Source organism: Archocentrus centrarchus, chromosome 14 (assembly GCF_007364275.1).
Source record: "Archocentrus centrarchus isolate MPI-CPG fArcCen1 chromosome 14, fArcCen1, whole genome shotgun sequence".
In the NCBI taxonomy this organism is placed as follows: Eukaryota; Metazoa; Chordata; class Actinopteri; order Cichliformes; family Cichlidae; genus Archocentrus; species Archocentrus centrarchus.
In genome coordinates, this window is record NC_044359.1 from 75,310 (window position 1) to 136,257 (window position 60,948).

The 60,948-nt window shown below is 43.2% G+C and overlaps 3 protein-coding genes across 4 annotated transcripts in view; 1 reads left to right on the forward strand and 2 right to left on the reverse strand.

The window, feature by feature from the left end:
- LOC115792042 (gap junction Cx32.2 protein-like) overlaps positions 1-482 on the reverse strand; it is a 2,272-nt gene extending 1,790 nt beyond the window's left edge. The window contains exon 1 of the mRNA XM_030746397.1: positions 316-482. The gene's annotated coding sequence lies outside the window, so the exon portion shown is untranslated. The remainder of the gene's footprint in view (positions 1-315) is intronic.
- Positions 483-14,541: 14,059 nt separating this feature from the next.
- mat2b (methionine adenosyltransferase 2 non-catalytic beta subunit methionine) lies at positions 14,542-36,608 on the reverse strand. 2 transcript variants are annotated; one of them, XM_030747016.1, is made up of 7 exons: positions 36,436-36,608; positions 28,823-29,017; positions 18,689-18,803; positions 18,073-18,225; positions 17,799-17,995; positions 17,609-17,722; positions 14,542-15,417 (listed from the first exon to the last, which is right to left on the reverse strand). In XM_030747016.1, the coding sequence occupies exons 1-7, from the start codon at positions 36,463-36,465 to the stop codon at positions 15,244-15,246; spliced, it is 978 nt and encodes a 325-aa protein (XP_030602876.1). In that variant the 5' UTR covers positions 36,466-36,608; the 3' UTR covers positions 14,542-15,243. The 2 variants fall into 2 exon arrangements, with proteins under 2 accessions (XP_030602876.1, XP_030602875.1); XM_030747015.1 differs by lacking the exon at positions 36,436-36,608 and adding an exon at positions 36,032-36,370.
- Positions 36,609-43,040: 6,432 nt separating this feature from the next.
- LOC115792560 (uncharacterized) lies at positions 43,041-60,547 on the forward strand. The gene is made up of 5 exons (XM_030747144.1): positions 43,041-43,329; positions 53,527-53,924; positions 54,026-54,118; positions 54,193-54,400; positions 59,790-60,547. The coding sequence occupies exons 2-5, from the start codon at positions 53,553-53,555 to the stop codon at positions 59,933-59,935; spliced, it is 819 nt and encodes a 272-aa protein (XP_030603004.1). The 5' UTR covers positions 43,041-43,329; positions 53,527-53,552; the 3' UTR covers positions 59,936-60,547.
- Positions 60,548-60,948: the final 401 nt, after the last annotated feature.

A 60,948-nucleotide genomic window follows, 5' to 3' on the forward strand; every position in this document is an offset into this window, starting at 1 on the left:
GAAAGAACAAGACTCAAGGTGGGCTGGTAGGACTTGTTTGGATGAGACAGAATTGAGAAAAAGTATTTACCTTAATATTTGCTTAAGTTTGAAATTTTACAGGCCCAGTGTCCCAAAATTACACATTTGAAAACAACAACAGGCATAACACAGCCTTGCTTATTCAGGATTTGCTACAATGAAAATATGCCAAGCTGCTAAATATGAACTGAGACTGAGTTGTCTTAAAGAAGCACAGAACCATTTCCTGTAACCTAATATCGCAGTAATGAACAAGCCTTTTCATCCAAAAATGTGGAAACAAAATGTACTCACTTGTACAGGTTCAAATATTAGGAGATCTTTGCCATGAGCTCATCCAAGAAGAACCAGAGTGCAGGTGGTGAAATTCAAACTGAACTGACAAGGAAGATGCTTTAAATCCTGTCTGAGGCCTGTGGGTTTGGTCTGTCTGACTCATATATGTACAATCTGCTGATCACAGCATCTTCATAAGTCTCATGACAAAGTTGCATAACATACCTCCCACCAGTTTCCGTAAAAAGGAGCATGGATGATCAAGATAATTTTCTATCACTGTAAATCATAATTTCCTATAAGTCCACACCTTTGAGTGGGAGTGTATGTGGGAGTGAATCCTGTGACCTCTAGGTCACATACACACACTATATATATATATATATATATATATATATATATATACACACATACACACACACACTCAGTCTTGATAAAAATCTTAAGACCAGTTAAAAAATGGCAAGAATTTGCATTTTGCACTATTGGATCTTAACAAGGTTCTAAGTAGAGCTTCACAATGCTAAAAGAAGAAATCGGTGCAAGAGACAAAAACTTTTGAGCAGTGAATTTTTTGAAAACTGCATTTACACTCAAACATTATTTTTTCAGCTGATCAAAAGTTTAAGAACATAGCCTTTAAAAGCCAAAAGCTGTGCAAAAATTTGGATTCCATGTCATTTTCTGTCAAGTATTTACACTGTCAAGACCTCCTGATGGCAAAAGCAAAAAAGCTAGCTGACTGGGATACCCAGGATGAAGATTCCAGTGATCCACTCCACCTCTGTAGAGATGGGGTGAGGGAGGCCATGGACGCAGGGCAGTAAGTTTTGAAGCCACCGGTAAAATCCACTGATAAGCAAGCTTCTGATATTTAGGAGCAAAAACAGGTAACAGCTGACTGGAATAATACTTCCAGAGGGCGAGCACTTTTCCTATTTGCAGACTGAGACTGAAAATGTGATGAAGTGGTTCACCCAGTACAGCAGCACAGGTCTTCAGCAGTTGGGTACACACATTGTTCAGGCCCGCTGCTTTTGTTGGATGAAGCTTCCTCAGCTGACCCCTGACCTGATGCACTGTGATTCCTGGACGCATCTGTGTTGCGGTGGCAGTGGAGGAGGAGTGGGATAGCAGGGGTGCTGTGTTGTCTGGAGTGAGGTGTTTTGAAGGAAGAAGGAGAGATGGCTGCAGTGAGGGGGAGTGTGGGGGCAACATGGGCTGATTGAACCAGTTTAAAAAGTTCTTCAGTTCATTTGTTCATAGTAGCATCCAGCAATGAAGACCAGACACATGGCAAGTTAAACCCCCCTGGCTAAGTTACCCATGGAGCTACATGGGTAACTTAGCCTTATGGCAGGACCCAGTAGTGAAGAACTGCTGGGATTTATTAAAGGAAACAGCCTCTGGATTGGACAAACATGATACAGGCCCTGGTAGTGTAAGTCTTCCAGCTAGTTGAACTTGATGCATCTGAGTGGCAAATTGCTGTGGTAGAAGTGCCATATGGTGTTCGAAGTGATGAGTGAATTTCCTTGTTTTGTTTTTGTTTGGATTGGAAAACCCAGATTGGAGTTTTTGTTTGGACTTGTTATCTTAGAACTGTTTGAACTGAACTGAGAAAGAAGTAAAACCCAGAGTGGATTTATTTTTCGGTGCAGGCTGTGCAAAGATGCCCCTGGGACAATCCAACACATAACAGCAGGGTGCAAGATGCTAGCAAGCAGGGTATACATGGAACACCATAACCAAGTGGCTGGCATAGTACACAGGAACATCTGTGCTGAGTATGATCTGGAAGTCTCAATGTCAAAAAGGGATAAGCACCCAAGGGTGGTTGAGAATGACAGCCAAGATCCTGTGAGACTTCCAGATACAGACAAACATGTGGTGACTAACCAACGGGACATAGCTGTGGTGGCCAAACAGAGGAGGAAAGCTGTAGTGATAGATGTAGCAATACCCAGTGATGACAACGTCAAGAAGAAAGAACAGGAGAAACTCGATAAATACCAAGGCCTAAATGTGTGTGTGTGTGTGTGTGCGTACATACACACCAATGCCAAGCAGCTGTTTCAGAAAGAAGAAGCCTGACAAAAATCGAAGTACCCAAAATTGATGGAACAACTGGAGCAGATTTATAAACCAAAGGAGTATCTCTCAGTTTCTATTGCCTTACAAGTATATTATGTTGCCCCCTTTTTAAAAAGGTTTGTTCCCTAAAATACAGCACCTCACTATGACTAAGATCAATTATATATATATATATATATATATATATATATATATATATATATATATATATATATATATATATATATATATACATACATATAAGTTTAAGGATCATCCACAACAGTAGGTTTACAAAAACATAATGAGACTCTCTTCAGTAAGCACTGAAGTAGAGGCTTTCGTAATATCAGGACAGGAGCAGGATCGACAAACTGGTGCGGAGGTCTAGCTCTGTGTTGGGATGTCCTCTGGAGTCTGTGATGGTGATGGGTGAGAGGAGGATGTTAGCAAAGCTGACATCCATCATGAACAACCCCCATCACCCTCTGCATGAGACCGTGGGTGAGCTGAGCAGCTCCTTCAGTCAGAGACTGAAACATCCTCGCTGCAGGAAGGAGCACTTTCGCAGGTCATTCATCCCAACAGCAGTTAGACTGTACAACACTTCATAATGTTTTGAGTCACTTGGACACTTTACCTCCTCTGCCATCACTTTATCCTTACAGTCCAGATACATTTTATTTATTACACTCACCCATATAATGCATACCGTGTATGCTGTGTACCTTACCGGCTACAAATGTATATAATATTTTGATATCTGTATATAGTGTTTTGATGTGTGTGTATATGTGTGTATATGTACATGTGTGTATTGACTATATATTTTCTGTATATAGTGCTTATGTATATGTGTATAGTGTTTTTCTATTTTATTTTATTCTATTCTATTTTTAGTTTTCTGTACTGAGCTGCTGTAATGCGCAAATTTCCCCATCGTGGGATCATTAAAGTTTTATCTTATCTTATCTTATATCAGTACCTCAATGACAACACTTGATATTAGCCAAGTTTTTAAATGCAGTAAAAGGAATACTGGTTACTGATCTGCCCCACTCAAAATTTTTAAAGCTCCTTAGACTGTGAACATTAACATTATGTTCATGGCAGAGTACACTATATACGTTCCTATTAAATTAGCACAAACCAGTTTACAAACCCACACTCTAAACTATCACTTCCATTTCAACACAACTGGGTCACAGACTCATGTTGTTAGGGAGTGTGGGTGGGTAAGCCAGACCAGGGAGTAATCTGATGATTCATCGGCCTGAAGTATTAGAATTGTGAGGGGGAAGTTAAAGATTCTGCACACCATACAAGAAATTACTGAACAAAACTATCAAGGCAGGAAATGACTAAAGTCAGAAAAGTAAATTTTGTCCAACTGCAACTTAGTCATATTTTGAACTGTGAAAACCACATCTTATGTATTTTATTTATCAAGTCAAGTTAAATTTTATTTCTAAAGCACTTTTAAAAACATCAGTTGACCAAAGTGCTGTACAATGATATATAAAACTAGAAGCACTCAGAGAGCGCAAACCTCCGCCAAGGTCATAGGGTCACTGACGCTGTAATACATGTATCTAAATACTGTGAAATAATCTTTCATCTTTCCCAGACAACAATAACCCCCTATCCCGCAATAGTGAAGAATCCTTAAAAAAATTCCTGGATCCAGATCATGATCCGGATCACTGCCAAAATTTAATCACTTCTTTCTCTTGTCATTTCCAACCACTCCACAAAATTTCATCAAAATCCGTTCATAACTTTTGGAGTAATCCTGCTGACAAACAGACAAACAAACCAACGCGACCGAAAACATAACCTCCTTGGCGGAGGTAATAATAATAATAATAATAATTAAAGCTGCAAGCAGCGATAATAGGCCCTCGCCGGCCGCCGCCCAAGTGCTGGTGCCGATTTGGACCGTGCTTTTCCGGCCGTGCCAGTTTTAGCCGTTTTTTTGGCACGCTACATGTGAAATTTTGAAATGGATGAATTGTGTAACTCAAGGAAAAAGATGCCATTTTCCGGACTTTGCCATGGCAACGTCTTACATATTACATCTTTTTCACCTGTAGGTTTTTTGTTCAGGGTAATGTGAAGAATGTGTGTACCAAATTTCAGGCATTTCTATGCAGTTTTGAAAAAGATATGGTCATTTTTCTATCGAAGAAATTTCTCATTTTTTCCCATAGGGATAAAAAGGGGCAGTTTTGGCATCGTCATGGGAACAGCGTCCAAAATATGACATAGGTGTGATTGACTTTTTTGATCAGGCTGACATCTGCAATCTGTGTACCAAGTTTCATGTATTTTGGGCAAACTAAGCAGAAACTTTAGTATGGGGGATTTTTCGTTTTTTCCCATTAGAATAAAATGGGGCATTTCGGGCTCCGCCATGGAAACGTGTTAGAAAATAGAGTATGGCTGTAATTGGCTTTTTCGATCAGGATGACGTCAAGAATGTTGACACAAGTTTTCATGCATTTCAGTGAAACAAAAATTCTGGACCTCCATACAAATTTTTGTTTGCTTCTGTAGGGGGCGCTATTGCACCTAGAAACTTGATTCCCTAATTGTGGGTTCAGGCCGGTTCAGTAAACAAGTTATTAAATTTTGAGGCTGATCGGCCAAAGATTGTGCGAACGAATGCACAAACAAAATTGCGGCGAGAGACAAAAACGAAGGCCAAATTTATGGGGTTGCCATGGCAACACAGTTGAATATTCTATAAAACCACGCAGAACTTTTGATGCCCCACTTGTGTAGATGATCCTGAGCGATTTTCGTGGCAATCGGTTAAACGCCCTAGGACAAGTTAGTTAAAGTACGAGGAGTGCAAAAATGCTGAATCGGGCAAAGGCCAAAGTTCAGTCCAAGATGGCCGACTTCCTGTTTGTCAGGCGGCAACTCCATAATGTAAGTTTTTGTTGGTCTTCCTATGGTCTTTTTATGACATGAATTTGGTGGTTCTGCGCACAACTTTTTTTTTGCCCCTCCCATAGGAATGCAAAATTTGAAATTTCTAGGGGGCGCTGTTTCGCCACTTTTTTGAGTTTTTTAATGACGCCAATAAAAAACAAAATGTTTCACCAGACCTGGCTTGCATGCAAAAATTGGTGAGTTTTCGTATATGTTCAGGGGGTCAAATTAGCGATCGTTTACTCAGAAAGAATAATAAGAATAATAATAATGAACAATTCTAACGATTCCAATAATGCGCCAATCCAGCCACCTTCATATATACGTTTTCGGAAATGTCTCGACACGACCCACGTTGTCGTGAGGTCCATGGTCAATGACGAGCGCGTTGCGCTCGTCATTGACCCACTTTCGTCGCGCAAGCTAGCTGATGACGCTAACGATTTCAATTATGGGCTGTTCCATTCACCCCCATATATACGTTTTCGAGAAGCGTTCGACCTGACCTACCTTGTTTGAGGGTCCGTTGTCAAAGTCGAGCGCTTCGCGCTCGACTTTGACCTTTTTTCGTTTTTCGCGCAAGCGAATACAATAGGCTCCTCGCCAATCACTTCGTGAGGCTCGGGCCTAATTAAAGCCGCAAGCGGCGATAATAGGCCCTCGCCGGCCGCCGCCCAAGCGCTGGTGCCGATTTGAACCGTGCTTTTCCGGCCGTGCCAGTTTTAGCCGTTTTTTTGGCTGCTACATGTGAAATTTTGAAATGGATGAATTGGCTAACTCAAGGAAAAATATGCCATTTTCCGGACTTTGCCATGGCAACGTCTTACATATTACATCTTTTTCACCTGTAGGTTTTATGTTCAGGGAGATGTGGAGAATGCGTGTACCAAATTTCAGGCATTTGTATGCATTTTTGAGAAAGCAAGGGTCATTTTTCCATCGCAGAAATTTCACATTTTTTCCCATAGGGATAAAATGGGACAGTTTTGGCATCGTCATGGGAACAGCGTCCAAAATATGACATAGGTGTGATTGACTTTTTTGATCAGGCTGACATCAGCAATCTGTGTACCAAATTTCATGTATTTCGGACAAACTAAGCAGAAACTTTAGTATGGGGGATTTTTCGCTTTTTCCCATAGGGATAAAATGGGGCATTTCGGGCGCCGCCATGACAACACGGTAGAAAGTAGAGTATGGGTGTGATTGGCTTTTTTGATCGGGATGATGTCAGGAATGTTGTCACAAATTTTGATGCATTTCAGACAAACTGAAATTCTAGACCTCCATACAAATTTTTGTTTGCTTCTGTAGGTGGCGCTATTGCAACTAGAAACTTGATTCCCTAATTGTGGGTTCAGGCTGGTTCAGTAAACAAGTTATTAAATTTTGAGGCTGATCGGCCAGATTGTGCGAATGAATGCACAAAGAAAATTGCGGCGAGACACAAAAATGAAGGGCAAATTTATGCGGTTGCCATGGCAACACCGTTAAATATTCTATAAAACCCCGAATAACTTTTGATGCCCCACTTGTGTAGATGATCCTGAGCGATTTTCGTTACAGTCGGTTAAACGCCTTAGGACAAGTTGATTCAAATACGAGGTGTGCAAAAATGGTGACTCGGCAAAGGTCAAAGTTCAATCCACAATGGCCGACTTCCTGTTTGTCAGGCGGCAACTTCATAATGTAATTTTTTGTCAGTCTTCATATGGTCTTTTTGTGACGCGAATTTGGTGGTTCTGTGGACAACTTTTTTTTCGTCCCTCCCATAGGAATGCAAAATTTCAATTTTCTAGGGGGCGCTGTTTCGCCACTTTTCTGAGTTTTTTAATGTCGCCTGACCTGAAGGCAGCATCACGGGTTTTGAGGAGTGAACGGACCTGGCTGTTCATCCAGGGTTTCTGGTTAGGGAAAACCCGGATGTTTTTGCTGACAGTCACATTTCCGATACAGAACTTAATGTAGTCCAGTACCGTCCCTGTGAATGTTTCTAGGTCCTCGTGTTCGAATAAGTCCCAGTCTGTGTATGCAAAGCAGTCCTGTAGGTCGGAGAGTGCGTTTTCAGGCCAGGTTGTAATGGTTTTTACAGTAGGCCTGGCTCTCTGTCTGAGGGGGGTGTATGCTGGGGTGAGCAGCAGGGAAAGATGGTCGGACTGGCAAAGGTGGGGGAGGGGTTTGGCTCTGTAAGCGTGCTTAATGTTGGAGTAAACATGGTCAAGAGTGTTCTCCCCTCTTGTAGAACATTTGACATGTTGGTGGAATTTCGGGAGTACAGTCTTTAAGTTGGCCTTGTTAAAGTCTCCCGCGATAATAAGAACACCGTCGGGGTGGACCCGCTGCTGTTCGTTAATGGCGTTCAGCAGGAGAGCCAGCGCCATGCTAACGTTAGCATCGGGAGCTATATACACAGCTGTGACGATCACTACTGTTAGCTCTCTGGGTAGAAAAAAGGGCCGACATCTTACAGACATGTACTCGAGGTCTGGGGAACAATGTTTGTCTATGATTGTTCCGTTGTTACACCAGTCCTCATGCACGTAAATACAGAGACCCCCTCCCCTGCTCTTACCGGAGTCCTTGGTCCGATCTCCGCGTAGCAGAGTGCGGCCTGCTAGCTGCACGCTAGCATCGGGAATGTGGGGGTTTAGCCAGGTCTCGGTGATAATCATTACACAGCAGTCACGAACATAGCGATTTACAGCCAGCTCTAACTCTAGGTTGTCCGTTTTATTTACCATGGACCTGGCGTTTGAGAGATACAGGCTCGGCAGAGGAGGCCTGTGTGGTTGGCATTTCAGCTTCAGCATAAAGCCGGACCTGCAGCCCCGCTTCTGCTTCCTCTCCCTCCGCCGTCGGCGGCGCCTTCCAGACCCGATAACAATCCACGGAGCCCCCGGCGGTCTCGCTATAGCGTCTGGGATGTTATGAGTGTAGTGAAAATCACTCGATACTGATATCTTGTGCCGGTAGCCAATGTCCACAAGATCCTGGCGTGTGTAGCAGTTGTTTGCAGAGACAAATGCACCAAAACTAACAAATATGAAATACAAAAAGTACAGTTTATAGTGCGGTTTATAGTGCGGGTGGGGTGCTGTTGACTTCAACTGAGGCTATAGTCGGACGGTGGGCTCCTTTACATTTTGAGAGAAGCCAACTGAATCTAATAATAGATTAAATGCAGTGTTGAGGCTGTCATTTTCAGCATCTACATGGATGTTAAAATCACCCACTATAAGGACCAGGTGGACGATAGATAATAATAAATAAAACAGGTTTTTGATTTTCCCAATTAAGATGGACAAAACTAAGAGTCAGGCTTTCAAAAGAATGAAAACTTTGTCTGGGTCTTTGATTAATTAATAAGCTGGAATTGAAGATTGCTGCTACTCCTCCTCCTCGACCTGTGCTTCGAGCATTCTGACAGTTACTGTGACTCGGGGGTGTTGATTCATTTAAACTAACATATTCATCCTGCTGTAACCAGGTTTCTGTAAGGCAGAATAAATCAATACGTTGATCAATTATTAAATCATTTACTAATAGGGACTTGGAAGAGAGAGACCTAATGTTTAATAATCCACATTTAATTGTTTTATTCTTTGACGCAGTTGATGAAGCTGTATTATTTATTGTTTTTGAATTTTTATGCTTAAATAGCTTTTTGCTGATTTTAGCTTTGTTTTTTGGTGGAGCAGGCACCGAATCTGTGGGGATGGGGTTTTGGGGGGATGGCAGGAGGAGAGAAGCTGCAGAGAGGCGTGTAAGACTGCAACTATGCTTCCTGGTCTCAACCCTGGATAGTCAGGTTTTAGGAGGGTTAATAAATTTGGCCAGATTTCTAGAAATGAGAGCTGCTCCATCCAAAGTGGGATGGATGCCGTCTCTCCTAACAAGACCAGGTTTTCCCCAGAAACTTTGCCAGTTATCTATGAAGCCCACGTCATTTTTTGGACACCACTCAGACAGCCAGCGATTCAAGGAGAACATGCGGCTAAACATGTCGCTCCTGGTCTGAGTGGGGAGGGGCCCAGAGAAAACTACAGAGTCCGACATTGTTTTTGGAAAGTAACACACCGAGTCAATATTAATTTTAGTGACCTCCGATTGGCGTAACCGGGTGTCATTACTGCCAACGTGAATAACGATCTTACCAAATCTACAATTAGCCTTAGCCAGCAGTTTCAAATTTCCATGAATGTCGCCTGCTCTGGCCCCTGGAAGATATTTGACTATGGTCGCTGGTGTCTCTAGGTTCACATTTTTCAATTCAATTCAATTTTATTTATATAGCACCAAATCACAACAAACAGTCGCCTCATGGCGCTTTGTATTGTAGGCAAAGACCCTACAATAATACAGAGAAAACCCAACAGTCAAAACGACCCCCTATGAGCAGCACTTGGTGACAGTGGGAAGGAAAAACTCCCTTTTAACAGGAAGAAACCTCCAGCAGAACCAGGCTCAGGGAGGGGCAGTCATCTGCCGCGACCGGTTGGGCTGAGGGAAGAGAAAAGACATGCTGTGGAAGAGAGCCAGGGATTAATATCAATTAATGATTAAATGCAGAGTGAAGTATAACAAAGTAAATAAGGTGAATGAAAAGAAACAGTGCATTATGGGAACTCCCCAGCAGACTAGGCCTATAGCAGCATTAACTAAGGGATGGTTCAGGGTCACCTGATCCAGCCCTAACTATAGGCTTGATCAAAAAGGAAAGTTTTAAGCCTAATCTTAAAAATAGAGAGGGTGTCTGTCTCCTGAATCCAAGCTGGGAGCTGGTTCCACAGAAGAGGCGCCTGAAAGCTGAAGGCTCTGCCTCCCATTCTACTCTTAAGTATCCTAGGAACCACAAGTAAGCCAGCAGTCTGAGAGTGAAGTGCTCTGTTGGGGTGATATGGTACTATGAGGTCTTTGAGATAAGATGGGGCCTGATTATTCAAGACCTTGTAGGTGAGGAGAAGAATTTTAAATTCTATTCTACATTTAACAGGGAGCCAATGAAGAGAAGCCAAATGGGAGAAATCTGCTCTCTCTTTCTAGTCCCTGTCAGTACTCTAGTTGCAGCATTTAGGATCAGCTGAAGGCTTTTCAGGAAGCTTTTAGGACAGCCTGTTAATAATGAATTACAATAATCCAGCCTAGAAGTAATAAATGCATCAATTAGATTTTCAGCATCACTCTGAGAAAGAATCTCTGGAGCTTGAAAAAGGCGACTGGACTTCTTTTTGTCCAGTCGCCTTTTTCAAGCTCCAGAGACTACTATGACCTGGATGACTGAGAATCTACACAGACATCTGAGAAAGAATGTTTCTAATTTTAGAAATATTGCACAAATGCAAAAAAGTAGTACTACATATTTGTTTAATATGTGCATTGAAGGACATATCCTGGTCAAAAATGACTCCAAGATTTCTCACAGTGTTACTGGAGGCCAAAGTAATGCCATCCAGAGTAAGTATCTGGTTTGACATTATGTTTCTAAGATTTGTGGGGCCGAGTACAAGAATTTCAGTTTTTTTCTCAAAACAGAGTCGCCAGGGGCGCAGCTATATACTTTCTGAGGTGTATGCAGACACATTTTTAGGCGCCCCCCCTCCGCCCCCCAACCCACCCCACGTGCATACACACACCAGGGTTCTAGCCAGAAATCTTTTTGACTATGGCTTTCTGAATACAAGTGGGGCTGCAACTATCAATTATTTTATTAATCGAGTATTGTATCGATTATTCCATCAATTAATCAAGTAATTTGATAAGAAATAATTTTTCGTAACAATTCATCTGCACATTTTAACTTCCATACTGCAGTTTTTCTGCGGGCCACTTCCGGCCCACGATGTAATTTTATACGGCCAGCAAGATGATTTCATATAGCTATTATTAATAGCCCGCGGGTAAATGTGGTCCCACCACTTATACTACAAATCCCACAATGCACTGCAACAGCTGCCGGCAGGCCAAGAACTGTGCTCTACCCCGTTTTCCGTATTGGCGATTGATGAGTGATCAGTGGATAAAACATCGGTCAGCACTTTTTACAGTGACATTTAAGCTGCCTGACCCCCAAAAATGACCAAAGGAAAAGTGGAAAACAGGGATTTTCCAAACAGGTGGGAGGCAAAAGATCTGAACGCGGACATCGGAGGTAAACCATCTGTCTCTTTTCCTCACTTGCGATGCAGGGAAAAGAGCGGATTGGTGGGACAGATATGGGAGAAGATGAAGAGGGAGACCTGCACAGGTGAGCTGACCACCCGCTTTAATGGACTGATAACATTCGAAGCGGGTGAGCTGACAGTGCATCACTGCGTCACACAGCAGGAAACGCTGCGCAGCAAAGTCCTGAAGACAGAACGCGTCATAAACACCGAAACACAGACAGGGAACTTTGTAAGAGGCAAAGGTTTAAATCACAGCAGTTTCAGTCATTTCTGGAGTAAATAGCTTCTTTGGTGACGTGCCTTATTACACAGGTGCGATGAGCTGCCTGAGGAAATCTGTCAGTTCATAGAAAGTGAAGGAAACGCCACCAAACAATCGCACAAACCAAACCACAATAGTGTGGTTACCACCAGATTGTGGTTATAGTGATCGTGTAAGGAAAAAAATAACAGCTGACATTCTCTGCACAGCGAGCAAAACCACACAGACAATGGAGGCGTGGAAAAACTTGTCAGCGATGATCCACTCGTGTTGAATCATGCGCACATTGTGAACTTTCCCTGCGCTGTGGTAGATTGTAAATTGCAGTTACAGGCGCAAGCAGCGATTAAAGCAGCGATCTAGCCGGTGCGGAGTCCGCGGGGGGCTCCTGTTTGCTAAATGCAGTGACAGCAGAGCTCCGAAAGTGAAGCGGTGAAATCCTCAGCCCGACTAGAGAGCGTCTCAGACCGGCGGCGCCTTGCGATCAACCGCTAGCTAGAACACTACACACACACACACACACACACACACACACACACACACACACTGCACCATCCGCATCCTCTGAACACTGTGTTCATGTGTGCAGATCACTTATTCATGGACTTATAAAATACAAGACTTCTATGACATAACTTGCCGACTGTCTTTAAACGGGGACAGGAGGGGAGGTGAGGGAGCGCCGGGGCACCTACTCAGCGCCGCACCTCTGTTACTGATCATGTAATTTGCACAGCTGTTAAATACAGAAAATGCAACTAGAGAAATATTTTCCCACATCATTTTGGCGCCCACCTCTTGGCGCCCCTATGCATTGCATATACTGCATACCCCCTTTTTGCGTCACTGAGAGTCACCAATAACCAGAGTTTGTTCCTCGGCGGGTGTGTCGCCGAGTGGAGAAAAACGGTTAGCGACGTGAACAGGTTGGTGGTGTACCCGGGGCTTCTGCTTAGGACTACGCTTCCTCCTCACCGTCACCCAGCCGGCCTGTTTTCCCTGCTGTTCGGGATCCGCTGGGGGGGGTAGCTAACGGCGGCTAAGCTACCATGGTCCGCACCCGCTACAGGGGCCTGGCTAGATACAGGATTTTCCAGGGTGCGGAGCAGAGTCTCCAATTCAGAAAGCCTGGCCTCCAGAGCTACAAACAGACTACATTTATTACAAGTACCGTTACTGCTAAAGGAGGCCGAGGAGTAACTAAACATGTGACACCCAGAGCAGGAAAGTGCAGGAGAGACAGGAGAAGAAGCCATGCTGGTAGTGAGTCAGCTAAGAGCTAAGCTCTTAGCCGACTTAGTGTTGAGGCTATAAAGAACTGGATGGCTGCTAACTACCTTTCACTTAATACCGGGAAAACTGAAGTTCTTGTCTGTGCACCTGATAGCTTTGTTCCCACTGTGATAAACAATCTTGGTTTTTTATCATCAATGGTTCAGTCAAATGTTCGAAACCTAGGCGTTACATTTGACCAAGCTCTTAGCTTTGAGAAACATGTTAATAGCCTTGTGCGATCCTGTTTTTTTCATTTGCGAAATGTTGCCCGCCTCAGTCGAATGGTGTCCAAGCCAGAATTGGAAATTATTGTTCATGCTTTTGTCTCCTCTCGGTTGGACTACTGTAATTCTTTATACATTGGTCTCAGCAAATCGTCTTTGGATCGCCTCCAGTTGGTCCAAAATGCTGCTGCCAGGCTACTTAAAGGATCCTCTAAGTGGTCTCATGTGACACCTATCTTGTCATCTCTGCACTGGCTTCCCATAAAGTTCAGATCCCAGTTTAAGATCTTGGTGATCACTTTCAGAGCTCTGCATGGTCAAATGCCTGAATACATTAGTGAGCTCTTACACCCATACATAACGCACAGACTGCTGAGGTCTTCTGACCAAAATCTGTTAGTGGTTCCACACTCTAGGCTAAAAACTAAGGGAGACTGTGCTTTTGAGGTTGCAGCTCCTAAATTGTGGAATGCACTACCATCACACCTGAGATCTGTGGACTCTACTGAATCATTTAAAGAACAGCTCAAGACTCATTTGTACAGGCTTGCTTTTAACTAGTGGTTTGTGTGTGTTTTATTGTGTATCACTGTTTTCTTTTAATTGCTGTAAAGCACTTTGTGATTTTATCTAGAAAGGTGCTATATAAATAAAATTTTACTTTACTTTAAGCTACTAGCTGAGCTAAGCTAGTGAATTTCTAAAAACAAAAGTGAATAATGTGAATACACGTGATTCAGCAAAGAGTGTGCTAGATAAAGTAGGTGAAAATTACACTAAAATATGTTATCTAAATAGATCGAGTTATTTAACAGCTAACAGACAGCAAAACACGACTGTGCTCCGAAACAGGAACAGGAAGTGATACAATACCGCAGTGAATAAGGCTGTACAAGGCTGGCTGTACCATGAATAAGGCTGTACAAGGCTGGCAGTACTGTGAATAGGGCCGTACAACCCGTGACTAAAGGCTTTATAATACGACCTGCAGCTAGGCCTTAAGAACGCCACACAACCAGCCTTCATCACGGTTGTATGGCCTTATTCACAGTACAGCCAGCCTTAGTCATGGTTGAACGGTGTTCTTATGGTCTTCTTATGGCCTAGCCGCGGGTCTAGTTATAAAGCATTACCTACATTTCTTACAAGTACCGTTACTGCTAAAGGAGGCCGAGGAGTAACTAAACATGTGACACTCAGAGCAGGAAAGTGCAGGAGGGACAGGAGCAGGAGTGAATCGGCTAAGAGCTAGGCTACTAGGTGCACAAGGCTACATACTCAAAAACCTTCACAATAACAGACTGGGAGGTTTGAAGCGTTCATGTGTTTAATGTTTAGCGGACAGACGTTTACATCCACAGACAGAAGAAACAGACATTTCACTTTCAGTCCTGAAACCAGCAGGTTTGTCCTCCAAAGGACACTGTACATCTGTTTCATTTAGAGCCACTTTCAATCTGTGATTATTTTAAACTCAAAATTTCAGATTCAACCTAAAGTTACAGGTGTTCACTCAGGTCCGAGCATACATACAGCAAATAGAGTCCAGATTAAACTAACAGAGCTCAGCTTAAACAAAAAGAGTCCAAATTAAACAAAAAAAAAAAAAGAAAAAAAAAAAAAAAGAGTCCAGATTAACCTAATAGGGTCTGGATTAGACTGAAGATTGGAAGCAGTAATATAAGATAAAACATTTTGTTGTCAGAACACAGTAAGGTGTAGACTGAATATTTAATGGAGCATGCTCAGTTTGTTCACACTGATATAAAGTGAAACTACACTAAACATGAACAGTTAGGGATTAACAAGAGTTAACTCTGAATAATATTCTGACCATAATCTGGTTATAATCTGAGGATACTCTGGTAATGTTCAATATTCTGATGATAACGTGGTAATATTATGACTGTAATCTGGTAATACCATCAGCCGTGTAGAAGCCTGCAGGCAGGACTCTGAGCACAAACACTGAATAACCTGTACATTGTTGCCTGGTCTTAATCCCACCGTCTCAGTGGAAGACGGTCTGTCTCCAGCGTTTGTCGGGCGTGAATGGCCACAGACAGTCGATGATGGCGGAGGTAAAAGGTCGTGGCTCAACGCTCAGGTTCAGCAGCTCCAGACGAGAACAGTTTAACTGACTGTTTATTGGACGAAGAGCTGAGGCTGCTGGCTGCTCGGTCAGCTGCAAGAATACAGACAGGGTCAGGACTACAGATGTTACAGGTGCTTTGCAAAATGTAAATTTTTCCTCTTATCCAGATAACTGTGGGTTAACTCTGGTTTTCTGTACTATGAAAGTGGTTCACTTCTTACTGGGATCGCCACGGTAACTTATGCTGTTCCAGATTAGAGATCAACAGGTATTTAATCACCGCCTACCGACCAATTAGAACTCCAGAAATTCAGTCAATTGAACCCCTGCAGTTTCCCTGAGGAGTGTCAGTAATAAATACAGATTCGGAAATGCAATTTTACTCCAGTTTCTGTTGTTGTCAGCAGCAAGTGATGCCCAGTGTCAGTTTGAATCAGCTGTAGCGCCACTTTTACACTTTTACTTCCAGCATGTTTTCAGTGTGATTCAGACTCTGCTGGGAGGACGTTTATATATGCAGCTTGTATACATACTTGAAAGCACTAAATGAAGTATAAACTGTGCATCTCATTGTCACTGAATGTGGGTGGATTAATGTGGTGATTTAGAAAATGTCTAAATATTATTAGGGTCAAACACCATCATGTAGCAGGAAAATGATGCCAAAATCTTGAGAGAATGTCTGGGACAGGGTTATTATAGTTAACGAAAACGAACGAAATAACGAAAACTGAAACTGAAAAAACATTGTCGTTAACTGAAATAAATAAAAACTATAATTAAAAGGAAAAAACGATAACTAATTAAAACTGAATTGTGAGTTTACAAAACTAACTAAAACTAACTGAAATGATCGATAAACTGACTTTCATTTACTTGTTTTTTTTTGTTTTTTTTTTTTAAACCTTGTGGATTGATATGAAATCATTTTTTCCGCTCTCCAAGTTTAAGCTGGGAGCGCCACAGGACAACTGTGTGAGTGCGCATGCGCGTGCGCTCACCGCGCTGGTCCACAGAGTAATGGCTGCGGTCTGCAGAGTAAGCGGCAGAGTCCCGTATGGAGGCTCTTTGAGTACAAGAGCACAGATAGAATCTGAAGTCTTGTTGTGGATGATGAAAAATGTGTGGAACATTTCTCAGTCAGGAAAAACCAGCAACATCAAAGTCCACCTCAAACTGTTGCGTCCTTGTGCGTTTCCAGCTACTTTATCAGTGAGAGAATAACAATCAGGAATAATAATCAAAGCATCAATATAAGGACTCACAACTGTCAGCAAATTCCTGGTAGGAGACTGCTGAAACTATCAGGATGGACGTGAAGGAATGAAGAAAGTGGAAAAAAAACAGGGACAAATATGTTTGCAGCCAAAAAACTGAGCACAAAGAGCGAGGACCAAAAAAGAAGTCCCAGCCTGCGCCGCATATAAAACACCTGCACACGACCACAAGGTAATTAACACACACAATCCAGCTACACAAGCATAAATGTGGACATGAGGTCGGACACTTCCGTAGGTTGTGTACAGAGGCCACAAAGACCCTGCAAGTTTAATTAGCGAGCATCTAACCAAGCTAGCACCAAAACAGAAGCAGCTTCAGGTGGTGAGAACATCAGGATGCAGCTGGATTTGACCTTTGACTCCTTCAAAGAGTTTGTTTTTGTCAAACACCACATGTAGGTGTTATTAATCTGCTGCACTGATGCTGAACTTTATTGTGGAGTTTATTGTAGAATTTATTGAGTTTGGGAGTTCATGTTTTTCTTTGTTTCTCCCTGATTATGCTCATGTGTGTCCTTAATATTACACACATTTAGCATGCAATGCTGCTGTCTGTGAACAGTTGGTTGTTGAATATATTTCTTTAAACGGTATCTTTTGTTGAGTTTTCATTACACAATAGTCACTTTTGTGCCGTGAATCTTGCACCTGATTAGGTATGAAAATACTAAAACTAATACTGAAACTAACTAAAACTAAGCATGAAACCAAAAATAAATACTAATAAAAACGAGAAAAACTGCTCTGAAAACTAATCAAAACTAACTGAATTAGAGAAAAAAAAAGTAAAAACTAAAACTAAACTATAATGTAAAATCCAAAACTATTATAACCCTGCTCTGGGATGATCCATCCACAGCACGAGGTTTTAAAGACTGAACTTAAAGATGTACAGTATGTGAGCAGAGCTCAGAAAGAGCAGGACAGGCCTAAAGGACTTACAGGTATCACGTGGCTCTTTAACAGAGACATGAGTCCAGGTGTGTGAATGAACCACTTACAGGTATCAGGTGGCTGGATGGCAGGTTGAAGGCCTGAGCGATGGCCACAGCCATCTCATATTTGGTCATCTGCTCTTTTCCCGAGAAATGAAAGATTCCTCTGATGGACGGGTCCTGATAGACAGACAGATGGTGGTGAGACAGGCAAAGAGACATCCACCTGACGGTTGCCTGTCTCACCAAAACTCACCTGTCTTGCTCGCTCAGACAGTTTCCTGCAGACAGTGGCAACATCCCGGGCATCAGTGGGGAATCTCTGGAGGCAGTGATCCAGTGTGCAGCTCTCCTCCGATGCCTCCTGAACTTTCAGATACAGCGATGTCACGACGCTCTCTGTCACTGACTCCACCTCCCCAAACAGCACAGGCACCCGCAGCACCACCGCACCTGATGACCAGGTGAGTGACAGACAGATGAGGCACAGTCACAGACAGGTGAATGACAGACAGGTGAGTGAGGGGTACCTGGACAGTGGCGCAGCGTCTCCCTCTCTCCCTCCAGTTTGCTCCGCCCATACATGTTGAGAGGATTTGGACTGTCATCCTCGCCGTACGGAGGATTCCTGCCGTCAAACACATAGTCGGTGCTGATGTAAAGGAAGAGTGCCCCACAGGCGGCTGGAAACCCAGGTGTTACATGTTACACAGGTGACGACTGCAGCCCAGAGACAGGCAGGTAAACATCCACAGACATCCATCTATTTATTTTCTAAAGTTTATCTCCAAGATTCCCATACTTCCCTCTTCCAGACTACCTCAGTTTCTTCCCTTCTGAATTTCTAGGTTTGCTCAGTTGAAATTTCCCCATTGTGGGACCAATGAAGGGATTTCTATTTCCAAAGAAATGAACAGTCTAATTTTTAAATGTTAGTTTCATTTTAATGGAGACAGAACATCAACCAAAAACTCAGAAAAACACATTACATATGTTAAAAATTGGTTTGTATGTAACTGAGTGAAGTATTTGATTCCCAAGCAAATCGTGACAGTACTTGGTGGAGGTAATAAAACCTAGTGGGGCTGTCCCCTTAGATGTAGTTCTGAGGTCACTATTGCTCATGTGACAACTTACATCACTGACCTGCCTCTTTGGCGAGCGTGCTTGTGGCGTGCACATTCAGATTAACAGCTGCTTCAGTGTGTCTCTCCATTACATCTGGACGCCTCTCCGCCGCACAGTGGACAATCACATCAGGCTAAAAGGGACAAAGATTCAAAATAATTTTAATCATACAGTCAGCCAGCAGGTGAAGCTACTTTCATCATCAAGTCCATCAAGTGTCCAATAATTGACACCTACGATAAGATTAACAACAGCAGGTATCTTATTTAAAAAAAGCCACCAAAATAATAAACTGAATCCTCTCAGCTGATGCACAAGTGATTTGTCTCAACACTTACAGCTTTCACAGCCCTCTGGGTAATATTTTCTTAATTCAATTCAATTCAATTTATATAGCACCAAATCACAACAAACAATCGCCTCAAGCCGCTTTGTATTGCAGGTAAAGACCGACAGAGAATTGGTCCTAGCACAGAACCCTGTGGAACTCCATAATTAACCTTAGTGTGTGAAGAAGACTCCCCATTTACATGAACAAATTGGAGCCTATTAGATAAATGAGATTCAAACCACTGCAGTGCAGTACCTTTAATACCTATAGTATGCTCTAATCTCTGTAATAAAATGTTATGGTCAACAGTATCAAAGCTGCACTGAGGCCCAACAGGACAAGAACAGAGATGAGTCCACTGTCAGAGGCTGTGAGAAGATCATTTGTAACCTTCACTAATGCTGTTTCTGTACTGTGATGAATTCTGAAACCTGACTGAAACTCTTCAAAAAAAACTGTTCCTCTGCAGATGATCAGTTAGCTGTTTTACAACTACTCTTTCAAGAATCTTTGAGAGAAAAGGAAGGTTGGAGATTGGCCTATAATTAGCTAAGACAGCTGGGTCAAGCTGGGCCAAGTGATGGCTTTAATCTGATCAGCGCCTTCATTCAGGAACAGCAACCCCTTCTGCTGATTCTATGTTGATTCCATGTTGGAAATCTGTAAAATGTTGATTTCTAATCAGCTGTTCACAGTGCACCTGCTCTTCTCACAGCAAGATGAAAAAAGAAGAAAGAAGAAAAAAGAAGATGATTATTATTGTGCGGGCAATACATTATGATCCATGACTCGGAGACTCTACACACCAAGCACCATGTGCTGGATTATCACTGCATGAAAAGTGGGTTTTTCAACAGTTTCTGGCATGTAATATTGCCGCGCGCCTTGAGAAAACTGAAAGCTTCTAGGTCGAAATTCTTTTCAGATATCATTGTCTCTAACTCTCACAACCCCAGTGTGCTTTTTACCACACTGAACTCTGTCCTAAATGTCCATGAACCTGTCCATCTGGAAGCTTCCAGTGAAATTTGTGATAAATTCCTTCACTTCTTTTTAGAGAAGGTGATAAGCACTAGGGCCCTCATTTCACCACCTTCTCATGATCCATCTACCCTAATACCCTGTTCAGCTGAGTTTGACCACTTTGAGCCAGTCTTGCTCTCCTTTTTAGAACAGCTGGTTTCCAGTTTGAAGCCATCAGGTTCCCCATTTGATGTTGTTCCCTCTTGGCTTGTTAAACAAGTTTTTCCTACCCTTGGTCCATTCATTCTCAGCATTAATAATAGCAGTTTGACCTCTAGTGTGGTGCCAAAAAGTTTTAAACATGCTGTTGTGCAGCCCTTGCTGAAGAAACCTGGCCTAGACTCTTGTGTTTTAGCAAATTTCAGCCCTGTCTCCAAGCTATGATTTTTGTCAAAAATCCTGGAAAAGATGGTTTTCACCCAACTAACGACTTTCCTGGATGAACATGCAATTCTGGAAGTGTTCCAGTCTGGGTTTAAGACCCATCACAGCACTGAGTCTGCTCTGTTAAAGGTTTTTAACGATATTCTTTTAGCAACTGACTCTGGGGACTGTGTGATACTTGTGTTATTAGACTTAACAGCTGCGTTTGACACTGAGGACCATGAGATCCTCATTTCCAGGCTGGAGCGGTGTGTGGGCATCACAGGTGCAGTGCTCCAGTGGTTTAAGTCGTACCTCTCAGATAGAGGTTTCTGTGTCAGCATTGATGATTTTGAGTCTGCCTCTGCTGCCCTCCCTTGGGGGGGTTCCTCAGAGCTCCATTCTGGGACTTCTCCTGTTCTCCTTATACCTGCTGCCACTTGGAACTATTTTTCGGAAGCATATTTCTTTTCACTGTTACGCAGATGACTGTCAAGTGTATTTTCCACTGAAACACACTGGTTCATGCTCTGTCCAGCCTCTCCTTGAATGCCTTAGGGACATCAGGGGATGGATGTTGCTAAATTTTCTGAGTTTGAATGAGAAAAAGACAGAAATCATGTTGTTTAGACCCAGTGGCACCAGCAGTACCCCCTGTGTTGACCTTTCCTCTCTGGCCCCGTAGGAGAAACTCATCACTAATTTAGGTGTGAAAATGGACCCAACTTTAAGGCTTGAGGCTCAGGTGAATGCAGTGGTGAAATCCTGCTTCTTTCAGCTGAGAAGACTGTCAAAAATCAAGTCTCTTCTTTCAAAATGTAATCTAGAAACAGTAATACATGCTTTTATAACATCTCGTCTTGATTACTGTAATGCACTTCTGACTGGAATTAGCCAGGCCTCCATTGCTCGTCTACAGCAGGTGCAAAATGCTGCTGCATGATTTTTACCTGGTACAAGCAAGCAAGAGCACATCACCCCAATTTTAGCTTCTCTTCACTGGCTTCCAGTTAATTTATGAATGCATTTCAAAATTCTTTTATTTGTTTTTAAGTCTCTTAATGGTTGTGCCCAATTTTATCTGAACTGCTGCACCCATATGTTCCATCTCGTTCCCTTACGTCAGAAGACCAGATGCTTTTACTTGTACCAAAGGCACAATGAAAACTCAGGGGTGATCGAGCTTTTGCAGTTGTTGCTCCAAAATTATGGAATGGTTTACCGCTGTATGTCAGACAGGCTGCTTCATTTACCATTTTTAAATCTCGTTTAAAAACACATTTTTATCCCTTGGCCATTTACCCAGTGTGGGACTCTAATTTAAATCTTAAGACACTGTTATAGTTCTTAATTACTTAATTTATTACACCTTTGTTTTATTTCTGTATCTCATTGCCTTTTGACCTGTTTTGGTTTTTTATGTGTGATGTTATTGTACAGCACTTTGGTCAGCCCTGTTGTTTTTAAAAGTGCTTTATAAATAAAGTGGTATGGTATGGTTTTAAAAAAACAGCTAAAAACTCATCTTTTTAGGCTTGCGTTTGGTTAGTTTATTTTTTATTTTATTTTATATATGTATACACATTTTTTTTGTCCTTACTCCAATTGTAATTTGTTTTAGTGTTGTGAAGCACTCTGTGCTCTATGTCTTGAGAGGTGCTATAAAAATAAAATTATACTTACATATTTTTATACATTGTTTTATTTTCTGCATAGTTTTAGAAGTTCTATTTTATATTTTAGAAAGTCCATCCATCCATCCATTCTCTTCCGCTTATCCGGGGCCGGGTCGCGGGGGCAGGAGCCTAAGCAAAGAAGCCCAGGCTTCCCTCTCCCCAGCCACCTCCTCCAGCTCATCCGGAGGGACCCCAAGGCGTTCCCAGGCCAACCGAGAGATATAATCCCTCCAGCGTGTCCTGGGTCTACCACGGGGCCTCTTCCCGGTGGGACATGCCTGGAACACCTCACCTAAGAGGCGGCCAGGAGGCATCCTAATCAGATGCCCGAGCCACCTCAACTGGCTCCTTTCAATGTGGAGGAGCAGTGGCTCTACTCTGAGCCCCTCCCGGATGGCCGCACTCCTCACCTTATCTCTAAGGGAGAGGCCAGCCACCCTTCGAAGGAAACTCATTTCTGCCGCTTGTATTCGCGATCTTATTCTTTCGGTCACTACCCAAAGCTCGTGGCCATAGGTGAGGGTAGGAACGTAGATCGACCAGTAAATCGAGAGCTTCGCTTTTACACTAAGCTCTCTCTTCACCACGACAGACCGGTGCAGCGTCCGCATCACTGCAGAAGCAGCCCCGATCCGTCTGTCGATCTCCCGCTCCCTTCTCCCATCACTCGTGAACAAGACCCCGAGATACTTGAACTCCTCCACATGGGGTAAGAACTCGTTCCTGAGCTGGAGAGGGCACTCCACCTTTTTCCGGCTGAGGACCATGGCCTCAGACTTAGAGGTGCTGATTCTCATACCGGCCGCTTCACACTCGGCTGCGAACCGTTCCACTGCGAGCTGGAGGCCACCCCCTGATGAAGCCAACAGGACCGCATCATCCGCAAAAAGCAGAGATGAGACTCTGAGGCCACCGAGGAAGAAGCCTTCCGCCACCTGGCTACGCCTAGAAATTCTGTCCATAAAAATTATGAACAGAATCGGTGACAAAGGGCAGCCCTGACGGAGTCCAACACCCACAGGAAACGAATCCGACTTATTACCGGCTATATGGACCAAGCTCTCACTGCGGTTGTACAAAGACTGAATGGCCCGCAACAACGGGCCAGACACCCCATACTCCCGCAGGACCTCCCAAAGGACACCCCGAGGGACGCGGTCGAATGCCTTCTCCAAGTCCACAAAGCACATGTAGACTGGTTGGGCAAACTCCCACGCACACTCGAATATCCTTGAGAGGATAAAGAGCTGGTCCAGCGTTCCGCGACCAGGTCGAAAACCGCATTGTTCCTCCTGGATCCGAGGTTCGACTAACGGACGGACCCTCCTTTCCAGCACCCTGGCATAGACCTTACTGGGGAGGCTGAGGAGTGTGATCCCCCGAAAGTTGGAGCACACCCTCCGGTCGCCCTTCTTAAAGATGGGGACCACCACCCCGGTCTGCCAATCCATTGGCACTGCCCCAGATCTCCACGCGATGTTGCAGAGGCGTGTCAACCAAGACAGCCCTACAACATCCAGAGCATGTTGTACTTTAGAAAGTGACTTTCTAAAGCATGGCACTGAAACAGGAGTGGGCCTCCAATCTCGTATATTCTTTACAATAAAGGCATTCTATTCTGTCTATTCAAAGAGGTCAAAGGTCATTGAAACACGTATAAAAAAAGGATACTGTTGTCAAAGTACCGTATTGTGCGGACCATAAGGAGCACCGCATTATAAGGCGCAGTATCAACGAACTGGTCTATTTTCATACATAAGGCACACCAGGCTATAAGGCGCATGATAAAACATATGTAGACCAAAACAAAAGCGTCAGGTAAGTCTAACTTTATTCAACTCATTCACGTGTGACGTGGGATGATACGTAAGATGGCGCCGGTGTGTGTGGCTGCTCGTCTGTCATTCTCATGTTTGTTTGTGTTTATATTGTTTTTAACCTATGTCATTTATGGAACTGAGTCTCTGCTGGTGTATGATCGCCGAACACTACTGGACCTCCAACCTTCGGTCCAGGACATGGTGATATTTGGTGTTGGTGGACAGCAATCCTTGCCCCCGTTTCTGTTGGAGATTCCGAGTCATCTGTGGCGGGTTCCTGCGCTGCCTTCCCGGCGGAGACGTCATCGTCGTCGCGGAAGAAGAAGCGGCCGGCTGGTGAAGCTGAAATTTTACCTGACGCACTCTTCTGCTTCTACCCGATCGGTGCATGGATCGTTTCTAGGATCTCGTGTGCCTCGGCGTTTCCTGGATCCCGTTGATGCCTGTTTGGTGCCCATTGTCGGCTTTGAAGCCCTTCGGCCCCGCCGCCCATGCCCTCTCCGGCTCAACATGCGCCGACAATGTCTCCGAAACCTGAGACCGCTGTGCCGGGTTTCCCGACTTGTTGGAGCCCATGCTCCAGTTCCTGTCAGGATTGGCCTGGTAAATGCCAGGTCGCTGGCGAATAAAACTTTTATTCTTCGGGACTTTTTTAGTTCCCGTAACCTGGATCTTCTGTTTGTGACTGAGACGTGGCTGAGTGTTGGCGAGTCCAGTGCTCTGTCTGAGCTTTTACCAGAGGATTGTTGTTATTTTAACTCACCGCGGGCTTCAGGGAGAGGCGGAGGCACAGCGACTGTTTACAAACAGGACTACAAATGTAAGCAGTGCTTTCTACAGTCGTCATTCTCCAGCTTTGAGTTTACCTCGTTTGAGATGAGGCACATTAACCCGGTTTTCTGCGCTGTGGTTTACCGGCCCCCCAAATACAACAAAAACTTCATAAATGACTTCTCTGATTTTCTAGCAGGGATTATACCTAATTATGAATATGTTCTTATTGTTGGAGATTTTAATATACATGTGTGTTGTCCTGATAAGCCACTGGTAAAGGACTTTTTAAGCCTTCTTGACTCTTTTAACCTGGTACAGGCCGTACCCGGCCCTACACATGAGCACGGACACACACTGGACCTGGTTCTTTCCTGCGGTCTGCCTGTGACTAACCTGGAAATCTGTGACTCTGTATTCTCGGATCATCTGCCTGTGTTATTCACTGCTAGTTTGACACGTACTGCAGTTAAAACTCGCGCTCCTGTTCGGCGCTGTCGGGTTATTAACCCGTCCACTGCCGCTCAGTTTTCTACTGCTTTTTTTCACCTCTGTGGTTCGTTTGACTTTCTCTCCTCTGATACAGAAGAGCTTATTTCTTGGTTCTACTCTTCCTGTCAAACCATCCTGGACTCGGTGGCTCCATTAAAAACCAGGCAGCCAAAGACTAAACCTGAGCCGTGGTTTAATGACAGAACTCGTGCTGTGAGGAGGGAATGTCGCCGAGCTGAACGAAGGTGGAAAAAAGATAAACTGCAGGTGACTCTTCAAATTTTAAAAGACTGCTGGCGTCACTACCAGAGCACGGTTAAAGAGGCAAAAAGGGAATACTTTGCAAAAATTATTTCCTCCAACAGCCATAACCCACGTCTTTTGTTTAACACTATTAACTCTGTGCTTAATGCTCCCCAGAATGCCTGTTTGGAAGCTTCTCCTGATACGTGCAATAATTTTCTGCGTTTTTTTATTGAAAAGGTTGCTAGTACCAGGGCTCTTATCACAGCTCCTGGTTCTGACCCCTCTGTTTCAGTCCCTTGCTCTGCTGTTTTCACTCAGTTTGAGTCTGTGACTCTCTCACTTTTAGAGGATGTGGTCGGCCATATTAAGCCATCAGGTTCCCCCCATGATCCTGTCCCTCCACGATTTTTTAAAGAAATTTTATCTAGTATAGGGCAGCCTGTTCTTACCATTATAAATAGCAGTCTGTCCTCAGGTGTGGTCCCTGCAGTAGTGCAGCCACTGCTTAAGAAACCTGGTCTTGATCCTGCTGTGCTGGCTAATTATCGGCCTATTTCCAAGCTGCCTTTTCTTTCTAAGGTTTTAGAAAAAATTGTGTACTGTCAGCTGAAACAGTTTTTAGATGAGAATAGCACCCTGGAGGTTTTTCAGTCAGGTTTTAAAACCCTTCATAGCACAGAATCTGCTTTATTAAGGGTTTTTAACGACATCCTTCTTGCATGTGATTCTGGGAACCATGTTGTTCTGGTTTTACTTGACCTAACTGCTGCCTTTGATACAGTAGATCACAACATTTTAATATCTCGTTTACACCACTTAGTAGGCATTGGTGGCACTGTTCTTAAATGGTTCAGTTCTTACCTGGCAGAGAGAACTTTTTCTGTGAGCATTCTTGATGCTGAATCATCTGCTGCTTCTCTGCCATGTGGTGTACCGCAGGGCTCAATTCTGGGCCCACTGCTTTTCTCACTGTATTTACTGCCTCTGGGTTCTATCCTCAGAAAACATGGAATCTCATTTCATTGTTATGCTGACGATTGTCAAATTTATTTGCCCTTGAAGAAGAAGGATATCCATTCCATAAAACATCTCCTGGCATGTCTAGGTGATATTAAAGCTTGGTTGGCCTTGAACTTTTTAAATTTTAATGAAAAGAAAACAGAGGTAATGGTGTTTGGACCCAGTGGCTCCTGTGAGTCCTCCTCTGTTGACCTGGGACCCTTGGAGGTATATTTTAAACCCATTATTACTGATCTTGGTTTTAAGGTGGACAGTGATTTTAAATTGGACAGCCAAATCAGAGCTGTGGTTAAGTCCAGTTTTTATCATTTGAAGCAATTGGTATCAGTAAAAGCATTTCTATCTAGGCAGCATTTTGAAACAGTGATCCATGCTTTTATTTTATCTCGACTGGATTACTGTAATTCACTTTATTTTGGAGTCAGTCAGTCGCTACTCTCACGTCTGCAGCTGGTTCAAAATGCTGCTGCACGACTTTTGATGGGAACTCAAAAGAGAGAGCACATGACCTCTGTCCTGGCCTCACTTCACTGGTTGCCTGTACATTTTAGGATTCATTTTAAGATTCTTATGTTTGTTTTTAAATCTTTGCACAATCTTGCCCCGCCTTACCTCTCTGAGCTTCTTCACCCCTACATACCTTGCCGGTCTCTCAGGTCAGCAGACCAGCTGCTCTTGGAGGTACCAAGATCAAGAAGGAAGCTCAGAGGGGACAGGGCTTTCTCTGTTGTTGGTCCTAAGTTATGGAATGACTTGCCTTTGCAGGTTAGAGCGGCCCCTTCACTGTCCACTTTTAAAGTTCGTCTTAAAACCCATCTTTTTTCCTTGGCTTTTAACTCCAGCGGGATCTAGTTTTAAACTGTTTGTTTTTTTTTTGTTTTTTTTAACCTGAAAGAGTTATTAAATTGTTATTTATTTGTGTTTTAATGTACAGCACTTTGTGTCAGCTGTGGTTGTTTTAAAGTGCTTTATAAATAAAGATGGTATGGTATGGTATTCACAATAATTCAGAATATTTTTCAGTTGTATCAAATACAGAAAAATACCCTCACATTTTAAAATCATTCATCTTCCACAAATCCCTCAAATTCCTCATCTTCAGTGTCTGAGTTGAACAGTCGGGCGATTTTGGCATCAAGCATGGCGGGTCAGTCTCGTCATTATCCGAGTCAGTCTCGTTGTTACTGTTTCGTTTTGGTTGTGGCACACAGCAACCATTTAATTGTTAATAAAAAGGCATCTCCTTCAACGTCTTAACAGACGCTGCAATTTATTCTTTATTAATGGGAGTAAGAACAAGTAATTTCTTCATTTTATATATAAGCCCTTCATAAATCATGTGCACCAGTATATTTACTAATATAAGCAAAGAAAAAAAAAAAAAAAAAAAAAAAAGAAAAAAAAAAAGGAAATCCCTTTTTGACACAACACCAGAAACCTGAAAACCTGTCGCGGTTTTGTGTACATACAGCGCTCGTACTGCGTCCTTTCATACGCTATGGGATCGCCCGGACCTCTCTTCAGCATCAAGGGGGACAGCACACACACACCCCCGGACATTGATTCGTCCTTTAGCAACTTTTAGCAATGTTTGAGACAGCCAACAGCGAATTTTATTACACAAAAGTTAGCAACAGTGCAGATCGCCAGATTACGCACAAATGTACGGGCCAGCATAGATGAAAACAGGCCAAATCCATCATAGTTTTCTGCGGTTTACTGCGTATGATTTCCATTTTTGGAACAATGCTTCCACTTCTTGCTGAATTTATCTCCGGCGGCTTTGGCTGTTTTCCACACCTGCTGCGCTGCACTCACAGCTTGTTCCTGTCTAATATCGTCAGTAGAGGCTTTTTGTGGCTGGCTGGCTTATTTTAGAGAATTTAATGAGGCCTTTGAACTGATCTGCCAGACCGGAGGCCATATCGCTGCAGACCGCAATGGTGCAGTGGTGTGGATGCCTCAGCCATCGGCGGTCAAACGGCAGCGCTCAAATTACACAGATGGACCGACATTTTCTAACTATTTGAAAAGCGTACGTTGGATGCTACCCCCTCCCCCGTCTTCCACTTTGTACGCTGTGGAAAATGTCTATATTTGTGAAGCATCCCATACCAAAGTCACACTAAAACATTTTGACAGATTTTTGAGCGCAGTGTACCACATAAAATTGGTTCAAGGTCAGTAAGAGTAACAAGAATTCATTCATAAATTGCACCGGATTATAAGGCACACTGCCGATTTTTGCCGATTGCCTTATAGTGCAAAAAATTAGGGGTGGGACTTTAACGCGTTAATTTCGATTAATTACAAATCTTCTAATTAATTTGATTAATTTTTTTTAATCGAGTCCCACCCCTACAAAAAAATACATTAATACACAGTTTATGTGTCATACAGCTTGTAGCACCTTGTATTCATGCAGCAGTCCTCTGATGGCATCCTCGTCTGTGAGGTCACAACGGAGGAGGCGGGGTCTGGCTCTCCTGTATCCGGTCCCGATGATGGTCCATCCAGCGCTCTGAAACTCTCTGCACACCGCTCGACCCAGAAGACCTGTCGCCCCAGTAACCAGGACCCTTGGCACTCCGACCAGCACCTCCTCCTGAGTACAGGGAATACACACTTTAGTGCTACAGATGATACCAGAGTCTGTACTACAGTGAGTGGACAAGATGCTGTTCTGGGCAGAGTGCTCCATGCCTTTGCAGATCAGCTGGCAGGAATACTGACTGGGATATTCAACAAATCCTTGACACTGGCTGAAGTCCCGTCCAGTCTAAAGGCAGTCACCATTATCCCAGTACCAAAGAAAACAGCAATAAAAGACCTTAACAACTACAGACCAGTGCTGCTGACATCTGTAGTCAGCCCGCCTCCCCCAGAACCTTCGTCAGGATGCTGTTCATCGACTACAGTTTGGCCTACAGGGAGGAAATACAGGAGCTGGCAAGGTGGTGTATCAAAAACTTGCTGGAGCTGAACACCACTAGGACCGAAGAGATGGTCATTGACTTCAGGAGACAGAAAGGGGACCATGGTCCACTTTATATAAATGAAGTATGTATAGAAAAAGTAGCCTCCTTCAAGTGGCTGGGGAACCCACATTTCTGAGGACTTCATCTGGACTGCCAACACAGGAGCACTGGTTAAAAAAAAAAAAAAAAAAAAAAAAAAAAAAAAAAAAAGGCCCAGCAGAGACTCCACTTCCTGCGAGTCCTGCAGAGGAACCATCTGGAGGAGTGGCTCCAGGTGTCCTTTTACCGAGCCACCATAGAGCAAGTGCTGATGTACTGTGTGTCCATCTGTTTCGCTGCCTGCTCTGCTGCAGACAGGAGGGCTCTGCAGAGGGTCATCAGGACTGCTTAAAAGATCACTGGGTGCTCCAGCTTCCTCCTATAAATGTTCTTAGCCTCCCTAATAGTTGTCTTTAGTTTCTGCTGGATTGTCCTCACCTCCTCCCCATCTCCAGCTCTGAAGGGCCTCTTCTTATTGTTAGGCTGACACTTGACCAACAACACAGAGCAGGAGCTGAGGTTCACCAAGTTGTAGTCTCAACTTCCCAGAGGGGGAAGCAGTTGTATCAGTCCTTAACATTAGCTTACAGCAGGTTCAGTATTCTTTCCTCTCTGGTGGGACAGTCCACATACTGAGTGAAGTTCGATAGTGCAGGGTTCTAGTCAGAAATTTTTTCCAGCCCAGCGCCCGGGGGGGTAATGCTAATTAGCAAGCTAATGCTAACCAGCAAACTAATGCTAACTGCTAAAAGCCGCTCCCACTTGTTGAGTGACGGGGCCTACATATGTAACCAGAAAGCACCTCTGAAGCCTAGGCACTAGTAAAAGTCTATGTGAACCTGTAGTTACATTTCTCGAGGTGCATGTCAGGTTAGGTTCAGAAAGGATTTTCAGTTATGTACATAGTACTTATGTACATATGATGCAGAACTCTAAATCAGGCCTTATAATCCAGAGAGTTACATTTATATATCATGCATTTAATGCAGTGTTTTTCAACCAGTGTGCCGTGCCGTGGGAGATCGTCAGGTGTGCCGTGGGAAATTATCCAATTTCACCTAATATGCCCTGAGTGTCTAGTGATGTAGTAGTGATACTACTACAGCACAGACTAGATAGCAGCAGGTAGTGAATTGCATTGTACATAGAGACAAGCGAATTAAGCCGCTTTTCCATACGGAACGACTCGCCGCGGGTCGACTCTGCATTTGACGGCATTCCCATTAGAATCAGGTACACTTTGCGGTCCTTTTCCCATACTCACTCACCTGAGGTTCTAAGCGATCCGAGGCCATAAAAAAATGTGACGCGGAGGACAGCCTGCCACTGATTGGCCAGGGAGTGTGGTCACTAGCGGAGGCATGAGAGCGACTCCTTCACCAGAATCAAGCCTGCCATTTTTAAAACCCAACAGCAAGAAACTGGAGGCACGCAAAGCACCGGTTGAACACCCAGACTGACAGTTTGCAGCAGTAGTTTTGCAACATGAGAGCCATCTGAAATGCACACACAGCATACATATTATAATCCTATACTGCGGGCGATCGCCGCTGAAGCACCCCTTACCTGCCCCTACTAGCTGAACAGCTGGTTAGCACAGAGCCTGAGGTGGTTGATCAAAGGAACTTTGAATTACTGTAATAACTAAAAGCAGAGAGAGCCAGAGCTGTTGAGGAAAAGCTTAGTGTGTGTCTGTCTTCAATTCGTGCCAGGATGTCAGCTCTGTGTTCATCCAAACAGGCACAGGTTTCACATTGAGAGAGTAAAATACACTGATATTGACATTTTGTACATGCAACTCATCATATTTCTCAGTGTGGAACAGTGACATCTTTCCCAAATATTATTGCTCTATCAGAATAAGCTCTATATTTCTGTATTCCTGATAATAGAATGCTTTTGGACAAAATTAGAGTTTGCAAAACACTGATGTTTTCTGCTATAAGACGACATTGTTGTGGCATTTGTTATGTTCAAGCTGTGTTTTTAAGTGGACATGTTAAGTGCACTTTTTATTTGAAAGAAGATATATATTATATGATAAAGTTCTTTTTGTGCTTATTTGATTCATATTCAAGACACTTTGATAAGAATGATTATATTATTAATATAGGCTACAGAGTATAATTTTTTAACATTTTTGGCTGGTGGCGTGCCTCGTGATTTTTTTCAATTAAAAAAAATATACCTTGGCTCAAAAAAAGGTTGAAAAACACTGATTTAATGTGTCCCAGAGTGCCATTTACTTTCACTAATGGGTTTGCAGAAATCATGTAAAAAGCATACACAGCAAAAACATGATCCAGAAACTTTATTAATCAGCTGTTAAAAGCATTTCCTACATTTGAATATCAGCCACCATGTTGTAAGCATAAAGTACCATGATTTTAATGCAACAACAGGAAGTGACATCTTGCTGGGAACTGTAGTTTTTTTTGAAGGCCTTTCATAGCTTCACTGGTGCTGAAAACAATGTTTGACTATGGCCTTCTGAATACAAGCAGAGCTGCAGCTATCCATTATTTTAGTAATCATGTCTTCTATTGATTACTCCATCAATTAATCAAGTAATTGGATAAGAAATCATTTTTCGTACTAACAATTCATCTACACTTTAACTTCCGTATTGCAGATTTTTTTCTGCGTGAAACAAACTACGGTGGATGGAGCAGCTACAAAGTTCTCTGTTCTTCATGTTGCTGATCAGTGTGATGATCAGATGTTATTGTAACTGATGCAATTTCATATCACGCCACACGGTGGTAGTATCTGTTCCTAGAGACCGAAGTTGATAGGTAGAGATAAAGAGAAGAAGAAGGTTAAGCTTGGTATAGGAAAACAAAAGGAGACGTGTTGTGTGTTTACCTGCCTGCCTAAAAGGAAAAGTAATAAAGGCACGTTGCAGAAGTATATGCAGAAGTGATTCGTTCTTCCAGATGAGGAAATGAACAAAACAATCAGGTGATTGAAGGATCAATCGGTACCAAACGATCTCTAGTACTAATGGCAGCCCCCGGTAGCAAACTGTGGTTATAATGATCATTCTGGTGGCTCCAGCTGACGTAAGGAAAAACAACAGCTGACATTCTCTGCATAGCGAGCAAAACACACGCGCGCACACAGCCACACACACACACACACACACAACAATGGAGGCGTGGAAAAACTTGTCAGCGATGATCCACTTGTGTTAAATCACTGTTTTTCAACCACTGTGCCATGGCACACTAGTGTGCCGTGGGAGATCGTCAGGTGTGCCGTGGGAAATTATCCAGTTTCACCTAATATGCCATCAGTGTCTGTGCTTTAGTAGTGACTGGGAGCATAATCATGTAATACTCTTCCATATCACTAGACTAGATAGCAGCAGGTAGCGAACTGCATTGTACATAGAGACAAGAGAATTAAGCCGCGTTTCCATATGGAACGACTCACCGCCGGTCGACTCGAATCATCGCGATTTGATAGCATCTCCATTAGAATCAGGTACACTTTGCGGTCCTTTTCCCGTACTCACTCACCCGAGGTTCTAAGCGATCTGAGGCCATACAAAAATATGACGCAGAGTACAGCTTGCCACTGATTGTCCAGGGAATATCGTCACTAGTGGAGGCATGAGAGCGACTCCTTCACTACAATCATTTTTAAAACCCAACAGCAAGAAACTGGAGGCACGCAAAGCACCAGTTGAATGCCCAGACCAACAGTTTGCAGCGGTAGTTTAGCAACGTGAGAGCCATCTGAAACGCTCACACAGCATACGTATTATAATACATATTTGAAATGGAGACTCGGGGCAGCAGCGTCCGATGCTACGTCATCTCAAATCAGCGATGTCATTTTGACGCATGCGCACAGCAGATCGGACAGCGGAACCAATCGAGTCAATCAACGTCAGCTCAGGTCCTGCTGAGTAGTTATATTTTTATACGGATTTTATAGTTAAGCTAACTTAAAACAAAAAGTCTGCATCAAAGCGCCTTGAGGCGACTGTTTGTTGTGATTTGGCGCTATATAAATAAAATTGAATTGAATTGAATGGAAAAGTCAAAATATATTGAAAGGGTGCTTTTAACACCATCCAGCCAGGACTTCTGAGAGACAAGCTGGAACTGTCAGGAGTGGACCACCACATCTCCGAGTGGATACTGGACTACCTCACTGACCGCCCACAGTACGTGAGGACACAGGGCTGTGTCTCTGACAGGCTGGTCTGCAGTACGGGGGCCCCACAGGGAACTGTGCTGGCACCGTTCCTCTTCACCCTCTACACTGCAGACTTCTCCATCAACTCCCCACGCTGCCATCTGCAGAAGTTCTCTGACGACTCTGCCATAGTTGGCCTCATCACAGGTGAGGATGACTCAGAGTACAGACAGTGGACTCAGGACTTTGTGGACTGGTGCCAGCGGAACCACCTCCTGATCAACGCCGCTAAAACCAAGGAGCTGGTGGTGGATTTCCGCAGGCGCAGACCCACCACACGGACACCGGTGAACATCCAGGGAGTGGACATTGAGATAGTGGACTCTTATAAGTACCTGGGTGTTCACCTAAACAATAAACTGGACTGGACTCATAACACTGATGCGCTCTACAGGAAGGGTCAGAGCAGACTCTACCTGCTGAGAAGGCTGAGGTCTTTTGGAGTGCAGGGGACACTCCTGAAGACCTTCTATGACTCTGTGGTGGCATCAGCCATCTTCTATGCAGCAGTATGTTGGAGCAGCAGCTTGTCTACAGCTGAGAGGAAGAGGATAGACAAGCTCATCAGGAAAGCCAGCTCTGTCCTAGGATGTCCTCTCGACTCAGTGCAGGTGGTGGGAGACAGAAGGACTCTGACCAAAATAACATCACTGATGGACAAGGTCTCCCATCCCATGCATGAAGCTGTTGCTGAGCTGGAGAGCTCCTTCAGTGACAGACTGCTGCATCCTAAATGCACAAAGGAGCGTTACCGCAGATCCTTCCTCCCAGCAGCTGTAAGACTTTATAACCATCACTGCTCCCAACAAAAACCACAATAGCCTACACAATGTAGGATAATATATAATATACTGTAAATAGTCCGGCACATCATGCACATTGTATATAGTGTTATTATTATTAGTAGTATTAAGGTTAATATTGTTTGTTGATTTTATATATATTCTTTTCTTAATAGTGTGAATTATTATATCTTTATTTATATTTATAATAACTGCGGCTGCTGTTACACCCAAATTTCCCCTCTGTGGGACAATAAAGGCTGTTTCTTCTTCTTCTTCTTCTTCTTCTTAAAGGGTGATGAAAAATTTACTACCAAGTCAAATTCTGTTTACTACCTTTTACTAGCCTTAATTTGACCTCATTTAATTTACTACCTTTTACTACCCCGCGGCAACCCTGTGACTGTTATCAGTGATTTTGTTGGAAAAATAGGGGCTGCAAGAGCATAATCTTGTCATGCTTTATATTCACAAACATTCTCCTAAATGTGTTTCTACTGCAGGTCTATATTTAGTCACGAACCAGGGATTAAAGTATGAAAAATATTTTGACGGGGAAGGGGTCCTTCCAGTACCAAATGAGTGCTGTAACTAGTGCTAATAGTGGAGCTAACTAGCAATATTTCTATGGTTATAGCAATCCATTCTGGGATGACTAGCAGAGTCATGAGAGCGACTCTTTCACCAGAATCAAGCGTGCCATTTTTAAAACCCAACAGCAAAAAAATGTAGGCACGCAAAGCACAGGTTGAATGCCCAGACCGACAGTTTGCAGCGGTACTTTTATAACAGGAGAGCCATCTGAAACGCACACACAGCATACATATTATAACCCTATGATGCCGGGGATCACCACTGAAGCACCGCTACCTGCCCCAGATCAGCTGATCTCTGCTGTAAACAAAGCAGGAAAGTGAAAGACTAAAACTCTACTAGCATGTTTCAAGAGGGCACAGCTTCACTGAGTTGCCTTGTCTAAATAAATAAATATTAGAGTTATAGACAAGTTAAAAAAGAAAGCGAAAAACACTAATGGGAGCTCTGTACCAGGCTGCATGCACAGTTCAGCACATGCGCACAGTAATTATGATGTTTTGTATATGTTACACTTATTTATTCCCCTGCAAAAGATGGGGCACTGAACTGTGGCAGCTGCTACATTTTCATCATACTCCATGTTTGATGACAATAAAAGCTTTCTATTCTATTCTAAGACTGCAGACAATACCACAAACTGTATTCCAGACAGTACTAGCGTCTGTACTACAGATGGCACAACACACACAGTACTACAGTTAGTTTTACAGAACTTCAGAGTGCGCTACAGAGTCTATACTACAGCGAGTATTTATGAGGACATAAAAAGTAATACTGTAGTACTAGTTTAACCATAGTTTCAGGTTAAACTAGTACTACAGACAGCATGACCCACCCCCGCAGCTGTGCCCAGAGCACACCTGAGAAGGCCCCCCATAGGCAGACTCCGGACACCTTTAATCTGTCTTTATTTTATCAATAAAGGTTTATTGAGTCTCTGAACAGTTTATATAAATGCTTATTTAAACCTTTGTGCCATTAGCTGTTAGCATTTAGCTGCTGATAGGTGAACTTTACCTGAACGAGCTGCACACGCCCCGGACTGAACAGAATCTTCAGTTCTGCGCTTGCGCAGCTCATGTCTGTGCGGACACGTGCGTGATATCAGTTACTGACCACGTATCGATCACTCGGAGCCTCGCGGATTTTCTGATGCGCACTTTCTGCTTCTCCCGGTCACTTCCGGTCGGATCAGCTGTTTGCCGTAAAGTAGTAATAGTAAAGTAAAGCTGCTGTCGCGCTGCCGCTAGCTGTTAGCATGCAGGCTAACCGGCTTTTCTTTAACGCCACTGACCCGGGTTTGAGTCAATATCTGGGTCAGCGGGTCCGGGTACGAACTGACGCTTCGGAACTGATCCGGGACAGGATGCAACGGCTCGCGGTTTCAGCACACTGAGCGAGATGAAAAACACAGAGTTTACCTGCGAGTCCGTGGACTCAAAGCCGGGCATCGGAACCGGACCGCAACACCACAAACCACCACGTACCAACACGGACTGGACCACAGACCGGGAGAGAGAGACCCACCAGATCGATCAAGAACCTTCCCACTGTACTCTTCCGCCTACTCTTCTTCTTCGTGTTATTTATTGGCGGGTCGCAAACATCGAAGTCCGCTTAGCGCCGCCACGTGGTGCGGAAGTGTGACCGGAAACAGACTCCTCCATCATTGAGCCCTCTTCCTGCTTTAACCTCTGTTGCCCCCGTTCTGATTGGCTGATTAACGCTGATCACTGCACGCGCACACACACACACACACACACACACACACACACACACAGACACACACAGGTCATTTTTAGTCCCATTTTCCTCATTTTGATTAGCAGGCCTTCTCACCACATTGTCTCAGCCCTTTCTAAATCAGTGGGTGAGTTCATCACATTAAAATCAATTAGTGGAAGATTAATCTGAGCCTCTGCTACAGGTGATTATGCAATACCTTTTAGACATATAAGATTTAGTAAACAGGTGTAACCAGTTAAGGGGGTGAGAATTTGAATAATATTCCAGCTGTAATAAGAGAATGTACTACCTTTAACAGACTTCAAACTCATCTTAAAGATTCAATTCAATTCAATTTTATTTTATTTATATAGCGCCAAATCACAACAAACAGTTGCCTCAAGCCGCTTTGTATTGTGAAAGAAACAGTGCATTATGGGAACCCCCAAGAGCCTAGGCCTCTAGCAGCATAACTAAGGGATGGTTCAGGGTCACCTGATCCAGCCCTAACTATAAGCTTGATCATAAAGGAAAGTTTTAAGCCTAATCTTAAAAATAGAGAGGGTGTCTGTCTCCTGAATCCAAGCTGGGAGCTGGTTCCACAGAAGAGGGGCCTGAAAGCTGAAGGCTCTGCCTCCCATTCTACTCTTAAGTATCCTAGGAACCACAAGTAAGCCAGCAGTCTAAGAGCGAAGTGCTCTGTTGGGGTGATATGGTACTATGAGGTCTTTGAGATAACACGGAGCTTAATTATTCAAGACCTTGTAGGTGAGGAGGAGGATTTTAAATTCTATTCTGTATTTATCAGGGAGCCAATGAAGAGAAGCCAATATGGGAGAAATCTGCTCTCTCTTTCTAGTCCCTGTCAGTACTCTAGCTGCAGCATTTTGGATCAGCTGAAGGCTTTTCAGGGAGCTTTTAGGACAGCCTGATAATAATGAATTACAATAGTCCAGCCTAGAAGTAATAAATGCATGAATGAGCTTTTCAGCATCAGTCTGAGAAAGGATGTTTCTAATTTTAGAAATATTGCACAGATGCAAAAAAGCGGTCCTACGTATTTGTTTAATATGTGCATTGAAGGACATATCCTGGTCAAAAATGACTGGAGGCCAAAGTAATGCCATCCAGAGTGAGTATCTGGTTTGACACCATGTTTCTAAGATTTGTGGGGCCGAGTACAAGAATTTTAGTTTTATCTGAATTTAGAAGCAGGAAATTAGAGGTCATCCAGGCCTTAATGTCTTTAAGACATTCCTGCAGTTTAACTAATTGATGTGCATCATCTGGTTTCATTGACAGGTAAAGCTTAGTATCATCTGCATAACTATGAAAATTGATGCAATGCTTTCTAATAATACTGCCTAAGAGAAGTACAGTAATCCCTCACTTATCGCAGTTGTTACGTTCCAGGACCACCCGCGATAAGTGAAAATCCGCGAAGTAGGGACGCTATATTTATTTTAATATTTATTCATTATTTTAGTAGTTATACACTATTTTAAGTTTTTATAAAACCTCCCCACACACTTATACACCAAATATATAATTACTGTACAACACATACTATGCATGTGAAGAACGAGTACCGCAAAACCCCACAAAACAGTGAAAATACCGCGATAAATATTTTACACTAATATTGACTGAAAACCCGCGAAACAGCAAGTCTGCGAAAAGCAAACCGCAAAGTAGCGAGGGATTACTGTAAGTATAATGTAAATAAAATTGGTCCTAGCACAGAGCGCTGTGGAACTCCATAATTAACCTTAGTGTGTGAAGAAGACTCCCCATTTACATGAACAAATTGGAGTCTATTAGATATATGATTCAAACCACTGCAGTGCAGTACCTTTAATACCTATAGTATGCTCTAATCTCTGTAATAAAATTTTATGGTCAACAGTATCAAAAGCTGCACTGAGGTCCAACAGGACAAGAACAGAGATGGGTCCACTGTCAGAGGCTGTAAGAAGATCATTTGTAACCTTCACTAATGCTGTTTCTGTACTGTGATGAATTCTGAAACCTGACTGAAACTCTTCAAATAAACCGTTCCTCTGCAGATGATCAGTTAGCTGTTTTACAACTACTCTTTCAAGAATCTTTGAGAGAAAAGGAAGGTTGGAGATTGGCCTATAATTAGCTAAGACAGCTGGGTCAAGTGATGGCTTTTTTAAGTAGCAGTTTAATTACAGCCACCTTGAAGGCCTGTGGTACATAGCCAACTAATAAAGACAGATTGATCATTTTTAAGATAGAAGCATCAATAATTGGAAAGACTTCTTTGAACAGTCTAGTAGGAATGGGATCTAATAAACATGTTGCTGGTTTGGAGGAAGTAACTATTGAAGTTAACTCTGAAAGATCAACTGGAGCAAAAGAGTCTAAACAAATACCAGCAGTGCTGAAAGCAGCCGAACATGAAAATAAATCTTTGAGATGGTTATGAATAATTTTTTCTCTAATGTCTAAAATTTTATTTGTAAGAAATCCATGAGGTCACTACTAGTTAAAATGAAAGGAATACTCGGCTCTACAGAGCTCTGACTCTTTGTCCGCCTGGTAATTAATGATGTATCCTTTATTGTGGGTTTTCACATGTAATTTAATGCTTTTGCTGTTTAGATCATATTGTTGTCTGGGGCACTAAAGTGCTGTAATGGAGTAGACACCTTTTTGTGTGCTCCATGTTTTCTCCTTAAACTTTGCTATTAATTCAACGCACTTGGTCTTCAGATTATATTGTTTTCTATTGTCTGATGGTGTTTTGGTTTTTTCTTCCTTTTATTTTTTTTTCCTTGTTTTTGTCTGACCTGCCAAGGACTACAGATGAAAAGTAGCCTTTTGGCTAATCCTGGCATATTTACATTGAGGTGTTCCTTGATATGGGCTGTCCCTTTTAAATGAACATTTCAAATTCAAATAAACACCCCATCACAGCACCGAGACAGCACTTTCAAGAGTTTTTAATGACCTTCTTTTAAGTGTTGACTCAGGTTGTGCCACTGTTTTCGTTCTTTTAGACTTGACTGCTGCCTTTGACATGGTGGATCACAACATTCTTTTGTTGAGACTTGAACATGTTGTTGGTCTTAAAGGCACAGTTTTGTCATGGTTTAGATCATATCTGTCTGAGAGGTCTTTTTCTGTATCCCTGGGGGAATATTCCTCTTCCTCAGCCCCTATTTGTTGCGGTGTTCCTGAGGAGTCCATTTTGGGCCCAGTCTTGTTTTAATTATATATGCTGCCTTTGGGTGAGATTATTAGGAAGTACAATATTCCCTTTCATTGTTATGCAGATGACATCCGAATTTATCTTCCTATTAAATTGGATGCTTCCATCCCGCTGCAGCCTCTGTTAACTGTCTTCATAATATTAAAGACTGGTTAACACAGAAGTTTCTTACTTTAAATGAATATGAGACAGAAACTATTGTGTTTGGAAGTCATATCCCTGTGGATAAATTAGCTGATATCCTTGGTCCTCTTGCTTCTTACTGCCCCTCGACTGTCAGAAACCTTGGAGTGTTTTTTGATAGTTCCTTTAAATTTGAGAAGGAAGTGAACACAGCTGTAAAGACTGTTTTTTATGGTTACAGCTAATTGCCAAAGCTAAATCCTATCTTCCTCCAAAGGACCTTGAAAAACTTATTCATGCTTTCATCACCTCTAGATTGGACTACTTTAATTCTCTGTATTTGGGTCTCGAATGATCGTCTCTCCATCGTTTGCAGATAGTCCAAAAAGCTGCTGTGTGTCTTTTAACAGGTACTAGAAAGAATGAACACATCACTCCAGTTTTAGCAGGTTTATGCTGGCTCCCTGTCCAGTCTCATATTGATTTTTAAATTCTTTTAGTTACTTTTAAAGGCTTAAATGGAATTGCACCCAGTTATTTGGCTAAGCTGCTCAAACTATATAACCCCAAAAGAGTACTGAGATCATCTTGTAAAGCACTTTGGACAATAATGTTGTCATGTCCTGGGCCGTTGGCCCAGCGTTTTGTGTTAGTTTATTTCCTGAGTGTGTCCTCCCAGTAGGTTGATGTCTTGTGTTTCCTAGTGTTGTGATATGTCTGCGTCTCTGTCCTGAGTCTGTGCCTGTTCCCCGTGTTTAGTCAGTATGTTCCTTGGTTTGTCACTTCCTGTTTATTTTGACAGTCTGGTTTTCCTGTGCTTTGTGTTCAGCTTTGCTTCCCCTGTGTAATTAGTTTCATTTGCCTCACCTGTTGTTCCCTGCTGTTTCCTCTTGCCCTGATTACCCAGTGTGTATTTAAGCCCTCAGTTTCCATGTGTTCCTTGTCGCGTCGTTGACGTTGTGTGTCCGTGTGTTCCTGTGTTCCTGTGTTCCCTGCGCCTGCCCTTCGTCTCCCTGTGCCTCCCTTCCAAGGTTTTTGTATTTTTGTGTTTCCCCGGTGGAATAAACGCCCTTTTAAGTTACCTCTGGAGTCCTGCGTTTTTGCCCTTCCTTGCCCGTTTCCTCCCCGGCCATGACAAATGTTGTTTTTAAATGTGCTCTAGAAATAAAATTGACATTGACATTCAACCAGCCATCATTTTCCAGCAAGATGGTGCACCACCACATTGGGGAGTGCATGTTCATGGGTTCCTAAATCAAACATTTCCAAACCGGTGGGTTGGAAGGGATGTCCCAATTTCCTGGCCACCTCATTAACAGATATCATCCCCTTGGACTTCTGTCTGTGGGGTTATGTTAAAGATATCGTGTATTAAACAAAGATATGGGACATCTCTGACCTAAAGGAAAAGATCACTGATGCAATTGCTGCCATTGATAAGGCAATGCTACAGCAAACATGACAAGAAATTGAGCACCATGATGTGCTTAGTTCAACTGATGGTGCACTTGTAAAGGTGTATTTAAAAAAGGCAAAAAAAAATCCTTCAACATCTACTTCAATTTTTGTAATATTTCATGTTTGTCTGTTCATTTACTTTTGTAATAAATTTCTAAAATTGTAAAAGTACTTTATGGACACCTGTATATCATCTATGTGTCTATAGATAATAATAATAATAATGCCTTAGTGCTTTTCAAGGTACTCAAAGACACTTAACAGTTCTATGCACTATTCATTTGCACCTCAATCATACTTGGTGGTGGTAAGCTACTAATGTAGCCACAGCTGCCCTGGGGCAGTCTAACAGAAATGTGCCTGCCATTTCTCACCTACAGTCCCACCGACCACCACCAGCCACATTCACACTTAGGCAATATGGGTTAAGTGTCTTGCCAAGGGACACAATAACAGCATATGCTCAGACGGGGACTCGAATCAGCGACCCTCCGGTTGCGTGGAGAGCACCTACTCACTGCCACACAGCCACACAGATAGATGACAAAAACTTTTGCTTGTGTCTAAAACAACAAACTCACAGTCAGACGTTCCTGTAAGCAAACACAGACAAACTGTTGTAGTGAGTTTAATATAACTGTAATACCTGGAACTACCTGCAGACTGCACTGCATCGTGTGAATTTTGCCTGTGAACACAAACACATGTAAACACAGACCTGTACTGTGTTTTTAGAGTAACTTTTGTTTTTTAACCATCTTGGAGAGAAACATACACCGGACACATACGGGTATTCATGAATAAATATCTGGAGCTGAACTGTGACAGTGAAGTTTGACATTTGCAGGTTCAGAGGTGTTCAGAGCCATGCTGTGCTGTTATAGCTCAGTGCAGATATGTCCCCCATAGATCTAAAATAATAAATATGTATATTTTTACTGTCACGAGTTAAAACCAGACATTTGTCATTGTTTGTGAATAAAAACCTGAAGCATATGCAGTGGCAGGGTCACACTTTGGTACAGAAACACTGACCTTGGTTTACATCATCAAACAGTTTGATTACAAAATAAAAGTCTGTCTGAACAGTGCTTGTTTCTGTCCAACACTGTCAGTTATTTTAAACTATTTTGTGTCTGTCTTCGTAAAATGTAACACAAATGTTTTTTTGAAAAAGTAACACAAACAGCTTCATTTCTTTCCTCTCTGACCTGTCTTTATTATTATTGCTGTTACAATGATGGTCCCAGGGTTATAGCTGAGTGTGTGGAGTGTGTTCGGGGCAAGCAAGCTACAGCCTCATCTGTCAGTCACCTCCTGAAATAGAAAACTGCAGCCCGACACCGCCTCACTCCTCTCTGTTTATCTCAGGCTCTCCACCTCACTCTCTCTGGACCTGCAGGCCATCAGCAACACTCTCGCTCTCTCTCTCTCTCTCTCCCTCCCACTGCACAGGTGGTGTTGTTCGCCTGACACTGAGCTGGTGTTGACCCGATTTTAAACCTAGCAGCTGCTCTGGGACCAGAACTTATTCTCAACTAGATTTCTTAACCTGAAAACTTTGAAAATTTCCTTCAGTTTGATTTAAATACAGAGACTGAATGCTCCTCCTGGACCAGGACAACAGACCTGAGTCAGAGCCAGGACCAGGACCAGGATCTCGAGAAGTCTGAATCAAGTCTCACCTCAAATGTTTGACTGCAGGACATGATCCTCACTCAGATCCTGTTTGATTTTTAAACTCTGGATTTTAACACTGATTTTCTCTCAGGTAAGGATATGCTGTAACTAATATTCATTGGATTATTGATTAGATTTATTTTCACCTTTCAGATAATCTTTCATGTGCAGAATTTTCAGATTTTTATCAAAGTGCACAAAGAAGAGGGCGATAGCGAGATACGGTTTATTTGTCACATTCACAGTTATGCACAGTATAATGCACTGTGCAATGTATTTTGTACCTGCAACCAATATTAAGTAGTAAAAATACAAGACTCATCAGAACAACCTGGTGATGGCTGCATGGTGAAGGAGCTCCCGATGGAACCCAAGTAATTTCATGGAAACCGCTGAACAAACTGAGTAATTTATACACTTTGAAAGTGACAAGAAAAGAGGGTTTAGGCATCCGCTTGGATATCTGTTTGATTTCACTACTGGGCAACATGGCAGGAGGGAGCTGCCATGAATGGGAGGCTAAAGCTAACAAGTACTGGACGTGCTAACATCAAAAGAGCCACAGCAATGGGCAACCTGGAATTGATCCCACAAGAGCTGAGAGGGTTTCGAAAAGAGAACAAACAACAACTGGAAATGATAAAAGAAGAAATCACCAGGGTAAATAATAGACTGAGTGAAGTGGAAGAACGCATTGGGAAACTAGAGGACAGAACAGTGAGTACAGCAGAGGGCTGAGCACACAGTCCTGGGGGGTTCCAGTGTTGAGGGTGAAGGGGGATAAGGTGAGGTGACCCACTCGTACCACCTGTGGTCTGCTGGTCAGGAAGCTTTAAACCCACCTGCACAGGGATGGGCCCAGGCCCAGATCCAGCAGCTTAGAGACCAGCCTGGAGGGGACTATGGTGTTAAATGCTCAGCTGTAATCTACAAACAGCATGTTCACATAGTTCCCCTTAACAGTGTCCACGTGTGAAAGGCTCTTATGGAGGAGGAAGGTTATGTGTCATCTGTAGTGGGTCGAGGGTGGTGGGCAGTGAGGAGGTGATGAACGTCTTGATGAGTCTTGCAAAATATTTCATTAACACAGAGGTGAGCGCTATGGGACTGAAGTCATTTGGGGCTGCTGGGGTGTGGTTTCTTTGGGACTATTGTGGACTTTTTGAAGCAGGTGGGAATCACACACAATTTCAGTGAGTGGTTCAATATCACTGTAAACACAGGTGCCAGTTGGTCAGCACAGGTCTTAAGGACAAGTTTGCTAATACTGTCTGGTCCAGCCGCTTTCCTGGTGTTTACACTTCTAAATGCCCTCCTCACGTCACGCTCCATCACAGTGAGTGTCTCCGCCCTTCCACCTGGGAGCGCAATGGGCTGTGGACTTCCCGGCTCGAAGCGCGCAAAGAAATTGTAAAGTTCATCAGCCAGAGAAGCATCGGCACTCACCGGGGGTGTGCGTGGTGCTTTGTACTCCGTGATAGTGTGCAGTCCCTGCCACAGTCCCCTTGAGTCAGACTGTTGTAGTTGTTGTTCCAGTCTGTAGTCATATCAGTGTTTTGCCACTTTCACCACAACATTGTGTGACGCAGCCTTGTAGTTCTCCATATTCCCAGATGCAAGCCCAGAGTTGTAGGCAGAGGTGCAGGACCTCAGAGTATTGCAGACCTATTTATCCACCCACGGCTTCTGGTTGGGAAAAGTCCTGATGGTCCTCCAAAGTGATGTGTCATCAACAACTTTCCCAATAAATCCCAAAACTGTTTCCGTAAACGCCTTGATGTCTCAGTCTACACTGCTGTGAAACATGTCCTAGTTGGCTGAATCCAACGCACCCTGCAGAGCGGCCCCTGTTTGATCAATCCACCGTGTCACTTCTCTCACAGCAGGGGGTTTGTGCCTTAGCCTTTTTTTATATTTTGGCATGAGAAGGACAGAGATGTGATCTGATGTCCCAAAGGGAAGAAGAGACTTTGCTTTGTAGCCCTCTCTGAATGGCAGTGGTCTAGAGTCCTCTCTCCTCTGGTGGAGCAGTCTATGTGTTGAATAAACTCCAGTATCACCTTTTTCAAGTTTACACTGTGAAAGTCCCCAGCTATGATGAGAGCTGCATCATGCTGATTAGCCTGATTGATGGAAATAGTCTAATGTAGTTCAGATAATGCAATGTCCATGTCCACCTAGGGAGGGCTCTAGACAGTGCTGAAGATGACCGAAGTGAACTCGTGGGGCAGGTAGTGGAGCAGCATTTGAGGGTTAGGAGCTCAAGGTTAGGGGAATAGGATTGTTTCAGAGGGACAACATTCCTACTGTCACAACAGTTGCTATTAATCATTAGGCACACACCTCCTCCTCTTGATTTCCCAGACTCACTTGTTCTCTGAAGAACTCCACTGTACGGCGTGGCCCAGTACGGGGGGGGGGGGGGGGGGGGGTCAACCATGTCCTGAGGGGATGATGGGGACAGTCGAGTATGTTCCTCTGGAACTGTATCCTAGCCCTCAGTTTGTCTGGCTTGTTATCCAATGACTGGACATTAGCCAGCAGGATGCTCCACAGTGGTGTTTGGTGTGCTTTACACCTCATCTCTCTCTTATGCCAGCTCTTTTCCTTTAGGGCCTTGTGCGTGACCTGGGGGCCCCGTGCCCTCCTTTGTCTGAGTTAGTCCATTGGCACAGGATGTCCCGGGGCCAAGCCAGGTCGGGAGAAAAAGGTCTCAGAATACAGTCAGAGTACGGTATTCCGATGTTCAAAAGAGTCTGTCTGTCATATGTGATATGAACAAAAGTCATCTGCAGGTTATGCAAAAATTATTTCAAAGAAGTTTTAAGGTGGACACCAAATGAGTAAAAAACGTGAATCATCTCAGAGTGATCAAAGAATCAGTTCTGTATTTACTGCTCATCTCCATCCTTTTCAAAATCTCTAGAATTTTTTAGTGTCATAATAAAACCATAATGAGTGGCTCTGAAGGAAATTACAATGGGAATTCAGATGTTTTAATAAAGCATAATTTTTTTGGCTTGATGCTTTTTCAGAGATTTTTTTTTTTATTAAATTATTAAATCCTTCATTCAAACAGTGTGTTTCACTGAGGTACAGGTCTGTGTACAAAATACATTTACTGTCATGGTCCTAGGTCTGAAGCCTAGTGTTTTGATGGACTTTCAATGGACTTTTGAAAAGTTATTTGTCATGGTGCATGGGAGCAGACCATGTGAAAACTCTAAGTTTGCGGAGGACACAACAGTCACCAGACTAATACATGACGGTGACGAGTCTGCACATCGGAGGGAGGTGGAACGGCTGGTGCTTTGGTGCAGTCAGAACAATCTGGAGCTAAACACAATTAAGACTGTGGAAATGACAGTGGACTTCAGGAGACACCCCTCATCATTGATTCCCCTCACTATAACCGACAGCCCTGTGATGACTGTGGAGACCTTCAAGTTTCTGGGAACCACTATCTCTCAGGACCTGAAATGGGAGCTCAATCTCAGCTCCATCCTCAAAAAGGCCCAACAGAGGATGTACTTTCTGGGCCAACTGAGGAATTATGGTTTACCACAGGAGCAGTTCTACTCCACGATCTTTGAACCTGTCTTGTGCTCGTCTATCACAATCTGGTTTGGAGCAGCAACAAAACAAGACAGGAACAGACTGAAGAGAACTATTAGAAATGCTGAGACAATCATTGGTGCTCCTCTGCCCAACCTTCAGGACTTGTCTGGTCTCGTTGGTGGCGCTGTCACTTGGTGTTGGCTCTCACTGCGGTATTGTATCACTTCCTGTTCCTGTTTCAGGGCACAGTCATGTCTTGCTGTCTGTTAGCTGTTAAATCTGTATAACTCGATCTATCTGGATAACAACATATTTTAGTGTAATCTTCGCCTACTTTATCTAGAGCACACTCTTTGCTGAATCACCTGTATTCACATAATTCACTTTATTTGTTTTTAGAAATTCACTAGCTTAGCGCAGCTAGTAGCTTAGCTCTTAGCCGACTCACTACCAGCATGGCCTCGTCTCCTGTCTCTCCTGCACTTTCCTGCTCTGGGTGTCACATTTTTAGTTACTCCTTTAGCAGTAACGGTACTTGTAATAAATGTAGTCTGTTTGTAGCTCTGGAGGCCAGGCTTTCTGAATTGGAGACTCGGCTCCGCACCCTGGAAAATCCTATATCTAGCCAGGCCCCGGTAGTGGGTGCGGACCATGGTAGCTTAGCCGCCTTTAGCCCCCCCCCCAGCAGATCCCGAGCAGCAGGGAAAACAGGCCGGCTGGGTGACTGTGAGGAGGAAGCGTAATCCTAAGCAGAAGGCCCGGGTACAACACCAACCTGTTCACGTCTCTAACCGTTTATTTCCACTCGGCGACACACCTGCCGAGGAACAAACTCTGGTTATTGGCGACTCTGTTTTGAGAAACGTGAAGCTAGAGACACCAGCGACCATAGTCAAATGTCTTCCAGGGGCCAGAGCAGGCGACATTCATGGAAATTTGAAACTGCTGGCTAAGGCTAATCGTAGATTTGGTAAGATGTGAAAGCATGTTGGCAGTAATGACACCCGGTTACGCCAATTGGAGGTCATTAAAATTAATATTGACTCGGTGTGTAACTTTGCAAAAACAATGTCGGACTCTGTAGTTTTCTCTGGGCCCCTCCCCAATCAGACCAGGAGCGACATGTTTAGCCGCATGTTCTCCTTGAATCGCTGGCTGTCTGAGTGGTGTCCAAAAAACATGGGCTTCATAGATAATTGGCAAAGTTTCTGGGGAAAATCTGGTCTTGTTAGGAGAGACGGCATCCATCCCACTTTGGATGGAGCAGCTCTCATTTGTAGAAATCGGGCAAATTTATTAACCCTCGTAAAACCTGACTATCCAGGGTTGAGACCAGGAGACACAGTTCCAGTCTTACACGCCCCTCTGCAGCTTCTCTCCTCCTGCCATCCCCCCAAAACCCCATCCCCACAGAGTCGGTGCCTGCTCCCAGACCACCAAAAAAACAGCTAAAATCAGCAAAAAGCTATTTAAGCAAAAAAATTCAAAAACAATAAATAATACAGCTTCATCAACTGCACCAAAGAATAAAACAATTAAATGTGGATTATTAAACATTAGGTCTCTCTCTTCCAAGTCCCTTTTAGTAAATGATTTAATAATTGATCAACATATTGATTTGTTCTGCCTTACAGAAACCTGGTTACAGCAGGATGAATATGTTAATTTAAATGAATCAACACCCCCGAGTCACAGTAACTGTCAGAATGCTCGAAGCACAGGTCGAGCAGGAGGAGTAGCAGCAATCTTCAATTCCAGCTTATTAATTAATCACAGACCCAAACAAAGTTTTAATTCTTTTGAAAGCCTGACTCTTACTCTTGTCCATCCTAATTGGGAAACTCAAAAACCTGTTTTAGTTGTTATTATCTATCGTCCACCTGGTCCTTACTCAGAGTTTCTGTCTGACTACTACTACTCATCATTAATTGAAGAAAATAAGAACAACCCCAGGTTTGTTTTCAGCACTGTAGCCAGGCTGACAAAGAGCCAGAGCTCTGTAGAGCCGACTATTCCTTTCACTTTAACTAGTAATGACTCTTTCGCTCCAATTGATCTTTCAGAGTTAACTTCAATAGTTACTTCCTCCAAACCAGCAACATGTTTATTAGATCCCATTCCTACTAGACTGTTCAAAGAAGTCTTTCCAATTATTGATGTTTCAACCTGTCTTTATTAGTTGGCTATGTACCACAGGCCATCAAGGTGGCTGTAATTAAACCGCTACTTAAAAAGCCATCACTTGACCCAACTGTCTTAGCTAACTATAGGCCAATCTCCAACCTTCCTTTTCTCTCAAAGATTCTTGAAAGAGTAGTTGTAACACAGCTAACTGATCATCTGCAGAGGAACGGTTTATTTGAAGAGTTTCAGTCAGGTTTCAGAATTCATCACAGTACAGAAACAGCATTAGTGAAGGTTACCAATGATCTTCTCACAGCCTCTGACAGTGGACTTATCTCTGTTCTTGTCCTGTTGGGCCTCAGTGCAGCTTTGATACTGTTGACAATAACATTTTATTACAGAGATTAGAGCATACTATAGGTATTAAAGGTACTGCACTGCAGTGGTTTTTATTATATTTATCTAATAGACTCCAATTTGTTAACGTAAATGGGGAGTCTTCTTCAGACACTAAGGTTAATTATGGAGTTCCACAGGGTTCTGTGCTAGGACCAATTCTATTTACATTATACATGCTTCCCTTAGGCAGTATGATTAGAAAGCACTGCATCAACTTTCATTGTTATGCAGATGATACTCAGCTTTACCTATCAATGAAACCAGATGACGCACATCAATTAGTTAAACTGCAGGAATGTTTTAAAGACATTAAGGCCTGGATGACCTCTAATTTCCTGCTTCTAAATTCAGATCAAACTGAAGTTCTTGTACTCGGCCCCACAAATCTTAGAAACATGGTGTCAAACCAGATACTCACTCTGGATGGCATTACTTTGGCCTCCAGTAACACTGTGAGAAACCTTGGAGTCATTTTTGACCAGGATATGTCCTTCAATGCACATATTAAACAAATATGTAGGACCGCTTTTTTGCATTTGCACAATATTTCTAAAATTAGAAACATCCTTTCTCAGAGTGATGCTGAAAAGCTAATTCATGCATTTATTACTTCTAGGCTGGATTATTGTAATTCATTATTATCAGGCTGTCTTAAAAAAGCTCCCTGAAAAGCCTTCAGCTGATCCAAAATGCTGCAGCTAGAGTACTGACAGGGACTAGAAAGAGAGAGCAGATTTCTCCCATATTGGCTTCTCTTCATTGGCTCCCTGTTAAATCTAGAATAGAATTTAAAATTCTTCTCCTCACCTACAAGGTCTTGAATAATCAGGCACCATCTTATCTCAAAGACCTCATAGTACCATATCACCCCAACAGAGCACTTCACTCTCAGACTGCTGGCGTACTTGTGGTTCCTAGGATACTTAAGAGTAGAATGGGAGGCAGAGCCTTCAGCTTTCAGGCCCCTCTTCTGTGGAACCAGCTTCCAGCTTGGATTCGGGAGACAGACACCCTCTCTATTTTTAAGATTAGGCTTAAAACTTTCCTTTATGATAAAGCTTATAGTTAGGGCTGGATCAGGTGACCCTGAACCATCCCTTAGTTATGCTGCTATAGGCCTAGTCTGCTGGGGGGTTCACATAATGCACTGTTTCTCATTCACCTGATTTACTTTGTTTATACTCCACTCTGCATTTAATCATTAATTGATATTAATCTCTGGCTCTCTTCCACAGCATGTCTTTCTCTCCCCTCAGCCCAACCGGTCGCGGCAGATGACTGCCCCTCCCTGAGTCTGGTTCTGTTGGAGGTTTCTTTCTGTTAAAAGGGAGTTTTTCCTTCCCACTGTTGCCAAGTGCTGCTCATAGGGGGTCTTTTTGACTGTTGAGTTTTCTCTGTATTATTGTAGGGTCTTTACCCACAATACAAAGTGCCTTGAGGCGACTGTATTTTGTGATTTGGCGCTATATAAATAAAATTGAATTGAATTGTACACTTCTAGAACCAGGAAACAGGCAAAGAAAATCATCTCAGACTCCTCACACCCTGGACACAGTTTATTTCAGCTCCTTCCCTCAGGCAGGAGATACAGATCACTGTACACAAAAACTACCAGACACTCAAACAGTTTCTTTCCTCATGCCATCACAGTCATTAACAGCTGATCAATAACACTGATCTCTACATACATTGCCAAAATGTGTACAGAATAGAGATATTGCTGTTTACCACAACGCACACTACACTTTAATTTATTTTATTATTTATTAGATTTTGTATATTGTATAGTATTGTATAGTATAGTTCTTAAATTACACTGCACCTTCCTTCCTTTTCTTAGATTTGTATTTATATTTGTATATAGTATAGCATTTATGTTGAATTATGTGACACTGTATAGTACTAGAGAGACACCATCAACCGGAACCAAATTCCTTGTGTGTGTAAAGATACTTGGCCAAAACAAATCTGATTCTGATGTGATGTGTGTGGAGGCAAGGACCCAAATGCAGGATTCAGGAGCGGGGAGTTATTAATAAGAAAAAGGTGAGCCTTTATTTGGACTGAAAACAAAAAGGAACTAAACAAGGCAGGTACAAAACTAAGGAAAACCTAAACTCGGAAAAAACTGAGGAGCACAAGGAGCAAAACAACAAGAATCCAAGAAGAAGCAGGGGAAGACAGACAATAAATGCACAGAAGGCTAACTGGGGAACAGGCAACAAGTGAGGAGCACAGCCGAAGATAATCACAGAAACAAGACAAGGAAATAAAACTAAACACAACACACAGAGAAGAGGAGACTGGCGAAATTAAACAGGAAGTGTGACAATGAGGGAACAGAGAAACAAACTTGACACAACATGGGGAGACAGACACAGGAGACTCCACACAGAGGGGAACACAACAGGAGAGAACTTGTGAGCCACATTTCCATACGGAACTACTCAGCGCGGGTCGACCCAACACAACTCGCCACGGTCATGTTGTGTTTCCATTGCAATTGAGGACCACCACAGTGTGGGTGGAGTCGATATAGCAGCAGTAGTCTCATGATGTAATTTGTATGTGCTCAAAACACAACACAACAGCGGATGAGATAGAGGCAAGATAATGGCTAATGACAGTTTAATATCATCATCATGCATAAGTCCCCCGTACAATGTTTTAATGGATGAAGGTTATCATTAAGTATAACCCTATACCGCCAAACATGTCATAATCGGCTCAGTGTACTTCAAAAGTGCTGCTGTAAGCAACCACAGTAATACCCTATTTTTGTTGTGAAGTGCAGTTTCTCAGCTTTCAGAAACCATTTGAAAGATTCCGATAGGACAAACTGTCGCATAATTACAGTAATTCAAATTTCCTTTGATCAGCCACCTCAGGCTCGGCGTTAACCACCTGTTCACAGCTAGTAAGGGCAGGTAACGGGTGCTTCAGTGGTGATCGCCTGGCAGCACAGGGTTATAAATATGTACGCTGTGTGTGTGTTTCAGATGGCTCTCTTTTTGTAAAACTACCACTGCAAACTGTCGGTATGGGGATTCAACCGGTGCTTTGCGTGCCTCCATTTTCTTGCTGTCAGGTTTTAAAAATGGTACACTTTATTCTGGTCAAGGAGTTGCTCTTATGACTCCACTAGTGAAGACACTCCCTGGCTAATCAGTGGCATGCTGTTCTTTCATGTCACATTTTTGGATCACCTCGAATCCCTTGGGACTCCGGGTGAGTACAAAAAAGGTACCTGCAACCTTGTACCAGATACTAATGGAAATGGCTTAAAGTGAGTCGAGTTGAGTTGCACTGAGTAGTTCCGTATGGAAACGCGACTATGGAGAACTAAAGTCAAAAGTCACTGGGAACTAAAGAATGCATAAAGAGAACAATATAAACCATAAAGCTAACAAATACAAGAGTCCCTTCAAAACAAAACACTAGGTTGCAGACCTAGGACCGTGACATAACTGTTTTCATTTGTAATCCCTTGTTTTGTTTTTTGTCCCCTTTCCATTTAAGTATATTCAATTATATTTTCAGTTTCTGGTTCTTAGTCTAGTTTCTCCCTCTGCGTCTTGGTTCTTTATGTTTATGTTCCTCCTCCATGTGTCTGCCTTCCTGTGTCAAGTCTACGTTTCTGTCTCTATGTTCAGTAGTTTCTTGTTTTACTTTGTCAGTCTTTGTCTCTTGTGCTCAGTGTTCAGTATTAATTCCCTGTCTTGTCTACCATGATTACATTCAGCTGCCTGTTCCCTGATTATCCCTCTGTGTATATTGTGTCTCTCCTCCCTTTGTCCTTTGTCAGAGTCTTGTTGTCATCATGGCTGTGGCTTATTCCTCATTCCCTGTGCTCCCTGTGTTCCTAGTTAGTATCCCAGTTTCCAATCATTTATTTTCCTCATGTTCCGCAAGTAAAATGTGTATCTATCACATCTTGGGTGCATTTCTGTAAGGTTGACTGATCATCTTCATCTGTCTGAGTGTCTCTGAACTCTACCTCTGTGGGAACTCAGATACTTAAAGAGCAGAGCTCAGATTACCTCTATTACGTCATAATGCTGACTGAACTGAGCAGCCAGGACTACTTGCTTGTTCTTCTTCTCTCTTTTGGGCTTTAATGTAAAATCATCTTCTACATGTTCAAACAGTCTCCTCAGTGCTTTCATGTTTATCATTCACATTTGTTTAAAATCTGTTTTTCCTCCAGAGACACAAACACATCAAAAGGAAACAATGAGTGGCCAGACAGACACAGCAAGACGAGGAGGAGGTTGGAGTGCCTTCCTCAGTGCTCACCGCTGCCCAGAAGTTGACATGTTGCCTCACCAAAATGCTGAGCCACAAATCCCTCCATTATGTTCTCTAGTCCCTGCAGAGAAGACCTCTGAGTTCACCTGCACAGGTGAGAGTGAGGCAGATTATCTGGACATCTGCTCCACCCATGGCTCCAAAGCACAGGAGGAGGAGGAAGATGAGGGGAGCATCAGTGACTGGTCAGAGGAAGATCTTTCCCTCCACTTCTCTCCCTCTGTCATTGTCCAATCCGATGATGAGTCTGTTCCAGAGAGTGGCTTTGAGTGCATCAATATCACCATGGAGACACAAGTGAGTCATCGTCATCATCAGCTAGCTAAATGAAGGTGAGGGCGGGGCTTAGTTTGATGTGTATTCATTTTTATGATTAGCATCTGTTACCTGCCATCTAGATGAAAGGTCAAGATGGAGAGGGGCTAAAGATGGTTCCTAAACGTCAGATTCAGTTGAAGAAAAAGAAGGATGGCAAGGACAGTGTTGAACAGGTAATCACTGATAAAGTACAGGTTTGTCTTCTGCCAGTTTAACTGTATGCTCACTTATCTGTTTTCCTGTCCAGATGATACTGAAGGATGGACCTGCTGAGGACAGAGGAGTTAATACTGATGCATCAGCCAATGAGCCGATATGTTCCACTGCTCGTCCCTGGCCAGACCTGCTGTTACGGCAACACAGTATGCCAGCGTCCTTCCACGCCACCTCAAGGACCAGCAGTGATGCTGACAGCTACAAGGTCTACAAGGGCTTGCTCAAGGGGGCTGCCCAAGGTAACAGCGCCTCTACCTGTCAACAAGGCTGCCTCCTCTATCTCTGTCAGTAAGCTCAGCCCCTTCTCCATGCCTGGTAGCACAGATAAAGCAATGAGAACATAAAGTTATTTTTGCTGTTTATTAATAAGCAATCACCAAAATGAGTTTTTATTTATCATATTTACAGGTTACTGTTCAGACTATCAGCTTTAATTTGATCAAACTCTACTGACTTCTGAAACAAAAAACAGGAAGGGATGATCACAGTATCCTATCCATGATAAAGAAAAGCTGGTCACATCATCCAACTACAACTCACTTTATTACAGGAACTATTTTCTCCATCTGCCCACTAAATTGCTGAACAGAAGGAGACATGTATCTAACATGCAACAGGAAGCAAACATCAGCTGAGTAATAATGTTAGCTACTGCATGCCTGTATCAGTTGGCAAATGTAGATGCACAAAGTAAATATAACCCTAATTCTGTAAAAAGTGGGGCTATGTGTAAAATGTCACTAAAAAGAAAATGAAGTGATTTATTAATCTCATTAACCTCATTAAACATAGACCGTTAGATCTCCCTCAGCAACTTTTTCTGAGCAGCTGGGAAGTCAGGTTGCCTGGGTGACTGTGTGGAGAAAGTGTAGACCTGAAAAGGAGCCCTCAGTACACCACCAACCCATTCACACTTCAAATACTTTTTCCCTACTCAGCAACACACCTGCTGAGGAACAAACTCCGGTTACTAGCAACTTTTGAGAAACGTGAAGCTAATGACACCAACAACCATTACTGACTGTCTTTCAGGGGCCAGAGCAGGCCTATCTCTTCCAAATCGATGTTTGATTTACTCTGCCTTACAGAGAGCTGATTAATGAATCAACACCCCCAAGTCACACTCACTCAAGGGTGTAGGAATGAGTTTACTATTGGGGGGGACACATATCAGAAACCTGACAGATCGTTAAATACCCTGAGCAAAGCACAAAAAATGCTATTTGATCTTTCACTTGTTTCCTGGAAAAATAGTGTTGTGTACACCTATATTATTGCATGTATAATTAACATATGTATATGTTTTATAATTGTAAGATGTCGGCAAACCACCAAACAAAGGAAAGGGGGGGCCCCAAAGGGAAAGGGGGGGGGCAGGAAAAAAAAAGATAAAAGCTACACATACATACACCTTCACATATATATATACATGCATATACACACAAATACACATACAGTCTTGCTGTAGTTTGTAGTAATGTATGTGTGTTTGGGGGGGGGGGGGGGGGGGGCAGGTGTAACATGCGCACTGAACAACAGCGCCCATCCACACCATTCCCCCAAGGCCCTCAATGTCTAAGATGTAAATAAAATTGAGGAGCAGGCAGTAGCGAACAAATAAGTGGAGCCACTTCGGCAGCTCCACCCACTAGCCACTGTGTGACACACCTGCCCCCCAAGGCCCTATGTGTACTATGACGTGTTGTGAGCTGTGTGGTGTAATTAAAAAGGAGGGGTGGGACATCATGCAATGCAGCAAGCAGAGTCAGGGAATTGGCCCCACTCGTTGCGGCACCTTGGCAGACATTCTCGCTAGACTAATGTGATCAAAAAGTAAATTTCTATAGTGAGTAATACATAAATCAGTTTTTGATTTCCAACTCATGAGGATAGTTTTCATGCCATGACAGAAAATTCAGTACTTTCTTTTTCTGGCATATATCTGGATTGTTCCAAATGGGTGTCAGTTTACTTGGGATAAGTGAAGACTTAGTTATTTTTTAAAATTCCCACCAGGCTGTCAGAGAGGTGTTTATGTTAAGGCTTTTAAAGCAATTATCTTGCTTGATACAGGAGCTAATGAAAGGTAGATCAGAGATTTTTTTTTCCACAAAGTGCTTGTTCTAGGTCCAACCATGGGCTGTCTAGTGAACTTGGTTTGATCCATTTTGAAACATATTGCAACCTACTGCCTAAGAAGTAGTGATAAAAAATTTGGTAGCTCTAGACCACCACTGCGTTTTGGCTTTTGTAAAGTTTTTAAACTTATTCGTGATGTTTCTTTTTCCACAGAAATTTTACCATGTTTGAATCTAGTGTCTTAAACCAAGCAACAGAAGGTTTATTAGGGATCAGTGAGAACAAATAGAGGATTTTTGGCAAAACCATCATTTTAATTTTGTAATTTTGTAATATTGTGCTATAGTTATAGCTCTAATATCTCTGTATATTTGCAATTTGTACACTTGTATATTGTCTTATAGTTTTTATACTTATTTGTTTCTTTCTGTAAGCACGAAGTACCGCAGCAATTTCCTAATGCTGTGAACCTGTTCACCCATATGGCAATAAAAACCTTCTGATTCTGATTAATGGTGGAGACTCTACCCATGATAAGATAAGATAAGATAGTGTTTATTCGTCACATGCACAGTTATACACAGTACAACGCACAGTGAAATTTATTTTGTACCTGCAACCATATATACACACACATATAAATAAGAAGAATAAAAATAAAAATAAGCAATTCACACTATACACTATACTCTATATACTATACACTATACACACTTTTACGTGGAATTATAGATTATAAATTATCATATTTACATTGTGCAATAACACTTCAGTTAGGGCTCAGAGTTGAGCAGACGGATGGCTTGTGGGTAAAAACTCTTCTTCAACCTTTCAGTCTTAGCCCTCAGGCAGCGGTAACGCCGGCCTGATGGGAGCAGGGAGAAGAGAGAGTGTCCGGGGTGGCTGGGCTGTTTTAGGATCTTCTTGGCCCTCAGCCTGCACTGCTTGGTGTAAATGTCCTGCAGGTTGGGGAGGGTGGTTCTGATGGTCCGTTCAGCTGAACGAACCACCCTTTTTAGAGCCATGAAGTCCTGCTTGGTGCAGTTTCCCATCCAGGTGGTGATGCTCCCACGCACGATGCTCTCGATGGTGCAGGTGTAAAAGTTCCTGAGCACCTTGAGTGGGAGCTTGAAGTCTCTCAGCCGCCTGAGGAGGTAGAGACGCTGTCTGGCCTTCTTCACAGTGATGTTTATGTGATGAGTCCAGGACAGGTCCTGTGAGATGGTCACTCCCAGGTATTTGAAAGTGTCCACTCTTTCCACCCCAGCACTACTGATGACAAGTGGATGGTAGTCCCTCTGCTGCTTCCTGCTGAAGTCCACGATCAGTTCCTTTGTTTTGCTGACGTTGAGCAGGAGGTGGTTCTCCTGGCACCAGTTCTCCAGGCGGGAGACCTCTCTCCTGTAGGCTGTCTCCTCATTGTGGGAGATCAGTCCCACAACAGCAGTGTCGTCAGCAAACTTGATGATGACGTTGGACTCTGACGTGGCCTCGCAGTCATGGGTGTACAGTGAGTACAGCAGAGGGCTGAGCACACAGCCTTGGGGGGATCCAGTGTTGAGGGTGAGGGAGGATGAGGTGAGGTGACCCACTCGTACCACCTGTGGTCTGCTGGTCAGGAAGCTGTGAACCCACCTGCACAGGGATGGGCCCAGGCCCAGGTCCAGCAGCTTAGAGACCAGCCTGGAGGGAACTATGGTGTTGAATGCTGAGCTGTAATCTACAAACAGCACTCTCACATAGTTCCCCAATATATATATATATATATATATATATATATATATATATATATATATATTGGGTTTTACCCAATCAGTCCTTATGGATTAGGCTATGATGATTAATTCTAACTACTTGGTCAGGTAAATATACACATTCAATCAACAGTACTCATACATGGGCCCCACTCACACGTTCGCATTCACACAAACGTTGCAGGCCTGATTGTTGCACGCTGCGGCAGGGCTGCGAAACTTCTCTTCTCTGACCGCTGGTTGCACAAGAAACGTCCGACTTACAGTTCAGCTCACCTTCTCGTCTTCTCCGGACGACAGTCAGCCAGTTCTTGCCCACAGTCTTTTTTCCGCTCACCACTCGCCACCGACAGGGCAAAAAAGATGGCGCTAGTCACTGTGACGAACAACTCCTGCTAGCCGTTAGTTAGCCGCCCATGCCTGGATCGGAATCACTGTCGTCCGTTGCTGCACAGCTGTCGGGCGGGTGGTTTCACAAACGCCTCCTACTAACAGTCACTTGGTAGTATTTACTATTCAGTTCTCTGTTAGTTCATCTCGTGCTCGCGAATTCCGGGCCAACACTGCCGCGCCCGTTCTCTCCCGTTCCCCTTCTCGTTCTCTCTCTCGTCACACCCAGCCAATTACAACAGGTAGACACGCACAGACCACCTTCACTGACCACTCAGAAAATACGAACTAAGAGTGTTAGCTCTGTTAAATTCAGCTACTTTGTAAGAAAAACATCATATTATGTTTACACAACATTATTCCTCTTCGTGATACAATGCACATTATAGCCCCAGTACATTACACTTGTCGTATTACCTTTGCTTTTGTGTCCACAGGAATTAGGCTTATTTAATCCCCATATTAACATCCAGGCCACTTGTAAGTCTGTATAATTACTAATTCAAGGGAAGTGAAGAAAAAGCATTTACATTTTACACCCTTTTAGTCGATGGAAATCGTGAAAAAAAAATGCAGTCGACATCAAGCAATGATGTAATGAGGTCCTGATGTTTCTAAACAAGAGAAGGAAGAAACCGATTCTGGGTTCATCCAACTCATAAGAAATCAGCATCAGGGAGAGTTTCATGGTTTGATCCCAGAGTTGATGCTGCATCATGGATGCTTTCATGCATATTTCAGGATGTCAGTGGACAGTTTGAGCTTTTGTTGGCAGAGTTGGGATCACATGTGAGGAGGCAAAGATTAATATCAGAGAGCCGACTGACTCAGAACAGCGTGTAGCTGTGTGTCTGAGGTAAAATACTAGTTTACTGTTCCCACATCACTGTATATTCAGTACATTTTGAGCTATGAGCTCACGTTACTAAATGCAGCGCTCTGATTGGTCAGATCTGTTTGTTCGCTTGTGAAAGTCAGAAAAATCAAACTTGATCTGAAAAAATAAATGCCGCAAAATCGTCCTGTGAAATGACGCGGTTGGTGTGAACGGCTGCATTAAGAACAGGCGAGTCCGAAAAATATTTTTAAGGCATGACGCAATTTTTAACGCAATTTACATGTCCTGTGTGTAAAGGCCTTAAAAATAAAACTATTGAAATGACTAAATTATGACTAAAACTAAATCAAAATTTGCTGTCAAAATGAACACTGTACTCGATAGTATACTATGTTGCTGATCTTTTGTGTGTCTGTAGAAAATATGCATGTCTTTTCTACTAAACATTGTTATTATTATTATTGCTATCATTTCTATTTGTTCTGTGAAGTTAAAAAAGTAAGAGAGAATAAAAAATAAAAATGAGAAGATTCTGAGTGACTCTGATCTAGTTTCTTATTGTTTCAGGGTTCCTAGTTGGAGGAACCTCGAGGCGTCTTCAGAAGTCTTTCTCTCTGGATGAAACCAAAACAAAGATGGCATCCTGCCTCATTAAGAACGTGCTATCAAAGAAGATGCAGGTGGAACAGAACAACTTGAGGAAGAACCCGTAGGTCTCACCTTTCCTACCTCCACCTGAGAAGCAGCAGGGGGGCCAGACAGGTGGAATTGCATCCAGAGCTCCAGTTCATGTGGTGAGAGACATGAGGAGTTTAGTCAAACACACATACAGCCACTCATTCACTACAACAACATCAGTATCATGTGACAATAATGCAACAAGAAGATTCAAAGCAATTGGCCAGGAGGACAGCCCTCCTCCCGCCTACCAGCAGGAAGTGGGAGTCAAAGGTCACGTCTCCAAGGTTGCTGCATCTTTCAGCCAATCACAAGACAAGAAGCAGAGTAAACCATTTAGACAACCAATCACACAGCAGAGACGAGGCAGTGAGCTAATCATCAGCGCAGAATTAACCCTGTTAGACCCACCCACTATGAAACCCAACCAATCAGAGAGAGCTATGACCCAGCCACCACACTTTGCTGAGAAACAGAGTTCCATCCTGGGCATGATTGCTCCATCTGCCCCTTGCTCCTCCCAGCAGCTCCTGCAGCCCACCTTCCCTGCTGCTATGCACCCTCACTTAGGGAAGGTTGGCTATGTTCACACACCCCTGAGCTACGTCCAGACACAGCAGCCCACACCTGATCCCAGCAACCACCTACCCAGGAGGTTTGAGGAGGTCAAGAGCCAGCCAACAGGAAATTTCTCAAAAAAAATGGACCAGCCCAGGAACACACAAAATCAAGAGGATCATGGCAGTACAGCAACACCGCCAAGTCAGGAGCAACCAGAACTTCAGCAACAACATCACCACCTACAACAACATCAGCAACAAAAACATCATCTTAATCCACAGCCATTTCTGTGCAGTGTTCCCAGATTCTTACCTGCACAAGTGGGTGGGGACTTCGATGTTGATGTGTCTGGTTCTGTTGCAGCACCTGGAGCCTACTTTAGAGTCTCTGCCCCCTGTCAGCTGATGTTAGACCCTAAAAGTGGGCAGTTCTTCTACACTGACACATCCTTGCAGGCTCAGCGAAAGATGTTGCTGGATCCAGAAAC

Coding starts and splice junctions, on each gene's coding strand:
- mat2b (XM_030747015.1), bottom strand. CDS start 36,094: ATGAGCTGCGCAAGCGCAGAACTGAAGATTCTGTTCAGTCCGGGGCGT. Junction 29,018..36,031: donor GGCGTGTGCAGCTCGTTCAG/GTAAAGTTCACC, acceptor CCCTGTACTCAG/GAGGAGGTGCTGGTCGGAGT. Junction 15,418..17,608: donor CATCCAGCCACCTGATACCT/GTAAGTGGTTCA, acceptor GTATTCTTGCAG/CTGACCGAGCAGCCAGCAGC.
- LOC115792560 (XM_030747144.1), top strand. CDS start 53,553: ATGAGTGGCCAGACAGACACAGCAAGACGAGGAGGAGGTTGGAGTGCC. Junction 53,925..54,025: donor ATATCACCATGGAGACACAA/GTGAGTCATCGT, acceptor CCTGCCATCTAG/ATGAAAGGTCAAGATGGAGA. Junction 54,401..59,789: donor GCTCAAGGGGGCTGCCCAAG/GTAACAGCGCCT, acceptor TTATTGTTTCAG/GGTTCCTAGTTGGAGGAACC.